At 34.7% G+C, this 72,089-nt stretch overlaps 4 protein-coding genes across 4 annotated transcripts; 3 read left to right on the top strand and 1 right to left on the bottom strand.

Moving 5' to 3' along the window:
* Positions 1-5,080: 5,080 nt before the first annotated feature.
* On the top strand, positions 5,081-5,749 carry LOC108344386 (protein DMP2). The gene has a single exon (XM_017582834.1). It carries the CDS (start codon positions 5,081-5,083, stop codon positions 5,747-5,749), a length of 669 nt encoding a protein of 222 aa, XP_017438323.1.
* Positions 5,750-8,954: 3,205 nt separating this feature from the next.
* Positions 8,955-10,520, top strand: LOC108344385 (uncharacterized). Its single transcript, XM_017582833.1, has 5 exons — positions 8,955-9,500; positions 9,550-9,605; positions 9,763-9,906; positions 10,009-10,254; positions 10,337-10,520. Exons 1-5 carry the CDS (start codon positions 8,955-8,957, stop codon positions 10,518-10,520), a joined length of 1,176 nt encoding a protein of 391 aa, XP_017438322.1.
* Positions 10,521-14,460: 3,940 nt separating this feature from the next.
* Positions 14,461-17,037, bottom strand: LOC108344795 (uncharacterized). The gene is made up of 2 exons (XM_017583293.2): positions 16,873-17,037; positions 14,461-14,978 (listed from the first exon to the last, which is right to left on the bottom strand). Exon 2 carries the CDS (start codon positions 14,961-14,963, stop codon positions 14,643-14,645), a length of 321 nt encoding a protein of 106 aa, XP_017438782.2. The 5' UTR covers positions 14,964-14,978; positions 16,873-17,037; the 3' UTR covers positions 14,461-14,642.
* Positions 17,038-25,472: 8,435 nt separating this feature from the next.
* On the top strand, positions 25,473-28,510 carry LOC108346109 (G-type lectin S-receptor-like serine/threonine-protein kinase At1g34300). Its single transcript, XM_017585091.2, has one exon. The coding sequence runs from the start codon at positions 25,724-25,726 to the stop codon at positions 28,232-28,234; it is 2,511 nt and encodes an 836-aa protein (XP_017440580.1). The 5' UTR covers positions 25,473-25,723; the 3' UTR covers positions 28,235-28,510.
* The last annotated feature ends 43,579 nt before the right edge of the window (positions 28,511-72,089 follow it).

The raw sequence follows: 72,089 nt of genomic DNA on the forward strand, positions 1-72,089 counted from the left end.
TTGTATATAATTTAGTGACAAAAAGCTTTTGCATTAAACCCAAGAAGTTGGCAACCCAGAGAAGCAAGATGAACAACAAAAATGGGAGATCATGAAGTTCATCTAGCGTTGAATGCCACCTTCTTATCGCTGAGCGCCAACATTATAGAGACAAAACCTGGCCATCCTACAACCACCGTCGAGCGATAACGAGACAACGTTAAGCACAATTTTGTTTGCAAAAGTCATGCTGAGCATTAGGTAGCCAACATTGAGTGTCATTTTAATAAAAAAAACAATGAAAATATAAAATCATATAAACTAGAACGATAAAAAACACATGAAAACAACTTCTCTAATTCTCACAGGTTAAACCCTAAACTACACTCATCTTCAAGAACTTGAATAATGAAACCTATACTCTCCAAATTTCATCAATGAAAACCCTAAAACATACTTTTACCCTATTTTCATCACAAAAAGTCCAAAGTAATGGCTAAAACTGCACACAAGTCATTTTATTGCTTTCTCCTTCAATATTCTCAGTCTTCTCCTTTGATCTATAATGTACAAGTTCATGTTAAACCCTAAACAATTTTATAGAATGTTAAATCTTAGTCACTTTGTTGAGACTCCTAGGGAGTCCCTAGCCACTTTTATAGAATGTTAAATCTTACTCACTTTGTTGAGACTCCTAGGGAGTGTGTAAGAACAAGGAAAGAATATGGTTTTATGTTCTAAAGGTGTGACATTCTAATTGAGTATGAAATCAATAAAAGTTAGGCTACGAAGCTATAGTGTGTCTAAGACAAAGAAAGGTTTGATATTGGAACACAATTTCTAATGGGTGTGTTCTAATAGGGTTAACTTCGTAGCTAGATATTATTATAGGAACAATATTCTTATTTTTTTTATGAGATATTAAAGTGTAAGAGTTTTAATTTAATATTAATTTTGAGTAATAATTATACACTTTAATTTTTTTATTGATTTTATGATGTTTAATGAGAAACATGTAAAAAATTGTGGGTTAAAATATCAAAATTTTATAAACTATGGTATATAAGTGTTAATGTTTTTTTAAACTTTTTTTCTCAAGAAAATAAACAACTATACTACTTATTGGTCATATGTAAAAAAACAAAAATTTTCAACTTTTCTACCACTCTAGTTTGTTTCATTAATTTTTTAATATTAATTTTTTTTACTATTACCCATTAAGATTACAAAAAATACTGTTTTTGCATGATTAATGATCAAGTCTAATATTGGTGTAAGACTCTTGTTGCAATGATATGCAACATCGAGTCTGGGGCATGATGTGCAACATCGAGTCTGGGGCTAGTGTGTGTGTATATATATATATATATATATATATATATATATATATATATATATATATATATATATATATATATATATATATATATATATATATATATATATATATATATATATATATAATCCTCTTAGCTTACAACTAAAATCATAATGCATAGACAAAGGTCATAAACAAAGGTCATGTTAGATCATATTAACTAGTATCATCATAATCCACATTTAATAATAGTAATAGGTTAATCTAACATTACAATGTGATATTTATTATAGTATCTAAACCTTCCTAAAATATGAACACATTCCTAAAATAGGAACATCAAGTGTAGATTAAGCTCATTCAGGTAATAGCCTAAGTAATAAGATATACAAAGGGGGTTTATCACTAGGTAGAAGGTCACTTTTAGATACATACAGAAACTCAATACATTAATCATATTACTAATTTGAATGTCAGAATCGTCACCCAAATTAAACTTAAAACCGAACAAAGAACATCTCAAGCAATAACTCAAGAGTTAGAATCTTGTGTGACATCTGAGTCTCATACAAGAATAATTAATATTTGGCCAAAGTTATTGCAAAATACATCCAAATATAACACCTCAATATTATATTCACTCTACTAATTCTAATAAATAAAAATAAATAAAATTTGTGAGAATAACTTATATAATAAAATATACTAGTAAATTCTTTTCTCTAGAGAATAATAACACACATTATCTTAAACAAGAGAGTATAAAATTTAGAGTAAACATTATACATCAATATGATTTGATCTAACAAAAATGAATACATAACAGGCTATAACTTTTTCTTTTTTGAAAAATTTTATATTTGAAAATGTTTTAGAATTTTAATAGAAAAAAACGAAAAAAAAATGATTTTTAAGCACGTTTAATTTTTATGATGTTATAAAGTACTTTATATATTAGAACCTTTTATACACTTGAAATTGCACAAATAAGTCTCCAATATATATGTAAATTAGACTTTTGTTATTGCGGAGTTAAATTAATGTCTTTGGTATGGGTGTAAAGAATTCAATGAAACTACAAGAATTTAATAAGAAAGATTAATGAATTGTGAACATTTTATCGGATGAAGAAAAGAATCAAAACATATGGTGGAAACATGGAGAATATCAAACATATAGAAAGACAACTAGACAAGTAGGAGAACAAAGTAAAGAACAAAATGGAAGAAAGAACTTACGTGACATAAAATAGAGAAGATGTCGCATTATATAGAGAACGTTTTTAAGTAGAGCTGCCAAAATGGGTCACAACTTGCGGATCAACCTGGCTCACCATAGATTCGAGTCGGGTTGGGTTTCAAAAAATTGTATTTTTTTTTATGCAGGTCAGATTTCAACCCGGTTCATTTAAACCCGGCTCATGCGGGTTGAACTCGTGGTGAGTCGGGTTGGCCCACCAACCCACTTACCTAATTTTATTTTATTAAAATTTAATTTTAATTTTATAAAAGAATATTTATTATTATTTTTTTGCTTGAACAAATTATTTAAGTTCCTTATTTTCAAAATTAATTAAACACTTATGTTGGGAGTGAAATTTGTTTAGATTTTTATAAAAAATTGTAATGTTGGGAGTGCAATTTGTTTAGATTTGAATTATAAAAAGTTTGTTTTTATTTAAAAAAATTGTAATTAAGTGAGTTAGTGATCCAACTTGTTTACCCACCAACTCGTGATGGGTCAGGCCGAGTTTGAATTTTTCTGACTCGTTAATAAATGAGCCGGGTTGGATTGGTTCACTAAGTGACCAACTCATGGTGGGCTGGGCCGGGTGACCCGTTTTGACAACTTTAGTTTCAAGTTAAAAGAGAGTCGATAAAGGGAGAAAATTTCTTAACTAAATCCCCTTTATACTCCTTTGCTTTGTGTACCAAAAGTGGATCTCAGCCATATGTTTTAATTTTGTTTGTTTTTCCCATTTAACACATGTTAAATATGTTCTATGCTTGTCTTATGTGCTTCATATGTATTTCTCTTTATATGTGAAAGCTTATAGGTATACAAAGAGCTTGAAGAAGTGGTCCAATGTCTATTTAAATCTAATAAAAAGTTTGCCTCATCCATCCACTTTATCATAAATATATTAATGCTTGAATCTTGGTGTTTATATCATAAACTTGGACTACTTTCAAATATTTTAATTGTAACCTTTATAAAACATTACTTTTTTATACTAAAAATTCATTCTGGACTTGATGTTTTGTCATCTATAAAATTTTTTACTGACAATCATCTTATATAATTGGTTTTCTTGTTGAAAAGAAAACAATGTTGATTTTTAATAATTAGAAAAATATTTATTTATGTTAATCCCATGTAGAAAAATAAAACATAAATATTTAATATAATATTAGTTATATATTAATTATATATAAATTATAATATTTTTTAACCTTTCATATACAATATTCAAATTTTCTATTAATAGGTTGTTATGATAAAATTCTAAGTTAATAAAATATTAAATAAAGTTTGAAAGTTTGGAAACTTGAAAATATACCAGACACGAGATAAATGAAAATTAATTTTAAAAAATAATTACTAGAAAATACCTTTTAAGAAAACTAGATTAAATTTCATACCGTGTGTTTAATAATTGCTTTTTACATCACATAGATGGTAAGACATCAAACCTTAAGATTTACACCATTTTCATGGACCCAAGCACTAAGTGGAAATTTCAAAATTGAAATATATAGACAGATTATTTTTTATAAGTAATTGTACTAAAGAAAAATAAAAATATATTTTAAAATTAATTTAAACAAAAACTACTTATAAAAGATTTATATTAAATTTTTAATGACTAATTTTGTTAACCTAAGCATAAATTAGTTTTAAGTTTGAACAAATTTTTTTATTCTCATAGAAACTTATTTTATGAATAAATTTATTCAAAACCAAAATTATTGTGCTCATCTATTATTTTAATTTGACCGTACCATGATTTTAAGTTAGAAAACAAACTAAAATTCACTATTATCTCTATGCCGGACTCTATGAAGATCAAAAAGAGAAAAATATATATATATATAGAAAGAATAGGTCAACAACAATAGTAGTATATTATTTTTATATTAATGTTAATAAACAATGTCATGAATTAATTTGTGAAAAAAATAAAAGTGTTTTTCACACATGTAGTTTACAGTGGCAGCTAGAATATGTGCAAGTAACATTACCCCTAGGTGCTGCAAGAGAATCATTTCCAGTGTAAATTTTGTGTCAGAACAAAAAAGTTTTGATTAATTTTGCATCAGTTTCTCTATGCAACAATTGTAGAAAGTCTGACATTCTTTGTCCTCTTCATGTGTTAACATTTAGCATCTTTATAAGAAGAATGAAGAGAACATGTATTAAAAAGCAATCCCTAACAGAAGAGAAAGCAAAAATGGTTGGTTATCAACATGTGTAAAGGAAGGTATAACTAAAAAAAGTGAGCTGAAACAAAAGGGTTCTATGAGACAATTGTAATGTTCTATTAATGTTACTTACAAAGCTTGTTGGACAGAGGGTTTCTTCTGGAAAGTGTGGCAAAAAGCATAAAGATTTCCCAACTTGAAAGCAAATTCTGACTCAAAACATTGCTGAAGAAGGAAAACCATATTCCTTGAAGAATTTTCATCACAAAGGAAGGAACAAAAACCAAGAAAATAACATACAAAGGTAGAAAACAGTCCTTATAATTCCACAAAATCATCACCAAATCTTGTTTGGTTGGAGATGAGTAACTCAGAAAGCCAAGATTTGATCATCCACTGTGAAGATGAGCAGCAGGAGCAGCAGAATAGTGAAGATGATTTCTATGATGTTGATGACTATGACATTGATGAGTCCTACTATTTCTATGTCATCAATGCAATTCTAAGTGGAACTGCAAGGCTCAATGTTCTGTTGCCTACAGTGACGATCCTTGCCTTCAGCATTTTTGCACCAATTCTGACAGATGATGGTGAGTGCAACACATTGAACAGATGGTTGATGGGAAGTTTTTTGGCCCTTATGGCAGTGTCATGTGTGTTCTTCACCTTAACTGACAGCTTCAGAAGTAGCAGTGGAAGATTGTACTATGGAGTGGCAACATTGAGAGGGATATGGACCTTCAATGGGGGCAAGAAGAAGCCTCGTGTGCCATCAGATTATAGATTGAGATGGAGTGATCTTTTTTATGCATCATTGTCTTTGGTCTCTTTTCTTGCTTTTGCAGGGTTGCATCAAGATGTGGTGAAGTGTTACTACCCAGCATTGCCTAGAAAGCTCACCAACACTCTCCCTCTTGTGGTTGGTTTCTTTGTGAGTGTCTTGTTTGTTGCTTTTCCATCCAAGAGAAGAGGAATTGGATACCCCTTCTTGCTGCAGAGAGATCCTTTCTACTCTTCTACTAGACCTTGAACCCCCCCACTTTTCACCATTTCTATAGTCATAACATGACTTTGAGTAAGGAGTTTAGCCAACACATCAAAGGGATATTGCTTACTGTAGAGGGTTTAGATCCTCTCCTGTTAACAAAATATGATAATGTTATGTTTGAGAGAAACATGCAAAAGTAAAATCAATTGACCTACCTCAAAATAGGTCATGAGAGTTCTTTATTATGATAACCCTTTTGTGTTTTTTCTTCCTTTATAATATTAAAAAATATCTAAATTTAGTTTAATTTTATAAAATGAGGTTATAAAGTAAGATTTATTTATTTATATACTTTAAATTCGTCTTCTAATTATTCGATAACGGTGATATCATGATTTTAATAAATAACAAAATTTTATCAAATAAATTAATTTTTGTTATTATTTTAAGAAAGAAGAAAATAAAAAATAAATAATAGTATCAAATGAACGTAAAAAAATTTAGATATGTTAAAAAATTATTATTCTAATTTTTTTCATTAATCACCAAATGTTCTGACTAACCTTTTTTTTAAAGAACCAAAATGTCAATATGCATGACAACTGATTTACGTGAATTTGTTTTCAATTTTTGTATTCTTAATTCATACGTGACTATAGTTGTCACTCAGCTCCTCTAAACAAAATATATCACAACATACGCATGACTTCTACTCAATCATAAATTCTACATTACTGTTTGAAAATGAAAGAAAACATTTGAAAAATGAAATAAATTATATTAGGAGGAAAATGTGTATCCAAAATATCCATTATGAGATTATTTACTTTCCATAAAATTTGCTTTCTCTTTATTTATTAAAATGATGTTAAATTCTATTTATATAGGCAATTTTTAAATACATTGAATTTGAAATTCTTTCAAATTATTTCATTTTTAATTTGTTTGCATATGTCAATTTAAATTGATTGACTTTTGATTTTTTGTTTGGATATAGTATTATCAAATAAAAACAAAATTTAAATGTTAAAAAATTACTTGATTAAAAGTTTTCTCAGGCAACATTTAAAGAAAATGAAACAAATTATAAACAATAAGATTCATGTCGATGATAAAAAAAAAGTAATATCTATAGACATTGATTAAAAAAAAATCATAACATACATCATAAGAAGATTTAAATCCTCATTTGGTCCTCATATTTGTGTGTCAATCTCAAGTGGGTCATCATGTTTTTTTCAGTCTCAATCGGGTCCTTAAACTTGTTAAAATGAGCCAATTAAGCCATCTCCTTTAATTTTTCAGTAACGTCGTTTGCCTTTGATTACATGGTGCACAGATAATGAACTCAGTTTAAAATATTTAAATACGTGGATTTGAAAAAAATGAAAAAAAATAAATATATGTGGTAGGGGATGAGGGATTTTGCTGTTGATTGGCTTTTTTTTTTAAGTTAAACAGAAAAACTGAAATGCGATTTAGGGATTTCATGAGTTAGGGATTTTGCTAGGGTGAGTGAGTGTGAGAATTAGGGCTTTGTAAAATATTTGCAAAGACGAAGGCAATCACGTTGTGGTAGAGGAACGGAATTAAAAGTGGATGCCAATTAAGGTTAGTATCCTATGTTTTCTGCTTTTGGCCTTTACGAATATGTAGTTATGTTGCTTTGTTTATGCTTTGTTGTGGTCCCAAATTTGTTTCGCTGTGGTCCCGATAGTGGTATGTTTGTGCATTTAGGTTATAATTGATTTGGTACTGTTATTCTGTGATGGGTCCCGAGATTGGTAGAGGTTATGGGTCCCGAGATTGGTATGTCACTGTTTGTTGAAATGTGTAGAGTGTTGTGGTCCCAAAAGTGTCTTTATGAATTGTTTAGAAGTTGTGGTGACCTTTTCTGTCTGAGTGTTTCCTTAGTGGGGATGTTAGTTTGTTCCCTTGTGTCGTTGATGTCTGACTGTTTGCTGAGTTAGTAAATAGTGAGAAATAATAATATTTCCCCCCAAATGTACAGGTGTTAAAAGCTTGTGGTTGAATTATAATATTGCATGGCTGAACATATTAAAGTTGTGGTCCATCATTGTGGCCATTTTGTTAGTGATGAGAATGGAAATTTTAAATTTGATGGCGAGATAGCAGAATGATCTTATGATCCAGACCTGTGGTGCTATTTTGGAATATTAGCTTCAGTGAAAGACTTAGGTTATATAGACATAAAAGAACTTTGGTACAGTTTAGGAGGTCAGTCAGTGGTGCCAGATAGGTTAGAATTATTGAGTGATGATAGGGGTGATATGCATATGCTGAATATAGCAAGGTTAAATGATGAAGTTCATTTGTATGTGGTTCATAATACCATGGAACCAGAGATAATAGAAATGATTGATTGGGTTGATGGTGATGGGGTTGATGGTGATGTTAATGATGAAGTTGATGTTGCAAGCGAGGTAGAGGGTGAGGCTGAGGGTGAGGTTCATGGTGAGGGTCACTGTGAGGATGAGGTTGAGGGTGAGGGTCAAGCTGATGTTCACCCTAAAGTTGGAACAGAAATGGAGGAGGGTCACTGTAAGGCTGAGGTTGAGGCTCAAGTTGGAACAGAATTGGAGGAGGGTGACTGTGAAGTTGCAAAACAAATTGAACATGTGGAGGATGGTGAAGTACATGATGTAGAGGAGGTTGAGGTACATGATGTAAATGATTTTGAGCTGCAAGATGTAGAAGAGGATGAGATTGAGGATGATCATGTGGCTGATGATGAGGGTGAGGATAAGGCTGGAGATGATGGTGAGGATGAGTCTGTGAGTGAACATGGTGAGGATGAAGATGTAGATGAGTTTGTGAGTGAAGAAAGTCTAGTTGATGTCACCATTGAGTGTGACATTGGTAGTTTGAAACGAAATGTGAGGGAAGAACAACCTGGCAGTCCAGTAGGTGAGTCATCAAGGACAACTGATAATGATTCCATGAATGATGTTCGTGGCTTGTCTGACACTAAGTGGGTGTCAGATGAGTTGGATAGTGGTCCAGACAGTGAGGACGATGATGATTCCATTCGGAGAACTTTGTTTCCCACATTTAGCATGCCTACAAGTTTGACGAATTATAAATGGGAAGTGGGAACCTATTTCACTGAGAAAAAGGAATTTATAGAGGCCATTAGGACTTATGCATTGAGTAATGGAAGAAATTTGAAATTCATGAAGAATGACAAAAAGAGGGTTGCTGTAAAATGTTTGGGGAGCCAGGGTAAATGAAATGGTATGCTTATTGTGCCTACAGGTCAGCTGCCAAGTCATGGCAGCTAAGAAAAGTTATTGATGATCATAGTTGTAGTACAGTTTGTAATGTGAAGTCTAAGTGGTTGAGTCAAAGGATGGCAAAATCTGTTAGAGAAAACCCTAATATGAAGGTGATGGACATTAGGGACAAAGTAAGTAGGAAATGGAATGTAGGAATCTCTAGAAATATGGCTTATAGGGCAAGAGCCATGGCAAAAGATAATGTTGAGGGGTCATTCAAGGAACAATATAGAAGAATCTATGATTATGGTCATGAACTTCTAAGAGCAAATCCAGGTTCAACAGTCAAAATAAAGGTTGAAAATAGTAATGAAGATTGTATATTCAATAGAATTTATGTATGCTTGAAAGCATGCAAAGATAGCTTCGTTAGTTGTAGACCCATCATTGGATTAGATGGATGCTTTTTGAAAGGCAAGTATGGAGGGGAGTTACTAACAGCAGTTGGAAGAGATGGAAATGAACAAATTCTCCCCATTGCATATGTTGTTGTTGAGGTAGAAAACAAAGACTCCTGGACTTGATTCTTGGAGCTTCTCATTGCAGACCTTGGTGGGGAAGCTGTTTGTGGAGCATGTACATTTATTTCAGACCAACAAAAGGTCAGTCACTCATAACAAATGTTAATTACAACCTGCATCACAAATAAGTCAGCTGACATGAGTATTTGAAATTGTAGGGACTTTTGCCAGCAATTCAAGATCTTCTACCTTGGGTAGACCAAAGATTTTGTGTTAAACATTTGTATTCCAACTTCAGAAAGAAATTTCCTGGAAAAGACCTTAAACGTATGATGTGGAGGGCAGCAACAGCCACATATCCACAACTATGGGAGGCTGAAATGAGGAAAATTAAAGAGATAAATGTAGACGCATTTAAATACTTGATTGCAATTCCACCTAGGTATGTAATCACTTTTCTCCAAACCTTATTGTGCTTTTATTGTTATATTTGCTTCGACATTTTATATTTATTGACATTTTAATCTCCCAAGTTTTGGTCAAGATCTAGATTCAGTTCTAGATCACAATCTGACACTCTTGTCAACAACATGTGTGAGGGGTTCAACAGTGTGCTAGTTAGTAGTAGGTGTAAGCCACTTATCAATATGTTAGAAGACATTAGGGTTTACATCATGAAGAGATGGGCTACGAACAGGACAAAAATGGGTTTGTATCAAGGTTCTGTGTGCCCTAATGTTCTCAACAGATTCGAAAAGCAGTCATGGTTAACTAGATATTGGTTACCAAGGTAAGTTCACACCCACATTTAATTTCTGATCATCATTAACAGCATGTTGCTAATTGTGTTGTCATTTTTGTGCTCATGACAGATGGTCATCAAATCAATTATTTGAAGTCTTACACATTTCACAATTTGGGGAGCAATTTGTTGTCAATATTGAAAACAAGGACTGCAATTGTAGAAAGTGGTTAATAACTGGAATTCCTTGCACTCACGTAATAACTGCAACGAAATTCTTGAATTTAAATGCAGAAGACTACATTGGCCATTAGTTTAGGAAGTCTACTTATGAAGAGACCTACAACACCATCATTTATCCTATTAATGGTCAACTTGTCTGGGACATAACTTCATATCCAGATGTGTTACCCCCAAAGAAGAGGACAATGCCAGGAAGACCAAAGAAAAAACGAAGACTAGAGCCTTGGGAGTTGAAGAAGAATGACACTAAATTAAGAAAGGGTGGGAGCAAAAAAACCTGTGCAGTCTGCAAACAACTTGGACACAACAAAAAAACATGTCCACAACGACCTACAACACAATCTTGCCTCCACCAGATGTGTCTACTGACCAACCTACTCAACAAACACAACTCACAATCCCTCCAACAAGAGATGTGCCTATTTCTCAGGAGTCATCAGCTGAATGTCTTTCTCCAAACGTTATTTAATCTGTACTGATGAAGGACCAATGTATTATTAGTTTTTTGGTGTAATGTGTATTTCTCAAGACATATTTAGTGATGAAGATAATGTAGTATAACTTTTGTTTTGGTTTATGTGTACTTCATGAAGACATATTTGGTGTAATTTCTATTGAAGAAGTAATATCAGGTTTATTTTCTTATGTTATTGACTGAGTAAGATTGATGAAGTAATATCAGGTTTATTTTCACATGTTATTGACTGAGTAAGATTGATGAAGTAATGATATCAGGTTTCTTTTGTTATGTTAATATCAGGTTTGTTTTGTTATCTTATGCACTGAGTAAGACAAAGTTCATATAAGGTTTTTTTGTTAAATGATAATGAAATCCACTTTTTATTCATGTCGTTATCATATGTTTATGATGTTTAACAAAGTTGTTTTCTGATGTTACCTTTGCACTTCCTTTAACAACAGCAACCCATATGAAATTACATTAATCAAATAAGACAGTATTAAGAAGTCAAGTTTATATTTAAAACAGGCAGACAACAACATTCCATTCCAAACATCCTTCCAAAGATCAAATTACATTCATATAAACCTACTTTCATCAACCAAGTTTCATCAACATTGATATCACAATTACATTACAAACACATGTAACAAACACCATGCCCATTAAAACCTTCATCCTTTTCTCCAAAATAACTACACTTTTCTCCAAACACCCAATTCTCAGCTTCTCACCATCTCTTTCTTCCATCTTCATCACACTTTGTTCCATCTTCATCAAACTTCTACCCACTTCTTCATTCCTTGCACTTGCACTACTGTCTTCTAAATTCACCACATTTTGAGAATCAATGACTTCTTTAGTGCACCACTCAAAAAAGTTGCATCCAACGAAATCTTCACTCCCAACCTGTGGAACAACAAAACACACTCCCTTGTCACCGAAATCAAAACTCTCACCCTCTAGAAAATCAAAACCATACAATAACTCACAAAACTGTTTCCATTAAACTCACCTTGAAGTTAGGGCAACCCCAAAATCTTTTGCCCTTGTTTTTAGGGGTTTTGGCAACGCGGAAGACTGCAGGCCGCCCACAAAAGCAATTGGGTTTTACACCCAACCTTCTCCCACTACCAGAGCTATTTTGAAAACCCCAACCCGTGCATTTGCAAGACGAAGAACAACCAAACATTTCGTCACTTCAACACTGCTTCCACAACTCTTCCTAACCAAAACGGAGATGTTAAACACTTTCGAAATCAGGGTTCTCTCTAAATATTAACTTTTACGGCTAACACATCACACATGGCAATCTATTCCAATGAAATTTAATAAACAATGTCTCGTCAACTAAAACAGATTACACCTCAGCAAAGGCAAACAGCGTTACTGAAAAATTAACGGAGAGGGCTTAATTGGCTCATTTTAACAAGTTTAAGGACCCGATTGAGACCGAAAAAAACATGATGACCCACTTGACATTGACACACAAATATGAGGACCAAATGAGGATTTAAACCTAAAAGGAATCTAGTTCATATATTTCGAAAGATAGTTTCCTTTAAATTATAGCTGATAAAATCCTAGTTAATATCCAACAGAAAATATATATTAGTGGTACATAACAGCAAAAATGATCCTAACAATTTAATTAAAAAAAATTATCAACATTAAAAGAATTCGTCCCAATAACATTTCGATCTTAACTATCAACTTCCAAACTAAAATTGAGATGAGAAAAAAAAAGCTTGAAAATATATATAATTTTAACTCCTCACCTTTTAGGTGAAATTTAAATCCTCTACTATCAAGAAACTCAATTATTCTCATAAATTTTAAAATTTTAATTTCTTCGAAAAAACAGTTATCCAAATCATGCATTTAATCATAAATTATTCAAAATTATTTATATAAAGGAATTTATCTTCCTCCTCCAAAACACTAACAGTATCTATTTCTGTTAATGGGCTTATCCCAAATTTTCCATTAATTTTGCCCCTACAAATTATATATTAACTGCATTACGTAAATTGGCGATGATTTTTGTTTATGAAATTTTGAAATTCAGTTTTGTTACACATGGCTCTGTGATTTCGGAAGGATTCTGCAAAATCGATAGGGGTAAGCTATGGCTCTGTGATTCCGATACAGGTTTTTTAATAACAGATATATTATTTTTTATTAATTTATTGTTTATTTGTTATTATGTTAATATATTTTAAATGTAATGAAAAATAATACGTGTCAAAATATTATAAAAAAAAATCTACATATATTTCAGAAGGATTTCTGTCAAGGACTTTATTTTTTATTTTAACATTTAAATAATGACATTTATACGAGTATATTTTGAATGCGTTTTTATATGATATAAATATTATTATTATTATTATTATTATTATTATTATGTTTATCCTTTATTTAAAACTTTCTTTATGAAATTATATTGTAGTTGAAAGCTGGCAGGAAAATGGGGCCAGACATATAAAGCAAAAATCTACCATGCCCTCACAAAATCATCATTTTTCTTCACTTGCTAGCAAGAGACAAACTTCAAGAAACCCTCAAAGAATATGCCAACTAGACCACACTCTTCTTTTCTTATGTGAGAATGAGACATAACAACCACCAATTTTCTTCAAGATAATTGCACCAAGTTTATCTTCACTTTATAAGTTGACTTTTTTTTAGACACAGAAGTTGACATTTTTTTACAGAAAAGTTGACTTCATAAGAGTAAAATGGTGAGAATATATAACACTTAGTTAAAAATTTAGAAAATTCATTTTCCAACACTCTTTAATATTGGTTAAAATTGATTCAAATTTACAGAATAGGGAATTTCAATCTTTATTTAATAAGCCCTATTTGAGATTTTGTAAATTTTGAAATATTTCAATGAATAAGAAAAGGTGTTAAAAAAGTGTCTTTGTTGCTAAATATAGAAGAGGTTGACAAATTACAACAAAATGGCTGGCAACAAATAATCTCATCACAAATGATAATTTTATTTTACTATCTTAAGTTGAAAAATAGATTAATCTTTCTCAGACAGAAATCATGGAACTCTTGACAGAACCATTTCTATAAACTTTGTGTGCTTTTGAAACTATTATATTTTTAAGAATTTTTTCAAGAGTAGTTTATGAACACTTACTATATGAAATTAGAGTCATGAAAAAGTGGAAAAATGTGTTGGTGACTTCATTTTAGAATCTCTTTGTAGACTTCTCCATAAACACAAATAGAATAAAAATAAAAATTAACATCTCTTAATTAAAATGAATTTCTCCACAAGTTAAAATAAATGCAATTCATTTTTCTCTTTTACTTTTCATATATTAATGGAAAAACTCTTCCCAATTGATCCTTAGTCAACCTTAATACTTAACATAATTATAACCTTTTGGATTATACCCTTTTAGATCAATGTTTGAAAATTTCACATGGTGGAAGAAGTGTTGGAAAGTTCCACAGTGTCTTAGTTCTTGAAAGCTATGTCTTCTAGACAACTTTGGTTAATGCTTGAAGACCAGACGGAAAATGCCAAATGAAGTAGAATCACGCAGTAGAATATTTTCATGGCTAGAAATGTTTGGACTCTTTTACAAGAAAACTAGAGAAAGAGATAAATTGCACCCATAACAAAATTTAAAGGGGCAAAATAGCAATACCATGCTATAAACTATCCCACCAGAAAATTCCCTAGTCTTATTCTATCTTATAGTTTTGACTAGGACTGCATTACAATTTCATCAAAATTCCAATTTCTTACTCGGTCCCTTGTCACTGCACGGCTTCTGACAAGCCTCGGCGTGCCGCCAGGTATCAAGCTGTTGCTTGAACCAGCAGGTTGTGGTGTGACTTTGGAAGATGATGTTGGTGCAAGAAAAGAGTGTACTGCAGAGGGTGGAAGAGACAGTTTCCTGGTTAAGCAGGTTGCAACAGCATGGCATCTTCCTTCATTTTCTGCACTTGAAACAGAGTAGCTCCTGAAAGAGTGTGATGGTGATGGACTATCCACACTATGGCACACAAGACATGCCAGACTCATTGTGACTCTTGCAACCTTCATTAACAAGTTGTGTCAGAAGTAAGATTTGAATGAAACAAAGGTCACAATCAAACATTTTACTAAGCATCCATTCTCATATTAAACTAATTCCAGGATATAGCATGAGGGATTCAGCTCAACTTTGAACCATCTATCTTGTTATCAGACACCAAAGAAGCACCAAATAATGAAGTTTCCTTACACCGAAATTCCCTATGAGCAAATTGTTAACTAGGTTAGGTGTTGGACACCTAATCCTAAGTGAAAACAGACCAAACAACAAACCTCAGACACTATAATCTTAGAAGCATACTACTGTGATTATTGCAAAATCCATCACATTACTTCACCTGTCATCACTTAATACCTATATGTCTTCCATGTAAAGCAAGTATGAGTTTATGATGTTTAAACCATAAGATACAGCCTTTAGAACATTCTAATAATGCACTATGTGAGTAAGAAATATTTGATCAAATCGATCAAAACTTTAGCACTTCATTCTGAAAAGAATGCAGTCTGTGAGTAAGAAATATTTTATCTTCTCAACATATTTCTCAGACCATTAAGGAAAATGAAGCATAAAATATGATGATTATCAACATCAGAATGCTTTTCCCTTACAGAATCACATATATGATTATGTCACAGGGCACACTTGGGCCCTCATGTCTGGATCTGAGTAAAACATTTAGAAATTTATTAATCTTTTCCAAACCCAACCCTCACTTTCCACTGCCAGAAACTAGAAGACTGTCAATACAGGATGAAAAGTCATGTACTCTGATTATTCTATGCTTTTTTCTCACAAGGTCAGGTTTTCACAGTTTCAACAATATTTTCCTCTTCTGCAGCACATCCACTGGGAGAATTCAGACACTTTCAATGTTAAACAACAGAAAACCTCCGATGCAGAAAAATATAGATCGCATTCAATGAGGTTGGAACAGTTAAAAAGATGTCAGGAGCAAGAGGATGAAGTTGGAAGAAAAGTGACAACCAAAAGGTTCATGATTCTCAAAGGTTTCTGAAAAGGGGTCAAGCTCAAAGGTTGATGAGCCAAAAATTAGCTTAATGATTGATGACCAAGTTTGTAGGCTACTCATACTCATGCAAAAATTTTAAATAAGATAACAAACCCACACTCAAGCAGACTAGGAAATCTGTCATATACTCATATATATAGTAAAAAATAGATCTAAATCACACCTTTACTTTTCTACCACTACATTCATAACAACATCAATTACACCATAATTCTTGCTTTTTTAAATGTAAACAAAGCCCTCAATTTATTTTAGCCTTTATTTTGCCATTCCTATTCCTCTTCCCACACTTTTACTTTTTGGGGTAGGATTGAACACATGGTTATCCTTGAGTAAAAAGCTAAGGATTAATCTTTTGAAATATTGAGATCCATTTAAGAGATGAACATTTCTTAACACTGTTCGTGATCACATGCTCAAGGAACAAAGTTATTGGCAAATCATGTCACACCACCATGATTCCTACAATTTTACTTGCTCCACACCCTAGCTCTGATTCACATTTCTAAGACTTCACATTCCCAAAAGCCCCAACATCCTCAAAACACAAAACATAAACCCCAAAACAAGGTTTCAAAATGACCACTTGAACTGCATCTAGAGGACTTCGAAAGAAAAAAAAAAACAAACGGAAATGCAATTCTGACTACCCAAATCATTAACCGACAATGAAAGCACCGACCCACAAGCATAACATCACACAAGCACCAACCACAGACCCCCACAACGGGATCTGAACGGAAAGTATTGAAATTGAGAAGAATTCACAAAAGGGTGTCAGTTGAATCCACAAGTTACGCAAGTAAACTAAAAATGGAGAAAAGAAAAGATGGAATAGGAAAAAGTTGAATTGAGAAAAAAACCTCGTATCTGTGTCCCTCTGGTGCTTACGATTTGGGGAAAAATAGGTGAAGGATGCAGTGCAGAGAAGACTGAGAGAAAGAGAGAGAAAGAGAGAATGGTGTGAGAAGATTCGATGAGGAGCGCACAGAAGAGAGTGTGAAGAACTACACGTGTAGTAAATTCCCAACAACTACGTAACTACAGATAAATAAGGTCACTGTGTTCTGTTTTGTTTAAGATAAAATAAATTATCACATCAGTTACTTCACATTCATCCATATCTGTTATTATAAAAAGTAGTGAAAACTTATTATGGAATTAATTATAATTCATTCATTCATTAATAAGTAATTAGCTTTTGTAAAACTGATAAAAAATTTAGTTTTGTAAAATTTAGTACCACTGATCCTTCACTAAGATGGTGATTCGTTCCCTTTATTACTCTATGCTGGGAGATTCTTTCCCTTTAGTTAGTGATCTTAAATTAAAATTTTATTAAATGCTTGAAAGAACCTTTTTTAATAATTTATTTCAATCAAACATAACTGTCTTCAATGAAAAAATGGATATAATCTGCATAAAAAATAAATGGAGATTTTCTTAAATGGAGTTCATGCATCATCCAATTTTAAATAGACCTAAATTCTGATTTTAAATAGTATATTATTAATAAGGAACATTTATGATTATATATATATATATATATATATATATATATATATATATATCTGTGTGTGTGTGTGCATGTATATTAAAATTATATATACATATAGGAATAAATTAATAAATTTAACCATATATTTCACAAACATTTACTTATTTTTATATTAAAGCCATGTTTTAATAAAAAGTATAAACCTTTTATATAAAAAAAAATTCTTCCATTTTTATAAAAATGATTCAATTTATGTATTAAAAAAATCATTTTTAATTTTCATAATTTTACTTTATTTAAATTTTAGCCGATATTTTAATTTTAAATAAAATAAGTAATTAAAAAAAGTTTTCAAATTGGATTGGACTGGTCAATTCAATTGGAACCATTCCCTTATTCTGTTTGGTATTGGTGTAAAATTAATTTGGTTACAAACATTTCTGGAACAGTGATTTTTAGTCCAAAGTTATATTTTACAGATGTCTTATATATACCTTAATTTTCTTTCAATCTCATCCATTTCTAAACTCATCGCTTCATTTCATTATGAACTGATTTTCTTCTCTCTGATGGTTGCATTATACAGGACATTAACAATAAAGAGAAGAATGGTTCAATTGATCTCCTTGCTGGCTTATACGTTTGTGATTTTACCAAACATTTCTCCTACGCTCACTATGCCTTTTTTGTTTCCAATTGTGCTGACAATAACACAACCCTTTGGTATTACCGGATGGGCCATCCCTCTCTTACCAGAGATTAGCTGCTTTGAAAAACAAATAGTGATAATCATCCTTCTATTTATGATACTTGCCATCGGGCAAAAAAATTGCCCTTTTCATCTACCATTTCTCATACTGATCATTGTTTTGAATTGCTTCATATGGATACATGGGGACCATGTTCTATTGTTTATATGCGTGGTTACAAATACTTTTTAACCATTGTAGACAATTTCTCCCGTTTTACTTGTCTCATATCTATGCAAAATAAATCTAATGCTCAGGCTAATATTACTGATTTGGTTATATATGCTGAAAACCATTTTCAAACAACCATTGAAAACATTAGCCCTAATAGGTGTTGAGTTTGCTAGAAAGACTTTTTCTCTATCATAGGTATTATACACTAAACCACTTGCATAGAGACACTTGAAAACAATGGCTTCATAGAGCGCAAACACCAGCATCTTTTGAACCTTACCCATGCCCTATTATTTCAGTCTAACCTACTTGGTTTTGGTGTTTTGCTGTTCAACATGCTACATTTTTAATCAACTTCAATTCTACACCCTTATTAAACAACATTAGTCCATACGAGAAACTTTATGGTCATCTTTGTAATTTAACCAATCTTTGCGTGTTTGGATGTTTGTTATTATAATATTTTCACTGCAAATAAAAAAAGGCTTGACAATCGTGCTATACCTAGTGTGTCTTTTGGTTTAAAACCTCGTACCAAAGGCTACATATGTTTCTTAACTTACAAAATCATAAAATAGATGTTTCAAGAAATGTGGTCTTCTATGAAAATCAATTTCCTTATCATTCAAAAGGCTAGGACCACGTAACTATAATCTCTATTGTGATGATATTCTTTGTTGCTGGACATCACATCCCTGAAGACACTAATAATGATATCTTTGATGTTGACAATAATTATCATGAGATGAATATTGTAGATCCCACTACTGATACAACAAAAGACCCAAATCTCCCTCTTCAAACCTAGACGTTCCACTCATGAGAGAAAATCTCTTAGCTACCTTCTGGATTTCCACACTCCAGGTTTGACCAACACTACTATAACATCCAAATATCCAATAACATCTTATTTGTCTTATTGCTTCTTATCTCCTAACTACAAACACATTATTCTCTTTATCTCTGCTACCACTGAGCCATGATCCTATACAGAGGCGTCCAAAAACATCAACTGCAACTCTATTATCTCATGGAAGTCAAACAAACAACAAACCATCTCTAAAAGTTCCTTAGAAGCTTAATACTAATACTGAGCCTTAGCCTCCATCACTTGTGAAGTTCAATAGATTACATACCTTTTGCAAGATATTCACATCAGCTATATCTCGCCTGCTCTCTTATACTGTGATAACTAATCAAATTCAGATCGCCTCAAACCAAGTCTTCCACGAAAGCACGAACCATATTTAAATTGATTGCCACATAGTTCGTGACAAACTCAATGTTGGTTACCCAAGCTTCTCTCTATTTCTTCCTCTTTTCAAGCTACTGACATCTTCACTAATCGCTTGCCCCTGTCATCTTCAAGAACTGCACTCCAAGTTAGAAATGAGAAGCATTTATTCCCAACATGAGGGGGATTGGTAAACATATATTTGGCTGTGTTTGATTTCCTTTCGTTTTTAGGTTGACCGCGTGTACTTAGCATGTGTCTTCTTTAGGCTAAGCTGTTTTTGTCACTGTAAGGTTTCGAAAGAAAGAAAAAAAAAAATAAAATAAAATAAAATAAAAATTTAATTGACAAGCGTCGGTGGAGTCCACGTGGCAAGCGGCGAGCGCGCCACCTCAGAGCGCACATGGACGACAGCGGCGCCCGACATCCACTAACGGACGCCGAATGTCGAACGTGGAGCTGAGTCAGAACCGGTAGTGGAAAGCGTTAGTGAGATACACGTGTCCGCCTGCGAATGGACGTCCGTTCAGCATGAGTCAGATTTTAGAAATGGAATACACGTGTCCGCCAGAGAGAGGACGACCGTCCGGCAGGAGCTGTCAGTGCGCTGGCCAAGTGGGAACGTGCGTCCTGCTGAGTGGGGCGGGAATATTCCCACCCCCTTTACACGCGCCTCTCAGTTTTAATTCTGAGTATTCTCCCTCTTCATCCTCTTTCCTGGATCTCTGAACCTTTTCTCTTCATTTTCCTCTGCACCTTCTCTCTAAGAACCACCGTTATCCTCCTCCGTTTAGCATTCCTGCACCGTTGAAGGGCGCTCGGCGTCAAAGATTCTAGAGGAAACGTTCGTCTAGAGAAACTGAACTGGTAAGTTCGTTCTCCCTCTCGGTCGTTCGTCTTACTGGTATACGAAACCAGTTTTGTGTACGTACGTTACCCTTCGTAGAATTGATTAGATCCGATTTGGTTGGGGCTCGTTCATTGTAGTTTGGTTAACGAGCGTTTACGAGCGTGGGAAAGGGAAACGTAGTGGAGAAGAGTGTGGTGCGTCAGTAGACGTTCGGTCATTTCCAGGTAAGGGGAAGTATATTTAATTTAACTGGTTTGATGTATGTGTGTGAACGCTCGTTATTCAATTGTATGGAAATGATGCATGATGTTACTGTGGTTGATTTACATGGACGTTCGTTGTTATTAAGTGATAATGAAATATGACTGAGCTACATATGTTGTATGAAATATATGAATGGAATGGTTTTGGTATGAGCGAATGGAATTATGAGCTTTGCATGTTGAAAATGAACTAGAATATAAATGGATGGAATAAGAGTTTTCCCGTAATAGCGAACGTTCGTGCTGAACGGTCTTTGACCGTTCGGTCTCCCTATTTAACAGTCAAGAAATGGGATTCGTTCATTTGGATAGATCCCTGGTCGAGGACGAGCGTCCTCATGTTAAAATGCTTCGTTTGAACGTTCGGTCAAGTACTGTGTTTGGTATTCTTTGATAAACTCCCTTCTGTTGTATGCATATATGTAATAGTGTATTTTACCGTTCGTAAACACTTCTTCGAAATCAAAGTCTATTATTTTAAGGCTACTAGCGCTCGGATTCACACTGAGCGTTCGTCCTACTAGTGCTCGGTTCTGAACTGAGCGTTCGTCCTTTAGTGTGCTCGGTTTTATGTTGAACGTTCGTTCAAATTGGTGTTCGGTCTCATACCGAACGTTCGTTCTAAACAGGGGCTTCGTCTCAGATTGAGCGCTCGCTCAAAATGGTGCTCGGTCTTATACTGAGCGTTCGTTTTCTAATTCTTAACGATCGTCCTTTTGGTCCAGTCAGCATGGTTCGTCCTCGTTTTCTTGGTGAGGGCAGGACGTTCGGTTTTTTATGGTCATCCTTATAAATGATGAAAATGATTATGGAATGATGAATAATAAATGATGAACAATATATGAGATGGAAAGGAAGTTGTGATGTTGAACGAGCGTTCCGGGTTGGGACGACTCTTGAATGAGAATTTGAGAATTTGTAAATGTACGACTGTGGGAAGTTAATGCTGGCTGTTCGATCCTGATGTTCCGTGAGTGCTCGTTCTTAAGTAGAGGGCGCACGTTATGCGTGGGAACGGCAGGAGGTCGTCGTCCTTAGAGGTACTTTGGACGGACGTACTAACCTCGGGTGGCAGCTGATGAGGATGCCAGTTACCACACCACCCGGGTGCCCGAACGCCTGTAACTACGCAGAATTCATACAGTCCGGACGGTCGGTCTAGTGTTGAGTCTTATCTTGAACGTACGTTAAATTGTGTTGATGTGTGATGAATTGTTTATTTGAAATTGTATGTTGATGCATGAGTTAAATTAAGTAAGCTTACCCCTTTCGTTTTCCTTGTGTTGTCCATTGTCCTTGTACGTCCGTCTTGTCATTGCAATGATCATCCGTGTGGATGTGAGCAGATGGAGACGAGCGTTTGGAAGAGGTGCTGAACGAAGAGAACCTGATTGAAGTTGAAGTGAAGACCGAGCAGTGAGACGCTCGGCCAGAAGTTTAAGTGTTTATTGAAGTGGTCGTTCGACCACCTCTTTCCTTTAGTTTCTGTATGTTCGACCGTTCGGTAATTTCGTGTGTAAACCGTTCGGTCAATTTCCGTTTACGTTCGGCTTTATTTGGTAATTCTTGTTGAAGACGTGCGGTGTTGCGCGTCCGTTCTTTTATGTAAGATTGTACTCAAGGACGTTCGTCCTTGAGCGCTCGTTCATTTCTTCTTTTTTTTGTTTTTAGTTGGAAAACTGTATTGAATTATTATTAAATGTGATTTTCTGATTTTATGATTTAATACTGTATTTTTGGGATGTCAGAGTCACCACATGCCCCTTTACTAATATGTATTTCCCACCTTCATTTGTCACAAATACTATAGAGATAAAATTTTCAAAATATCATAATAGTTATATTAAAATTTTTAAAGCATACATACGACATAAAAAAATAATAAGAAAATGTTACGTGATAAAACTAAGTTTTATAATAAGAATATAATTAATATTAAATTTATTAAATGATTATAAATTAATAAATATTTATCTATACCTATATAGATATATAGATAAAGAGAACTTTTTTTATCACGTTTTTTTTTCAAATTTACTCTTTTTTAATTAAAATAATTATTGTATCAATTTTATCGTTTCTTTAAATTTAAGTGTTTTTTTAATTTGACCGTTTTTTAAAAATTAACATTTTTTTAAAAAATAAAACTACCCACATAATAAATACAAACTATTTACAATAAGTTTTTTTATAAAAAAAATACTTATATTTAACTTTATAATAATAATTATAATAAGTTTATTATTTTTATTATAATAAAAAAACACAAATAGAAAAAAAATATAAATAAATACATAGAGGTTAAACATTAAACCACTTATATTGATATTTATAAATCAAACTAAATTAATTAACTTATTAGCACGATTATTTCTTTAAGAAAAAAAATGAGAAACTTTGAATTACATATACCTACAAAAATACGAGCATCCATATCTTTCTAAGACTCTAAGGAACTTCTCTTTCATTCAAAAAACCATGAGATTAAAAAATAGTCATCTTCACTAAAATCTCTTAAAGTTTTCTATCCAATTATGCTTATAATTGACCTTCATAATCTCAACATAAATAGAAGTATATACTCCTAAAAAAACTGAAAAACTATCCACATATTCTCTTTAACTTCCTCTAAAAATACTAGCAATTGAAGTAAAATTGAGACAATTTGAGATTGAATTTGTCATGTTATATTCATAAATCTTAATTTGAATATTAAAATAATTTCAACATAAAAAATTAGAAATAATATTACTCATATACTTTTAAATTTAACTTTTTTAATTTAAAAAATAATAAAAGAAAACATAATTGAATTTTCTACTTTGTAGAGGGAAATATTTTATTAAAAGTAGTAAAAAAATTGGGAGGAGAGAATGCACATAAAATTAAAACAAAATTGAAAATGAAGTAATTTTTATAAAATGACATAAATTTTCTTAATTAACAGGATATTTAATATCAATTTTGGTCTCTAATTTTATTAGTTGTGAGTCCTCTCATTTTTGAGTTGTTGAGAGTGATCCCATGTTTTGTAAGAATGATTCAAGTTGATTCTTTTTGCTCATGGAATTAAAAATGCTAATGGTGTAATGTTCACCTTAGCCAACAATGAATGACCTGTCCAATTATTTATTCATTACTTGGCAAGTTCAGGTGAATTTCCCTTTACCTTAATCATAGTTTTAGAAACTCTTGGCTTTCATTTTCCGGACTTCCTTTTTCTTGAACAAACCTAGCACTGTGGGTCCTTGATGTGCAAGGAGACACCCTCCTCCTTCCTCTCCTCTGTTTCTGGGTTGGCATTATAGGGAACCTTTCTTCTTTCCTTCTTCTTGTTGTGGTTCTCTTCATATTACGGCTCCAAATTGGGGTTTTATTTTTGGGATTCTAGTCTCGCGACGTTGGGTTTCCATCCTTGGATTGAGTTTCTATTTTTTTTCTCTATAGGTTGGTGGCACAATGGTTGGGATTCTTCGTGATCTTGTGATTTTGGGGATTTTAGGCTTTTCGTCTAGGATTGAGGGTTCTGATTTTGGGAATTTCTTGTGTCTTGATTCTCCTCTGTAGATTGTTAATGCGATTTGGGGGTTAGGGTTTTTGAATTGGGGTTTTGTTTTCTGATTTCACGTTTTAGGATTATCTGCAATTGTATTTTTATCTTGCACTTTTAGGGTTTTTGAATTGGGGTTTTGTTTTCTGATTTCAGGTTTAGGAATTATTTGCAATTGTATTTTTATCTTGCACTTTTGGGGTTTTTGGAATATGTGATCTTGCATTTTGGGATTTTGATTTTGAAATAAAGTTTTGATGGTGAATTACTTCTAACCTAATTGTAATTTCCTTTAACCTTTTCACGGCAATAACTTTAACACGTCAATCGATTTGAGCTTGTCAAGTAATAAATAATTGGACAAGTCAATCATTATTAGCTAAATGAACATTACATAGTCAGTGTTTTTAATTGCAAAAAGGACCAACTCGAACCAGTTTTACAAAATATGAGACCAGTTTGAACAACTCAAAAATAAGAAAACCACTTTAAACACAACTAACAAAATTAGAGATCAAAAATTAATATTAAACCTTAACAAAAACTAATGTATAAAAGTAATAATTAATTAAGGGTATTTACGTCTTTTCAGGACAAATTAACTTTCTTTGTCTTGCTTTCTTTTCAAAATAGAAGGGAAGTATTTTTTAAAGAGAACTCACTATCTTATTCCCTCGTTCATGATACACCGTTTGATTTTAGTTTCACATGGACTGAATTCAAATATGATGACATGACATCAACTTGTGACATGTTATACAACTACAACTAAGATACTAAATTAAAATTATTAAAATTTGAATGATTAAATCATTTAGTATATTAAGATACAATTGAAACAACCCAACGCTATACACCCTCAATTGTATAATTGTTATATCTTACAAATTAAGTGTAATTAAGTTGTTTTGAAAGCAATAAGTTAGATAATACCATAATACAATATATTTCCTCTTTCTTTTTCTTGTTTGCATTGCAATCAAACAAAAAGGTGAGATTACTCAGCTGCAATATAAAGTGTTCATTGTTCAACATGAAAAAAGAAAATCCAAATTTTCTCCATTTTGCCACAATCTAAACCCCAAAAATGGATTAGAAGAATAAACAAAAGAACTAGAAGGTCAAGCTTTAAAACTTTTCCTCTTCCAAAACTTGAAGGAGCAGCAGCAGCCATTTCTTCCATAAAATATTCAACCCGATTGAAGATTCTAACCAACAGAAAGGGCCAAGTCAAAGTCTTCTCCTTTCACTCCCCACTACAAACCCCATTTCTTCCCCACACAAACCAAACCCCCAAAATACGTCATTAAACATCCAACACCAAGATCTTTATATTTCATTCACACACACATACCCACATGAACAGACACACACAATTGAAACATCGGAAAACAACATGTTCCTCAAAATCCAATTTTTGTTCCTCATCCTTTTTCTGGCAGCCACCGTTGCTACCGCCATAGACCCAGGTTCCACTCTTTCAGCCTCTTCCTCCTCCAACCAAACGTGGTCTTCTCCCGGGGGCACCTTCTCCCTGGGATTCATCTCCGTTCAGCCACCCACCACCCCTCCTTCCTTCATCGCCGCCATCTCCTACACCGGTGGCGACCCTGTTGTCTGGTCCGCTGGACACGGCGCAGCTGTGGACTCCGGTGGGTCCTTACAGTTCCTCTCCTCTGGCAACCTCCGCCTCGTCAACGGCTCCCGCTCCACCGTGTGGGAATCTGCCACGGCGGGCGCCACTTCAGCAGCCCTTGAGGACAATGGAAATTTGGTAATTTCGAACGGCACAAGCACCCTCTGGACAAGCTTTGACAACCCCACAGATACCCTGGTGCAGTCTCAGAATTTCAGTGTTGGTAAGGTTCTCACTTCCGAAAGCTACTTTTTTAGCCTTAGTGGAATTGGGAATTTGACTCTGAAGTGGAACAACAGCATAGAGTACTGGACTCAGGGTTTGAATTCTTCTGTGAATGTTAGTTTGGAGTCCCCTGTGTTGTCTTTGACATCGATTGGGCTTTTAGAACTTTCTGATGTGAACTTGGGTAGTCCTGTTCTTGTTGCCTATAGTAGTGACTATGATTTGAATGCTAATGTGTTTAGGGTGTTGAAGTTGGACAATGATGGGAATTTGAGGATTTATAGTACTAGTCTGGGTGGTGGAACTTCTACTGTTAGATGGGCTGCTGTTGCAAATCAATGTGAGGTTTATGCTTACTGTGGGAACTATGGTGTGTGCGGTTACAATGATTCCAGCACGGTATGTGGTTGCCCTTCAGAGAATTTTGAGATGGTTGATCCGAATAATGGTAGGAAAGGGTGCAGGAGGAAGTTGAGTCTGGATAGTTGCCAAGGGACAGCGACCATGTTGACCTTTGATCATGCTGTGGTGTTGAGTTATCCCCCTACAGCGACATCGGAGACTTTTTTCATTGGTTTATCAGCCTGTAGAACGAATTGTCTTTCGAGTTCAAGTGCCTGTTTTGCTTCTACTTCCTTGTCAGATGGCACAGGGCAGTGTGTAATAAGATCAATAGATTTTGTTAGTGGATATCAAGATCCTTCGTTGCCTAGCACTTCTTATTTCAAGGTTTGTCCACCGTTGGCACCAAATCCACCACCCTCTTCGGCAGGGACTCTGAGGGAAAGGAGTTCCAAGGTGCCTGCATGGGTTGTGGTTGTGGTTGTTTTGGGTACTCTTTTTGTTTTGCTAGCCTTGGAAGGGGGTTTGTGGATGTGGTGTTGTAGGAATAACAAGAGGTTTGGTGCGTTGTCAGCTCAGTATGCTCTTCTTGAGTATGCTTCTGGTGCTCCAGTGCAGTTCTCGTACAAGGAGCTCCAGCAAGCGACAAAGGGGTTCAAGGAGAAGCTCGGAGCTGGTGGATTTGGTGCTGTTTATAGAGGCACTCTTGTTAACAAAACTGTTGTTGCAGTGAAGCAACTTGAGGGCATTGAGCAAGGTGAGAAGCAGTTTAGGATGGAAGTTGCCACTATAAGTAGCACTCATCATCTGAATTTGGTGAGGCTTATTGGCTTTTGCTCAGAAGGGCGCCACCGGCTTCTGGTTTATGAGTTCATGAAAAATGGATCTCTTGATAATTTTCTATTCCAGACAGAACATCATTCAGGAAAATTGTTGAATTGGGAGTACCGATACAACATCGCTCTTGGCACAGCAAGAGGCATCACATACCTACACGAGGAGTGCCGTGACTGCATAGTCCATTGTGACATCAAACCTGAAAACATTCTCTTGGATGAGAATTATGTTTCCAAAGTCTCTGATTTTGGTCTTGCAAAGCTTATCAATCCCAAGGACCATAGGCATCGGACCTTAACAAGTGTGAGAGGAACCAGAGGATACTTAGCTCCTGAGTGGCTTGCAAACCTTCCTATAACATCCAAATCTGATGTTTACAGCTATGGTATGGTTTTGTTGGAGATTGTGAGTGGAAGAAGGAACTTTGATGTTTCAGAGGAAACAAACAGGAAGAAGTTCTCCATCTGGGCCTATGAAGAGTTTGAGAGAGGTAACATCAGTGCAATTTTGGACAAAAGACTAGCTGGGCAAGAAGTTGACATGGAGCAAGTAAGAAGGGCAATTCAAGCAAGCTTTTGGTGCATCCAAGAGCAGCCATCTCAGAGACCAACAATGAGCAGAGTGCTGCAAATGCTAGAAGGAGTAACTGAGGTTGAAAAGCCACCTGCCCCAAAATCAGTGATGGAAGGAACTGTCAGTGGAACCAGCACATACCTCAGTAGCAATGCCAGTGCATTTTCCACTGTTGGAGTTTCACCCCCTGGACCATCCTCTACATCATCATTTCAGATTAGTGGTGTTTCAACCTTCAACTCAGGAAGGACCCCTGAGAAGGCAACCTCATCTCTTTTACAATCAGACACATGACAGAAAACTGCTTCCATTTCCTTTTTCAAAATTTACCAGAAAAATTGGTTCAAAGTCTCATTCACTTGTGCTGAGGGGACTTTGTGCAGGAGCAGCACAAGTACAAGCTTTGCTGGTCAAACCCTGTATAATATGATATTGATTGTATACTATATTTCATTTCTTTTTTCTTTTATTTATCCTGATCATTGTATTGTATGTTCCTTCAAAACAGGATATTGCAAAGTTGCAGCAATTATTTGTATTTGTTAGATATATTATATCTTTTATCTTTTAGTTAGTTTGTTATTATTTCTCATTTGTATTTTGGGCTTAGCCCATATTTCTTCTATTATAAATAGAGAACCCTATGTGTGTATTTAACACAAGGGAGATTAATCTAAATATAGTTTTTCACTATATTCAATATGGTATCAGAGCAAGTTTTCTGATCCTCTTTTGGTGGTCTCTGCTGTCTGCCGGCGGCCGGCCGCATGGCCGCCGGCAGCCCCTAAAATTTCAGTGGGCAGTTCATCTTTCTTTTTCTCTTAAATCTGTGCCACAGTCAGCACCGTGCAGTCAGATCTCTCCACCGTCGCCGCCGCTTCTTTCCGGCCAGTCCGTCGCCGCCTCCGGCCACCGCTACCGCCGTCGCCGTCGCCGTCGTCGCCGCCGTCGCCGTCGTCGCCGCCGCCGCCGCCGCCGCCGGAGTTCCAGAATCGACCGGCGACCACACCATCGGAATCGTCTCGGCCGGGCGACCACCGTCGCACAAAGATCGCGGCGATCGGAGCACCCACGCGCCGCCGCAAGATTCGCCGCTGCCGCCGCGCGTGCCGGCGCGTCGCCGGAGCTTTCCGCCGCCGATCAGCACTGCCGTGATCGCCTCTTCGCCCTCTTTCTGGATCTGTGGTCGTTGCATCAATCGGAGTACTTTGAATTTTTAGGGTTTCTCCCTTGCCATGGCTGCCCAACTTGATGATCGGAGTCGGTCTCGCCAACCAGACCATCGCCGCTGGCCATGCCGTTTGCCGCTGTCCCGCGCCGTTTGCTGCTGTCCACGCGCCGTTTCCCGCTGTCCAGGCGCCGTTTCCCGCTGTCCGCGCCGTTTGACCACTGTCCAGCCACTATTGATCGCTGTCCAGGTGCCGTTTCCGCTGTCCGGCGCCGTTTAGTTTGCCGCTGTTCGGCACTGTTTGCCACTTTTCGGTGCTAGAGTTAGCCCGATGTTTGGCCCTGTTTGCCGCTCTTCAGTGCTAGAGTTAGCACTGTTTGCTGCTGTTTGGTGCTAGAGTTAGCACTGTTTGCCGTTGTTCGATGCTAGAGTTTAGCCCGATCTTCTTGTGATACACGGCTGAGTATCACCACTTGGGAGTTGTCCAGCAAAGAATCTTGGACCTCCAACATATCTTGATGTCTTTGTTTTAGCATTGTAGCTTAATATTTTGTTTTGTTTTAGTGGTTCAGCAACTGTGATCTTTCACATTTCCACCTTCACACTAAGGGGGAGTACGTTTCCAAGACACTGCAAGTCACATAAATATGAGTGTAGTCCCTGCAGTTTTGTAGATTTCAGCTACTACTGTTGATCCCGTCACCCATCCATCATTGATGAGGATTTAGTGTAGTCCCTGCAGTTTTGTAGCTCTTAGCTTTCAGCTACTACTGTTGATCCCGTCACTCATCCATTCATCCACTTTTGAAGTTGAAGTTTCACAAGCTGCTGTTAGTCCATCTATGTTTGCCTCACACCCTTGAAGACAAATCATCTAGTTCAACACTGAGTTCATCTATTTCAAGCTTAGTTCATACAATTTGTATGCTCCAGCTTGAGGGGGAGTGTTAGATATATTATATCTTTTATCTTTTAGTTAGTTTGTTATTATTTCTCATTTGTATTTTGGGCTTAGCCCATATTTCTTCTATTATAAATAGAGAACCCTATGTGTGTATTTAACACAAGGGAGATTAATCTAAATATAGTTTTTCACTATATTCAATAGTATTCAATTCCTGAAAATGTGCTTGTGTCAGCATAAGCACGTTGGTCTGCATATTTCTGGGTCAATAGTGCAACCCAATATCTTTGGTGTGCCAATAAAAGTAGTGAAGTTTTATGTTCTCATTGAGAACCCATCTGATAAACTATTGAGTTTTTCTTTTACCAAACCTAAAAGTTTGAGTCTGAAACGTGAAAACGTGAGACTCTTTGTTTCATCATGCACATAATAATCAACTGTGAGGACTTTCTGGTTGTCACAATGGTCAATTATATCATATATATGATATCTCACATGCATGAAACCCGTGTCATTCACGTTTTATTGTTGGTGGAATGTAGTATTTCCAATTTCTTGGAAAGAGGTTAAAAGAATATAATTTCGAAATATATTTTTTACCACAAGATTCAGAGATAATTTGGAACTTACAAAATTCTCACAGTTTAGAAACCAAGAACAAATTAATTTATATAGATTACAATATCTCTTAACTTAATGATATGTTTTTGAAGAGCAAAACCATGATACAAATATTAAGCAAAGTTATACTTTCAATAATGACAGAAGAATACTTCATTGCTTGACGTCAATGAATATTCAAAATAACGTCCATGTGACCACGTCAATGTCTTCATTTCAAACAAGTTCAAATTCAATGCACGTGTAGGACGTGGCTCCTGGTTACAGCTGTTGAAGACCAATAGAGATTAGAGGGCACTTAACTTGTAATCAAGTAGTAGATCATTTCACTATCTTGATCAATGAATTAGTTTGTGAATTAGTTTGTGAAAATAAGATTTAGTTAAACTTTTTAATTTTTCAAAGCCCCTCATATCACGCCACCAATATAAAAGTCTATGTTCAGGATCTTAGTGAGAATATTTGGTGTTTATCGTGGAGACGATAAAGATGTTATAAGACAAACTATTTGTCCCTTAAACCCTCTAGTGGGGTCACTCTTCATACCATGTCCAATAATTTCACATCATTTAGGAGTTGATACCTAGAACAGTTTAAATACTCATTTCTCTTTCTATCGTTTGAGTCACCTTTTAAAGTTAAAATCATGATAGAGTTTCAAACTTTAAAGTGGACAATACCTCTGAATATGGTGATTGATCATTGATCCTAATGATGTCACTCATTCAGCGGACTTGGGATCGGAACAATTGTGATTTAATCTTGAAATTTAAAGTGAAGTAAGTTTTATATTTCATTTTTTTAAAAAAACATTTTGATTATTTAAATTAAAAAAATACAGTTTTAGTTTCTAAAGTTTATAATCTAAAAACTAAAAATGGTTTTATACAAAATTTTATTTCCCAAATTTGGTATTTAGTACTAAAAACACTTTCTATTTAATTTAAGAAACTAAAATATTTTTTGAAATTTAATGTAACGAAAATCAAATTCACCTTAAATTTCAAACACTAATTATTTTTTAATCTATTTGTATTCTACGTTATATCTAAAATAGAGTAAGTGAAGATTGTGGATATCTAGAATGGAGCAAGTCAAGATGGTGGATACTTCGACACAAATATTTTGACATAGCCACGTGTCAAAGTGTCATTGGTTTCAAATTTTTTTTGAAGTGGACAATTGGAACAACACGTTTTCACTAGCGTATCCAACTTTCGTTTCGAAATTTTGATTTCAAAGTTTTTAAGAAACCTAGGTCAGGATCTTCTTTTTCCTTCTCAACAGGTGCTTCTGTTGTTTGTCTCTTTACCTAACATTGCTCCTTTGAGACCCAACATTCCACCATTTTTTCTTTCGTTGCTATGTTTTCTCCTTGGTCTCTGTTTTGTGCTTTTTCACTAAGAGACGAGTTGTTAAGTAAAGTATTGAATTCAAGGACACGCAGCCTCCAGAAAAACAAAAGATAAGAGAGTGGATAAAGATTTTCCTCCTTTTTCATTCAAATGTAGGTAATATATAACCTAATACCTGGTCTCACAAAAGGATAATAATAAAATCCTAACCAACTTTCATTCTAGATTATGCTGACTCATACAATCCCTTAATAATAAATAAAATCAGGTATCCCTTTTGTTTTTTAAGTCATTCTTTTAGGCCTGGCATCATCCTTGGTTGTGTCAGCTGCATAATTTGGGCTTTCATATCTAACATTACCATCTTCTTCAGCAATGACCTTGTCCTCAAGGTCATAAATTTGTTGTAACGTAATCCAATCCTCCCATGAAGTATCATCAAATGAGAGACCTTTCCACTACACCAAAGCTAAACGCTTAAGAACACCATTAACATTATTTGTTTTAAATCTAAGGATGGCAAGAGGAGTGATCAACGAATTATTCTCATACGAAAGAGGAGTTAAGGGATCAATAGAGGGTGGAAGTGGCCCTTCATATGCTTTCAAAACAACAATGGAAGACATTGTGGATCCTTGAAGTGTCAGGTAAATCAAGTTTGTAAGCTACAAGACCCATCTTTGCTGTAACTTGAAAGGGCCCATTAAACCGTTTAGCCAATTTATGGAATTTAGACCCCGAAACAGATATTTGACGGTAAGGTTGCAACTTGACATATACCCATGAATCAACATCAAAGCTGACCTCTCTACGCTTCAGATCAATGTTCTTCTTCATACGCTTCTAGGCCTTAAGCAAGTTACTTTTCAGCAAGGACAGTACCTCCTCACGTGACTTAAGTAAAGAACCACAACCCTCAATAGAAGAAGAATCCATCAAATACTCAAGAATAGAGGGAGGAGGCTTACCATACATCACTTGAAATGGTGACATCTCAGATCCAGAGTGGACTGAAGTATTATAATGGAACTCGGCCCAAGGAAGGTAACGAAACTAGTGTTGTGACTTGTCTTGAACGAAGGCCCGCAAGTACTGCTCAATTGTGCGATTCATAGCCTCCGTTTGTCCATCAATTTGTGGATGGTATGAAGAGCTCATCCAAAGCAAAGTGCCACTGAATTTGAACAAAGCCAACCAGAAACGACTCATGAAGATCGGGTCACGGTCGGAAACAATACTTTTGGGTAGTCCATGGTGTTTGCAAATTATCGAAATAAACAACTCAGCAACTCTATAAGTTGTGTAGTCAGTAGGTAGTGCTCCCAAATGAACTGCCTTTGAGAAACAGTCCACCATGACTAAGAGGACAGTATAGCTATGAGAAGGAGGAAGACCCGTAATAAAATCCATAGAGATATCCTCCCAAACGTTGGAAGGGTTGGGAAGTGGAATGAGAAGGTCGTTAGAGCGCTTGGTGCTATATACTTGGTTTGTTGGCACACCCGACATTGGGAAATAAAGTGGCGGACATCCTTTGCAATCGATGCCCAATAAAAATTGGCACTGAGACGCTTCAAGGTTTTGTTCACACCTGCATGCGCCCCTTCCACAGTCTCATGAAACTCCTTCAAAAGTAGGGTGATAAATCTAGAAGTAGAGTCCAACCAGATTTTTCCTTTGAGCAACATTAACCCATCCCTAACTTTAAAGTGGGGCATTGAATCAGGATCAGGAATGCATTTCTGCCACAAAAGGAGATGATCCTGATCTCCAAGAAGGCTTTCTTTAATTCATCTAGAAAGTCACACTAGGGGACATATAACATCCTTAATTCACCATCTATTGGGCCTATGGACCGCGATAAAGAGTTTGTACAAAATTCAACTTTCCAGGTTTATACTGGATTTCATAATCATACCCCAACAACTTAGTGACATAGTATTGTTGTTCCGGAGTTTGAATCACTTGAGTTAGCAATTCCTTGAGGCTCTTCTGATCTGTCTGGATAATGAAGAAATTTCCCAACAGGTATTAACGTCAACGTTTTACAGCATTGGTAATTGCATGCAACTCCCGTATATAAGCCGAAGCCTTCACTAAACGAGGGCAAAAAACCTTGCTAAAATATGAGACTAAGTGAGAGTCTTGGACAAGTAAGCACCCATGCAGCACTAGAAGCATTAGTTTGAAGGATGAATGATAAGTATGAAAAAGAGTTGTTTTAATCCATATAAATGAGCTCAATCCTGTAATTATTCATGTTGTTCCTTAGTGAAAAGTTGTAATTGAGAGTAGATTGTTAAGTAAAATATTGTACAGAAAAGGGTGTGTTATTTGGACTCTATCAGCCAATTTTCGCAAAACGAAAGCCAAAATTCGCACTGCCAGAAGAAGGAAATTCGCATAGCGCACCAGTACCTGTGCGTTGAGTGAATAACATCAGTTAAGAAAATTCGCATAGCGCACCAGTACATGTGTGCTGAGTGAATTAATGAAGTAAAGTGGCTTAAAAAGACAGATAGAAAGAAAAGGGAAAATAGTTCCGAACAAAGGAAATAAACGCAAACATCTTAGGAACTTCTGGAGACTACTTCAAGGCATCAAGACACCATATTTGCAAGGGATTGCTTCAAATATATACGTTCTAGATGACTAGGAGTAGTTAAATTTTTCTTTCGTTGGAATTGGATGTAATGAACTCACTCTAATGTAATTTTCCTATTCAATATATCGTTGGTCATTCATATGCTCTTTCTTAAATTTAACAACATTGTATGAAAATATAATGTTAATTGAATGTCTTTGATTACTGGAAAGTAACTTTGAACATGAACATAGATAAAGCACCTAAGTGATTTGGGATCTAGGGATAGATTCAATAACTTGGTCATTCTTAGCATCAGACTTAATGCAAATTGTATGTTAAATTGACTAAGGGATTAACATTTTATATATTAATTTTGAACTAGTTGCTAAGGGATTAGGACTGGTATGCCTTGATGTGAATGTTTGAATGAAATAATGATATATTGTACAGAGTTTTATCTTCATATGATTCATGAAACCCAATTCCAACAAAGTTTCTTTTAAATATAATTCCTTGCACACCAACTGTTTGATAAAATACCAAAAAGAGTTTCTTGTGTTGTTTTTTGCATTTTGATGTCTAATTGAGTTATAAAAGGAAGGATTGTCATGTGTTGCACAAGTTCTTTGGGAGAACGATACTCTGAACTTACTCTATATTACTTGGAACAATTTCGTATACTTGCTAAAAAATTATCAAGTTTTTGGCGCCGCTGCTGGGGACTTGTGTTCAAACAAAGGCAATTTGGGCATTTATGACTCTTTTAGACTTTGTTGTGAATTTTCCTTTTTAATGTTGTTGTGTATGTAGTTGACTTTATTTTTTTTAAGACTTTCCATTGATTTAGTTTGAACTTAATGCCTGTCTCGGGATACACCTTAGAGCTTGATGCAGTTACTGAAAGTTCTTAGGGATGAGATTTTAGTAGCGGAACTAACAAAATCAAATCAGATGTGCAAATCACAGGGATGGGATTGTGTGTTTGGATTCATTGTTTTAGAACTTAAGGCAAGTTCGATGGACTTCTTACACCAAAGGATTGGGTGAGGGTTTATCATACTTAGGTAGGCACAACAAGAGGGATCTGAGTGTTCTAACTTTAGAAAACAAGGAAAGTGGAATTCTTTGCCAATTGTATGTCTGTTTTGTTTGAATTTCTTTTATGCAGTTTTCCTACAAATGTTTCTAGTTGTTGGAAGATCTTAGGGATGAGATTTCAGCAGTCAAAGCGGGAGTACTAAGTGATCTTGCAACAAGAGGGATCTGAGTGAGGTTATTTAGGAAATCCATTTCAATCATTCTGCATATTGGAACTATTGTTTGGTTGGTGTGCTCACGTTTTGCAATTTTTGTTTCTTCTTTTCCTTATTTCTTTGTTTATGTTTTTTTAAATTTATTTCTCTATCTCACTTTTCTATATGTTACGTTTAATTTTATCTTTATGTTTAGTTTTTCTGAGAAATTGTTGAAGTTTTTGTGTTGGTAAGTTATGTGTTTTGTTGTTAAGTGTAATGTTCTGTAATGTATGTTCAATATTGCAATATTTGTTAAGCATATATATATATATATATATGGTGCGTTAAGCGAATATATTTGTGAGTATCTGCAATGAGGTAAGTGAATTAATGAGGAAGAGAATTTATCCCCTTAGCGAATTTGTGAGTTGAGTGAATCTAAAAAAAAAGTCTATAATTTTATTCGCTCAGCGCACAGCTCTGGCGCGCTCAGCGAATAAACACCAAAAAAAAATTTAATTTTATTCGCTCAGCGCACAGCTCTGGTACGCTAAGCGAATAAACACAAATTAAAAAAAAATTGTAATTTTATTCGCTTAGTGCACAACTCTGGTGCGCTCAGCGAAAGCGAATAAACAAAAAAAAAATTAATTTTATTCGCTTAGTGCACAGATCTGGTGCGCTCAGCGAATAAACACAAATCTGGAAAAAAAAATATTCGCTCAACGAGGAGTTCGCTCTGCGAATTTCTCATTGCATCTTTGGTTATGTTTGTCACTTTATTCGCTAAGCGAACTGTTCGCTACAATTTTCTGATTTTGTGCAATTCTCACCATATGTTCAATGTTCTTTTGTGCTTAGCTAATATTATGAAGATAACTTCTCATAAGACCACCACATGGTCTTCTTCAAGAGTACAACATGCTGAGGCACAAGAAGAAAACCTTGTTTTAAACTATGATCAACATAGGTTCTCCTTTGAGTTCGCGCATCTCCCATGGCCTAAGGGCAGGCCAGATTCCAGGTGGAGGAGTGCAAGTGCCTCATATGCAGAGGATGATTATGCTGGTGCAGATGAAGTTATCTTGTTTTGATTTAATGATTATGCAGTATCTGATTAAGTTATGTGATTCTTGAGGATGATGACATGTATGTTTGTGGTTGCAATGTGCTTCATATTTTTATTTGTGTGTAAGTATGAACTATGACCAGATCTGTGAGTGTTGAGAACATATATTGATTGAGAGATATTGAGTTGTTTAGATATGGAATTGGCTTTTGCATGATTTTGCTTCTACGTACATACACATATTTTTTTGGTTAAGGATGAAAAATTCCCTGTTTGTTATGGATTATACAGCTATTTGGCCAGATAGCCAACCTTGAGACACTATGGTACATTTGCAAACCCTCTTTGAGCCTTGATTTCTTTCTTTCCCCTTGAGCCTATTGTGTTATCCTACCTTACACCTTAGAAGAGAACATGTACTATGCTTTAAATGAGGTCAAGGTTGAATTTAAGTTTGAGGGAATAAAAGATCATATATAAAAAAAGCAAATAATGATAAAAAATGATGCTCAAATTGAAAAAGAAGGTTGAGCTGTGAAAGAAAATGGTATGTGATGAATGATATATTATGGGATTTGAGTACTAGATTGGGAATTGAAGTTATTCTCTTCTTAATAGGTGTCTTTGAATCCAAGAAAAACCATGATTCTTTTTCTAGTCAAGCCAAGCCTTAACCTGAAAAGACCTTTGGACTTAACCAATAGTGTGTGAAGTGTGTGAATCAAATGAAATGCAAAAGCTGATGAAGTTCTATGACAATTCTACTAACAAACACTTGAGTGGTGAGTAATGATAAATACTGATCTGGTTGTTCATATTCTATGCACATGTGATTTTGTGAGTAATGCACCATGTCATAATTGTTTGAAATCTTTAGGAGTGCATGTGATTTTTTTGATGTGCAAAGTCATTTTATCAAAATGTCAAATGTCTGTTGTATTGTTCATTTTCTTCTGTAATTTCATGAGTGCATGAAATAGTTCAAGTTTGGGTGAGTTGATAAGTATGAAAAAGAGTTGTTTTAACACTTATAAATGAACTCAATCTTGTAATTATTCATGTTGTTCCTTAGTGAAAAGTTGTAATAGAGAGTAGATGGTTAAGTAAAATATTGAACAGGAAAGGGTGTGTTATTTGGACTTTGTCAGCCAATTTTCGCAAAGCAAAAGCCAAAATTCGAACTACCAGAAGAAGAAAATTCGCATAGCGCATCAGTACCTGTGCGTTGAGCGAATAACATAAGTTAAAGTGTAGTAGTTTAAAAAATTCGCATAGTGCACCAGTACATGTGCGCTGAGCGAATTAATGAAGTAAAGTGGCTTAAAAAGACAGATAGAAAGAAAAGGGAAAATAGTTCCGAACAAAGGAAAGAAACGAAAACATCTTAGGAACTTCTGGAGACTACTTCAAGGTATCAAGACACCATTGTTGCAAGGGTTTGCTTCAAATATGTACGTTCTAGATGACTAGGAGTAGTTAAATTTTTCTTTCGTTGGAATTGGATATAATGAACTCACTCTAATGTAATTTTCCTGTTCAATATATCGTTGGTCGTTCATATGCTCTTTCTTGAATTTAATAACATTGTATGAAAATATAATGTTAATTGAATGTCTTTGATTACTGGAAAGCAACTTTGAACATGAACATAGATAGAGAACCTAAGTGATTTGGGATCTAGGGATAGACTCAATAACTTGGTCATTCTTAGCATCGGACTTAATGCAAATTGTATGTTAAATTGACCAAGGGATTAGCATTTTGATATATTAATTTAGAACTAGTTGCTAAGGGATTAGGACTAGTATGCCTTGATGTGAATGTTTGAATGAAATAATGATATATTGTACAAAGTTTTATCTTCATATGATTCATGAAACCCAATTCCAACAAAGTTTCTTTTAAATATAATTCCTTGCACACCAACTGTTTGATAAAATACCAAAGAGTTTCTTGTGTTGTTTTGTTTAATTGAGTTATAAAAGGAAAAATTATCATGTGTTGCACAAGTTCTTTGGGAGAACGATATTCTGAACTTACTCTATATTACTTGGAACGATTTGGTATACTTGCGAAAAAGTTATCAATGAATGGCTGGGAGAAATTGGGCAAAGCCAAAATAGAAGCACCAACCATAGTTGTTTTTAGGGCCTCAAAAGCTCGTTGTGCCTGGGATGACCAATGAAAAGCTCCCTTTTTAAGCAATTCTATGAGAGGAAGGGCTATTGCAATATATCCGTTAACAAATTTTCGATAGAACCTTGTTAACCTAAGGAATCCGCAATGGGCTTTAAGAGAAGACAGTACTTGCCATGCAACCATGGCTTGAACCTTGGTGGGGTCTGGTGCAACACACCCATTTGCGACCACATGACCCAAATAATCTATCTGTGATTGAGCAAATGGGCATTTCGATGATTTCAGGTACAATTGATTAGCGAGCAAAATATCAAACACCTGGCGGAGGTGAAGGAGATGCTCCTCAATGGTTGTAGTGAATACTAAAATATGTTCGAAGAAAACAATCACTGACTTTGCAACAAAGGTCGTAAGATGTCATTCATCGTGGCTTGGAATGTGGCTAGGGCATTGCACAACCCGAAGGGCATGACGCGATACTCATAATGCCCATCATGACTCTGAAATGCAGTCTTGTGTACATCAGAAGGATGAAGACAAATTTGATGGAAGCTGGAAGTGAGATCTAAGTTGGAGAAACATCGAGCAAACCTTAGTTAATTCAACAGTTCATCAATCGTAGGCAATGGGAACCTGTCTTTGATGGTAACCGCATTCAAGGCCCGATAATCTACACACATGTGCCAAGACCCATCCTTCTTCCGCAACAAAAGCACTAGAGAGGAGAAAGGGCTTGTGCTCAGAGTTATCCAACCAAAATCCAATAACTTAGAAATTTGCTTTTCGATTTCGATTTTATGGGCGTGAGGGTATCTATAAGGACAAACATTTACTGGGTTGGCAGCGAAAATAAGAGGGATTTGGTGATCTGTAGGGCATGAGGGAGGGAGGTGTGTTGGTTCAGTAAATAATATGGTGTATTGAAGAAGAAGTTGATGGACAAATGGATTAGGATGACAAGTATGAGAAGAGGTCAAAGAAGTGGGGTTGGTGACAAAACTTGAAGGGAATATAATTGGGCCTCATGGTCTGAACGTATAACCCTTTTTAATTGATGGATGGATATAGAAGAGGAAATTTGTCCAGAATCTCCCTTGAGCTCAATTGATTGGTTACGATGGAAGAATTTCATGGTTAGGTCTTGATAATCCATAAGAATTGGGCCTAGATGTTTCAACCACTGTGCTCCCAAAACTACATCAGAACCCATATCAAGAACAAAGAGATCCACCAAGAATTTATGGCCTTGTATCATTAACTCTACACCATGACAACATTGGTTACAAGCCAATTCCTCCCCGCTAACCACTAATACCTTCAATGGGGCAGTAGGACTTTGGGCCAGGCCCAAAAGATGTGCAACCTTTTGTTGGATAAAATTGTGAGTACTCCCTCCATCTACAAGTACACGTACTTGGTATTGGGCTATAAGACCCAAAATACGTAATGTTTCTGGAGCTCCAATACTAGAAATGGCATTATGGCTTAATTAGGCTGACAAACAAGACGTGTCTAATACTTCCTCAACACCCTGAGACGTCAAATCTTCATGCTTCTCAACGTCTCCATCAATAATGGGGCCATCTTCCTCATCAGCAATTAAAAGAAGATAACGAGCTGGACATCGATGGTTGCGGGAGAACTTCTGATCGTAGTTGAAACATAAGCCCTTCTCACACTTTTCTGCCAATGTTAAGTAAAGCACTGAATTCAAGGACAAACAGCCTCCAGAAAAATATAAGATAAGAGAGTGGATACAGATTTTCCTCATTTTTCATTCAAATGTAGGTAATATATAACCTAATACCTGGTCTCACAAAAGGACAATAACAAAATCCTAACCAACTTTCATTCTAGAATATGCTGACTCATACAATCCCTTAATAATAAATAACATTAGGTATCCCTTTTGTTTTGTGAGTCATTCTTTTAGGCCTCCTTGGTTGTGTCAGCTGCATAATTTAGGCTTTCATATCTAACACGAGTTGTTCTCTGTTTTCTTCTTCCCAGGCGCGAGTTATGGGAGGAAAATATAGTTCCGATTTGGCGATTTTAGGATGGAAAGCCCACCTCTTTGTGTTGTTCGGTTTTGTTTCGTTCTTTAGTTTTTATTTTGGAATTTTTCAAGTGAAGTCAAAGAAAGCAATAAAAGCAAGTTTCATGGAATAACCAAGGTTATATGCTCCTAACTTACCAAAAACATAAATAAAGTAATCACATTGACTCGTGGTTGTGAAAAAAAAGGAAAATCAACAATTCTCGTGGTTGTGTAAAAAAACTTGTGTCAAATATCATTTCTCAAATTTAATATTTAGTACTAAATCATGATGTGAGATTCCAAATGAACAATATCTCAGTAATGTAATGATTAACATGTAATTCACTCAATAAATTTAAAATCGAAATAATTGTGTTTTCAATCTTAAAATATAGAATGAAGTCAGTCTTATATTTCAATTTTTAAAAAAGCATTTTTGATTATTTAAATTTGAAAAAAACAACACGCTTTTAGTCTCTAAAGTTTATAATTTAGGAACTACAAAATGGTTTTAAACAAAATTTCATTTCCCAAATTTGGTATTTAATAAAAAAAAACTTTCTTTTCAATTTAAGAAACTAAAATATTTTTTGAATTTTAACTGAACCATAATCAAATTTACGATAAATTTCAAACACTAATTATTTTTTAATCTATTTGCATTCTACTTTGTATCTAAAATAGAGCAAGTCAAGATTGTAAATATGTACTGATAGTATGATGGTGAGTTTCTTGCAATGGATAAGAGCTATTAGGAGCTTATATAAATGAAAACAGAAATGCAGAGAAACGAAAAGAACCCTAAAAAAAGGGAAGAAACAACATAGAGAAAGAAATTGTATCAGTCTCCTTTTTCTCTCTCGTGCTACCTTATTTCTAGAGTAGTCCTTCAAAGTGTTTTGTTTGTTACATTTCTTCCCTCATTCCAAAGAACCTTATCCTCAAGGTTAAAGTTAGGATAGTTTTGTTGCATCACTCCAAAAAAGCCTCGTGTTCTTCTAAACCTTACTATTGAACTACTACCTAAGGAACATGAACATCACCTTTCAGAATAACTCTAAATTTCAATATAGAAATTAGTTGCAGAACCGTGCCTCTTCAGTAGTTAGAAAAGATTAAGGAACATAATACATGAAAAATTGAATCGATTTTGGCTGAATCAAGTAATTGTAAAGTAATTGTAGTTTTTAAGCCACAAATTTTATCTCTGTAACATCTTGAATGAGCCAACACATTCATAATTGTGACTACAAGCAACCATGTAGTTTCACAATATGTAACATAAGGGTGAAGCAATACTAATCTATTCTCAAATTGCATTAATAATTGGTGATAGCCGAACCACAAATCCAATTTAGAAAAATAATTAGCGTCATATAGTTCATCTAAGAATTCATCAACGATGGGTATGGGGGAAATTATTTTTAATTGTAATGGCATCTAAAGCCTTTTAGTGTCTCTCTAAGTACTATTTTTTTTCCTCCAAAAATAATAGATGAAGAGAAGGGCTTGTACTAGTCCTTAATCTAATATTTAACCTTCATTGAATTGATGACATGATTCTACTAGCAATTAGGAGAAAGTCCTATTGGTTTAATGAACATTATGTTGTAGGAATGAAATAATAAAGCTAATTCTGGTGGGACTTTTGTGGTTAGTTTGAATTCATTGGGAAAAGAATTCAGAATTTGTAGCTGCATCATAAAGACTTAAGCTATCAATCTAGTGATAATCAATCATGAAAATGCAGTAACCCTTGTAATATCTAATAACATTTGATATTAGACTAGATCATTATAATAGACAATTATATATTATTATTTATCACAATTAGATCAAATCTTAAATATCAAGCTAAATACAAGTATGTTGTAAGATGATATATTTGTTCAATCATTCAATGTCTCTAGCAAAAGTAAAGTTAATTTCTCAACAAAAATATACAAAATACAACTGTTATAATTGTTACTAAAAACGAAATTTTAAGTTTAATTTATTTTTACCAATTTTTTTTTTCAAAATATTTATATAACAAGTGTTAAACTAGATATTAATAAATAATTAGATAATAGCTTGACCAAGATAGACCCACAAACAACAAATTAGAATAGTCTTTGTTTAATATTAGCAAAATTGTCTAATATAAAGTTAAATTTAACATTATCTTACAAAACTAATTTATAAAGTAAGATCAGTAAAATTGTTTAATATATAATAAATGATAAATGTATCATCTTGAACAATATCAAAATTACTAAAATAATGAAAAGGTTTGGATAAAAGATATAAAAACTAATACAAATTATAATAACTAATTCAGTATGGTTTATTCTCTTACGTAACTTTCACTGCATAAAAAGGTCATTTGAATCTGTGCACTAAAATCTGGTTGGTTGAGTTACTCATTTTACTGCATAAAAAAGGTTGAACTGGTCAAAATTTGTTATCATAAGTTTCTGTATCAAATTTCAGTATCAACAAGTCTGTTTTGACTAATTAAACTTGGATATGCAAAATTTATATTTGTCTGTTGTGGTGAGAAAATTAATGGAGTGGGAAACGGTTGAAAGGGTGTGGTTTATCCATGTGTGTGAGAGTGTGTGTCGTGATTTTTTTATTTGGAGAAAACTTAAACTCTCTGGTTCCTAAGGAAGGAAGTGGTAACTGTGTTATGTTAAAGTTTCATGATAATTGCTACACCAAAGAATCTTGTTTCCTGTAACAACATTTGCAACTAAAACTTTTGATTCTGTCCTTTTCTATACTCTCTAAACTTTTAATTTCGTTTATCACTACTTTATAAAATCTCAATTCTTTCAAGTTTTTATAATAATATTTACATTTAAAGTAAAAAATTATAATATCAAAATCTACATAAACATTGCCATTTGTATATTACAAATAAAAACAAAAGGCTTGCGTTTTCTAGAAGTTACCACTACTGCTATTCACTTTTCACTAGTAAAAAAACACTTTTTTAACTCACCATATATGCCCCGGTTTTGTAAAAACCGAAACATTTAAAGACGCGGTGGCAATTTTGAAATTAAGACGAAGTTATATGTTTCGGGTGTATAAAAAACCGAGGCATTAAAAATAAAATTTAATACTGCATTGGTTGATACAGAACCGAGACATAAAGACTTCTAACTTTTCCAGTCCACGAGGCATCTTTCCCAGTGCACGAGGCACCTTTTCCAGTGCATGAGGCTAGGGACTCGGTTAATAGCAGAACCGAGGCATATGGACTTGCCTAGGGACTCGGTTAATAGCAGAACCGAGGCATATGGACTTGCCTCTACAGCTTCCACCAAACCCTTCCATTATTACTACCACTCTACTTGTATTAACCGAGGCATATGGAGTTGCCTTTACAACTACCACCAAAACTCTTTCTCTTCTTCCTCCCTTCATTCTTTTTAAACAACCCTTCACCATCCCGCACACCTTTTCCAGTGTTGCCGCTCCCCGTCTACTACTACCACCAAACCAAAACTCTTTCTCTTCTTCCTCCCTTCATTCTTTAAACAACCTTTCACCATCCCGCACACCTTTTGCCGTGCTGTCGCTCCCCGTCCTGGACCCTAGCAACGCGGCGCCAGCGCCAGCCGTGGTGCCTCCGCCGGTCATGGATTCTCTCGCCCCGTGGGTCCCTTTCCCGACCACCGTCGCCTTCCGTGATCAAGCCCAAATGGCCAACTTTTCCAGAAATCGTGCTTCGCAGCTTCGAACGACGACACCTGAAGTGGTTCGAATCGGTTGCGGGCAGTCTTGGATCCAAGGCGGTGGGGGCGGTAGCCGAGGTCGGAGTCAGGTTCGGAGGGGTGGTCGGAGGGGTGTTTTGATTTTAGGGTTCCTTTTGTTTTTTGGTTTTCCTTGATTGGGATTAGGGTTCTGTTTGAGAAAGTTAAGGTTTTTAATTGGGAAAATTCTTTTGGGGAAATTGTTGTTTGTGTTCTGCTGGTGTATATGATATTTGCTGTGAAGAGGAATTGAGGTTGAGTGAGAATGAGCAATGAACGTGCTGGTGCAGTGCAATGGACATTTGGAAGCGAAATGGGGATGATGATAGCTAGGGACGATGATGCTAAAAAAAAAAAACATGTTATTGCCTCGGTTGTCTACGAACCGAGGCATAATCCTATTTCGTTTTACCCCAGTTCTGAACCGAGGTATAAAGTCTACGCCTTTTTACCTCGTCTGTATATGCCTCGGTTACAAAACCGGTGTCAATAACTAAAACTAACCGGTGCAATATCTGTTTACTGTACTAGTGTTTGTTGTTTTCTCACTATTTTTGTATTCATCTAATATGGTTAAAACATTTCTCTTTGAAATAAACTTTAATATAGATTAAATTTATTATATCAATAATAAATACTTATAGTGTCTTGTACTTCCTTCCTCCTCAATTATAAATTCTAAAGTGAATGATATTTTAACTTTAAAGAAATATTTATAGTTGCATATATTTTTACATATATTAATTATTTCGAGTTTTACAAGGTATTTAGATTGCAACTAAATGTTATTCTTTTTAGTAAAAACTAGTATAAAAAATGTTTATATGAATATAAATAAATTAGTTGGAATGTGTAACATCCCAAAATACAGTAATAACCATAAATTAGAATTAATTACATTTAACAGTTAAACAATGCAGTCTTACACTTTAATTAAACTTCCAAAGCCGAACGGCTTAAATACAGGGTTAAATACAGTCATCGCAGTATTGAAAAGTTCAGAGACGAACGGTTTTACAAAATCAAGCAACCGAACGTTAAATATTAAAAACTAAACGGTTAACAACTACAAGTGTAACGAGCGCTCTAGGGCTCGGCTTTAACTTCCACTTCAACCAGATTAGCATCTTCCAAATTTTCTTCTTCCAACATTTCTTCTAGTATCGCACCTCCATCTGCTCACATCCACAAGCTTATGCAATTTAATTCATACATCAAGATATAAAATAAGCATTCATAATACACATCAACACCTAGTTCAATATATATAACAACATACGAAATCTATTACTAGACAGACCGTCCGGACTGTATGAATCTGTGTAGCTACAGGCGTCCTTGCACCCGAGTGATGTAGTAACTGGGATACCCTCAATAGCTGCCACTCGAGGTTAGCCCTATCCAAAGTACCCGTAAGGAATAGGACCTCCTGCCGTTCCCACACATGACCTACCCCCTCTATGTGAGGATGAGTACTCACGGAACATCAGGATGGACTGCCAGCATTAGCATAGCCACAGTCATACTTTACCAAATTCAATATTCAACATATATATGAGTCGTTCCTCCTTGGAACGCTCGTAAAAAATCCATAACCGTATAATCATTCCATATCATGTTCTCCCTTTAATATCTTTTACGTTATTATCATTTTCATCTTTACTTTCATAGACATAAAATAACGAACGTCCAGCCCTCTGAAGGACGAGGACGAACGGTAAGAAAAACGAACTGAATGAACTAAGAAATCTGTAGCGGACGTTACTTTCTACTTGGGTCAGTTAAATGAACTGACTCGTTTGAGTTTACACTGATACTTAAAGGAATTTCATTATAGAGACCTTAGAACGGATCCAATGTAAAGAGAAGAGTCAAGAATATTTAGAACTATCTTTGAAGTAATTCACATAAGAAAATCCGTTGCCAGTGAATGACCGAACGTGAAGAAAGGAAATATTATTATAATTGAACGAACGCTATTTTATCAAGGTTGGTTATACAACAATACGAGCGCTTGGTATAAGACCGAGCAATACGTAGGACGAACGCTAGGTATGGGACCGAGCGCTACTTACAACGAACGCAAGGTATAAGACCGAGAGCTCATTAGGACGAACGCTAGGTATACGACCGAGCGCGGCTTATGACGAACGCTAGGTATACGACCGAGCGCTACTAATTTTAAAGTATAGGGGTATAAATATTATTATTTTATTTCAGAGACTCGGATACCGCTAGGCTGAACCGAACGCTCAGACATAGCATTTCACAGGAGGACGCTCGTTCTCGACCAGAGTTCTTTCCGAATGAAAGAATTCCATTTTAAACCGTTTACTAGGAAACCGAACGGTATAAGACCGTTCGATGACGAGCGTACATTATCATGGTAAGAAATGTCATATTTAGATTTTTCATCTATTCTAACTCAACATTTATCACACAGTTCATATCTTATAATTTCATATCAATTATCAATTCATATACTTTATAGGGTTCTTATTAAAATTCATACTCCACAATAATTACCCATATTCACATTCATACATATCAACCATCATCATACATACTCAATCAGCATATACTTCATACATTCAGTCAATAACGGACGTTCATACAACATACAGTTCAATTAAATCAAATAAGCTTCCCTTACCTGGATTAGTGGTGAACGTCTAAGAATTTTGACTCGCCCAACTACAGCTTTCTACCCTCAACGATTTTCTTAATTCCTCCAACTAAGTCTAACCATAAAAATACAGAAGGATTTAGATTATACTACTGCATGCAACCAAAATTTGGTTTTGCATGTAACCCAGAAACGAGCGGCTAAGGCAGAGAACTTACCAGTTCAGAACCTGGATCTGTTCGGTCCAAAATGGAGCTTACGGCGTTGGGAGTTCACCTACGGTTTCTGAAATGGGATCGGAGGAAGGAGGGATGAGTTACAGTAGAGAGAAGAAGGAAGCTTTCTAGAGAGAAGGAGGAGGAAAATGGAGAGTTCAGATTTTTGAAAGATGAAGGGTGCATGCAGAGAGAGTGGGAAGAAGGTTTCAGAAAATCGTTTTTTCTTCCCAAGGTCAAACGGACGCACTCTCACACACAGACACCTGTCTTCCATTACTAAATTCAGAATGCTCCATTTTGACACTTGGCAGACGTGCGTTAGAGTTCGTGAGTGCGTTTTAATGGCACTGAACAGTGACGTGGGGTGCATTAATTAAGATTTGACAGACGGTTTGCAGTGTTAAATTTCCAAGGTCTTACAAAATGCATAGAAAAATATAAACTAGTATTAAAAAGCTAACTAAATACTTATCTAACTGTTCACTACAAAATTGTTCTAACTTAATTATTTTATTTGTAGATATTTAATGATTCATCTCCAATGGAAGCTTTAGACATTGAAGACATTAGAACTAAGTGGACTTCTTTTATTTTAAGTGTTAGTAAATTGTAGAAACTTGACTACAATGTAGTGTAGGTTAATGTTATATTTGGATTTAATATATGGTTTGATGTACAAATTATGTATTAAATATTATTATACAATTTAATGTTTGAAATGAATTTCATCATTTTAGTTTAATTGAGTATGTTCATTTCATGTTATATTGATTATAAATTGATTGATGAGATTATAATACAGGAAATTAATTGTAAATTGAATGGATATGTCAAATGTAATAATGAATGTTTTTTTTACAAAACAAGTTTTTATGATAGGTGAACAATGTATGTAATAAAAGCTTATTTATGAAAAGTATATATTATGATAGGTGAACAATTACTTGTCATAATATATTCTACATATTATGAAAGGTAAAAAAATCTACATCATAAAACGCTACATATTATGATAGGTAAATCCAGTTGCATCATAATAAATTCGCTATATTACGACTGATAAGTGAAAATCTGTCATAATACACTGGACTTATTATGATAGGTGACAGAAAGTACGTCATAATACGCTGGACCTATTATGATGAAGTTTTCTGTAGTCACAAAATGCGCAGACCTATTATGATGCCTAGAACTGTGATGTCAGGTTACCTATCATAATAGGTCATTTTTACCTATCATAAAAAGCGATTTTTCCACTAGTGTTTTTTTCATGAAATTTTATAATTTGTGTTTGATTGTGATTCACACTTTATTAAAAATTGTATATATTTATAGGTAATTATAATAATAACTTCATAACTAAATATGATTGAAAACTTGATTTGTTTTTTAAATTTACCACGATTATTTTCTGAACGAATAAAATGAAGTGAAAAACTAGACAGAAAAATATCTATGTTTGTAAATAGGAAAACGTTTCTTTGACAACCCAGAGTTGCCAACTTTTTGACAACAACAAGTGGTCTTTTTTTATTGGTTGGTTTGTAATATTTTATTAAAAAGGTACAATTTGTCGTGGAGGGTATTTTTAGAAAGGAATTTAAGATTCTTTTCTTTATTTTGCGGTTTCATTTGAGACTTCCCCTCTCTTTACTATTTTCATTTCTGTCTTCTTCGTTTCTCTCCTCCATTTTTAATTTATGTGAAGTAATGCTTTCATTCTCGCGGGTCTTCTTGTCCATCGAAAGAAATTTCGCCTTCGTGTGTTGCTGTTTTCGGGTTGGCGGCATTTTCCTCTTCTTCGTCTCTCTCCACCATTTTCACTTTGTCTGGAGCATTGCTTTCACTGTCACGGGTCTTCCTCTCCATTGAAAGAAATTTTTCACTCAAGTTGGAACTTGTACATGTTTTTTGTATACAAAAGATTATGATTATAAATGTCGGGTAATATGTACTGATAATATATTATATGAACAAAATTTCAATTTTGATCTAGTACCATACAATTTCTACTAGTGTTGTTTGACCATATATATTGAAACCTTTATTTGGTTATGGGTGCTTGGTACAAAAATTGATTCTATAAGTGACCTTGATAGGCCTTGGTGCCTAAAAAAAAGATCATCCATTCAAGATATATGAAAAAATTACGTAAAATGTCTTTGGCTACCTGTGTGCCCACAACGGGCTCCTGCAGCACAAGTTTTTGTACAAAACCAGAATTTTATTCGTGTAATCGTTTACAGGGTCCTTGTAATCGATTACAATGGCCAAAATGGCCAACATTTGATTACCAAGGCATAACTTGGGCAAAAATGGTCATAGACTTCACCTACCTTGGTTCAAAAACCTTTGCTGACTATGTTAATCATAAATTTTCTGACAGACCTCCAAATGATGTGATTCTTGTTTTATTAGAAACTAGACTCAAAAACCATTCCAATGACTACTAATTTGTAATTTTTGAAGTTCTGAGTAGGTATAGTTAATTCCTTAAAGTTAACATTTTATATAATTCTACCACCTTTGACCTTTGCTGGTTGTTTTTCTATTAACATTCTCCACCGAACTCCAAATGAGTTGATTCCTTTTTTATTAGAAAATAGACTCAAAAATCTTTCCATTGACTACTAATTTGTAATTTTCCCATCTAAAATAAGAAACATGAAACAATAACTTGAAAGTAAACTCATTCAGGATGCTTAGAGAAACATTATTTTTGGGAAATTAACTGCATCAATTACAGTGGTCTAAAAATTATGGGTTGGTAGTCATTTGCAAGCTCTTTGAGTCTAGATTCCAACAAAACAAGAATCAACTCATTTGGAGTTCGGTGGAGAAAGTTAAGAGCAAAACAACCAGCAAAGGTCAGAGTTAGCACCAATATATAAAGCGGTAACTTTAAGTACCTACTCAGATATCCAAAAATTACAAATTAGTAATCATTGGAAAGGTTTTTTAGTCTAGTTTCTAATAAAAAAAAGAATCGCATCATTTGGAGGTCGGTAGAAAAAGTTATCATTAAAATAGCCAGCAAAGGTCAAAGTGGATAGCATGTTATCTCACTAAAATTGTCTTTGGGTACTTATGTGCTCACAACTACTTCCTGCAGCACAAGTTTTTGTACAAAACCATATTTTTTTTGTGTAATCGTTTACAGGGTGCTTGTAAACCATTACATTGGCCAAAATGGCCTGCACTTGTTTTAGGACTTAGCTAACATGATCATCACACCAACATTGGTTCTTTCCTCCACCATGGGTTGCCCAAACGTCAGTTTTCAGGCTCTAGTCACACTTAAACACTAAAAAGAAGTCTCATCCATTCAAGAAATATGAAAAAATTACGTAAAATGTCTTTGGCTACTTATGTGCCCACAACTAGCTCTTACAGCACAAGTTTTTGTACAAAACGAGATTTTTTGTCGTGTAATCGTTTACTGTGTCCTTGTAATCGATTACAAGAGACTACATGATAACATATAAATTTCAAATGCAATAAAAATTGGTCATATCATTATTGATGGATGATACAATAACGAAGAGAATAAAACTTCAATTAACATTAACAATAATAAAGGGAAGTAAAGTGCATCTTTTATAACATTCAAAAAATTGGGTACAATACACTTATTTTTTCATCTATGTAAAATGTTGTATTCCTTTCTATAACAAATGAATACAAAAATCACTCATGTTTCGCCCTATTTCTAGTATACAAAGTTCTAAGTGCTTTGCTCTTGTAACGATTTCTTGATCCCACTTTAAAAAACCTCTGTATAGGGGGTTCGTTGGTGTAAATGCCTCCCGGGCTAACAAAGGCAGTGTTCGTGTTGGATTGTTGAAAAGGTGTACTGTATCCACCATGATCTATATTCCTTTGTTTATTTTTCTCTTCAGCCAACTTTGCCTCCAAAGAAACCACCTTTGTTTCTAGTTCTTCAATTAGAGCTTCTTGTTCCTCTATAGCATGCATAAAATTTTCTCTGCGTTTTCCTTTTCCTGTGCTTTTAGGTCTTGCTTGGTCCTCCTTCTTATGCTCTCCAATAGGACAAATCCCAAAAACTAAAACAACAAAAATTTAAACAAATAGGGAAAACCAAAATCCAAAACGAAAACGCAATCAACAAAATGGATAAATCCAATTACCTTGCTCGAAGGATCATTGTCACCAGACATTGCCATTGCGCACAGTAAGGAATATGACAGTGGACGAAAGGGAGGACCAAAATGAGGAGACAAGACTTTGGGTTTGTCCCACGCAAATGACGAGTTTCACCAAAGGTTGGAGCTTTGGGTTCATCCACGCAAACGAGGAGTTTCACCAAAGGTTGGAGAGAGGACCATAATGGAGGGAGCACGAAAATCAGGAGAGAGAACGAAAGTGAAGAGAGAAAACGAAAAATGAAAAATATGAGAGAATGGACGGAGATCAAGTAAGGGGAGGAGTAATTTTGGAATGAAAAACATCTTACCCCTACGACCTTTTCCACGTCACACTTTTACATTTTTATTTTATTTCAAACGGACAAATCAACAACTGACACGTGGCGTTGTCAAAATATTATTAAAAAATAGTTGTCAAAATATTGGAATCCTTGTAAATATTGTAAAACCAACATTTACAAATACTTCAGTAAGTTTATACATGTTAAGCATGGTATTTATAGTTGTATATTAAGTGTCAATAAATGTGGTGATTTTGATTCAGTAATTATAAATATCCGAAATTAGTTATATTATTTATCTGTTTAATTCCAAAATAAGGGTGCTTTTCTTTGGTCTGGGGTCTTCACAATGTTGGAGCCCATTAAAAGAATTTTGGAGTTTCTTCAATATTGGGCTTAGTCCAAACGGGCTGTAGAAACTTCTGAAGAATCTTACACCGTTTTTTCTTCCTTCACCTCAGAGGTTTTAACCGCAGCCCCATAAATTTTAAAATGACTATTTTATTCTTAATAAAAGTGTCTTCTAGATTCTGTTACATGGAAAGTTTTCGGAACAAGCTTTTTAGAATTTTTGGAATGGAATTTTCAAAATAGGATTTCTGAAACATGATTTCCAGCAGAACAAACTTTATTTCAGAATGAGCTTTTTTAAACAAAATTTATTGAAATTTTTTTCTGAAACATATATAATATCTTCTGGAATGTGCTTTACGGTACAAGTTTTCTAGAACAAACTTTAACATAAAATATCATTCATAAGTGAACTTATGCTCAATTTTTGTTGTTGTTCACGAATTAATTCATATAAAATGTAAAATAAATGCTACATCATTTCTTATTTTAGGCTACATTTATATGTTAACAATTCAATAGTGATTGCCTAAAATATAAATAAGCAACAAATTTTACTTGTTATCAAATATAATAAACTCTATTTTCCTATCTAATATAATAAACTCTAATTTCCTCCGAACTAAAAGATATACTTTATTTTCCACCAAATTATAGAAAGATATGGTAAAAGTGCTGCTTATATTACCTAAAGCAATAATTATTAACACGTCTTTTAAAATATAGGAATTTTAAACGACGTTTTTTTTAAATATAGATGTTTTAAAATCTATTTTTTTAAAATGTATTTCAATTACATTTATTTTTCACTATCTTAAATTAAATATAATAACCTAGAAATTTAAGTATTAAAGTTAATAAGTATTTTAAAACAATGAAAGTGAGTATTTTAATTTTAAAATAATTTAATAATATAAATAAAATTTTTTAAACTTGTCTCACTAGTACAAAAGAGGCTTTAGACGTCTGTTATTTTAGACTTTTTACGTCTGATCCCGACCTGATGTCTTTATGGGTGACGTTGATGGGACGTCGGTTTGCACTGTCAGACGTTTATATAGACATCTGACACTACAGACCAGACGTCTAAAGCGTCGTCGTATTTGATTGGATCTTTCTCCGCTTGAGGCGTCTCGGGTTGCTCCTGGCTCATGTTGATTTGAGTTTACAACTTTATATTTTAGTTGAAGAGAATGGATTGTACGTTTTTTTGTATTGGATGGTTTTAAAAACGTAGTGGAGGGAATTGGAAGAGTGCAAAATGCAAGAAATCGCCGCCCAAGAATGCCGCCCAAGGACACGAGCAAAGCTACACCAAAGCCCAACGAAAACGCATTTTAATCGGTTCAAATGATAGATAATTCATCAAAGAGTAATGTAATCGGAGTAAAACTAATTTTAAACGGCGCAAAAGTGAGAAAACGAACCTGAAAAAACGTAGCCCGTGGAGAGAAAATGCAAGGAAGATGATGAACATTAAGTGCACGTAACTGTTGCCTTGCGTTCGCGATGTTTTAATGCAGCCATATCGAAGTCTGTTTCCCCCACATCAGACGTCTATATGCTTTAGAAGTCGGATTGGCGGGATCTGACGTCTAAATGAAGTCAAAAAGTGACTTTTTAGATTTCAAAACTGAGTATATAGAAGTCAGTTCCCCTCAGATCAGACGTCCATATGGCTTTAGAAGTCAGATTGGAGGGATCTGACATCTAGATAGAGTCAAAAAGTGACTTTCTAGATTTTTAAAATGAGTATATAGAAGTTTGTTTCCCCCCACATCAGACATCTATATGGCTTTAAAAGTCGGATTGACGAGATCTAATGTCTAAATGGAGTCAAAAAGTGACTTTTTAGATTTCAAAAATGAGTATATAGAAGTCTGTTCCCCCACATCAAACGTCTATATGGCTTTAGAAGTCAGATTGGCGGGATCTGACGTCTAAATGGAGTTAAAAAGTGACTTTTTAGATTTAAAAAATGAGTATATAAAAGTCTGGTCCCCCCACATCTGCCGTCTATATGGCTTTAGAAGTGGGATTGGCGGGATCTGACGTCTAAATGAAGTCAAAAAGTGACGTTTTAGATTTAAAAAATGAGTATGTAGAAGTTTGTTCCCCCACATCAGACATCCATATGGCTTTAGAAGTCGGATTGGCGGGATCTGACGTCTAAATGGAGTCAAAAAGTGACTTTTTAGATTTAAAAAATGAGTATATAGAAGTTTGTTCCCCTCACATCAGACGTCTGTATGGCTTTAGAAGTCGTATTGGCGGGATCTGACGTCTAAATGGAGTCAAAAAGTAACTTTTTAGATTTAAAAAATGAGTATATAGAAGTTTGTTCCCCCCACATCAGACGTCTATATGGCTTTAAACGTCTGTTCCCTCTAGAACAGATGTCTATATGGTTGTTTTATTTACGGAAAATGTCACCGGTCATTTTTTACGTTGGATATTCGAGGGTCGGACATCTAAAGGGTGACGTTAAAGGCCTTTTCTGCACTAGTGTCTCGTTATCTAAAACACTTATCTCTTCTCTAAAACTCTATCTACAAGTTCTCTCTCACTTCTCTCTACCATTTTTAACTCTTGAATGATCTCTTTGAGTATCAAGAGGTGCTTAAACGACCACCACAGTGAGGTCTATGTTTCTAACCAATCAACTTCTTTTATAGAGCAAGTTTCTATCTCTTTCTCCTTTTGTTGTTCCATCCCTAAATATTTGGTTTAGGGATGACACATGTGTCATCCATCTCTCTTTTCTTGTTCTTTGTTAATCAGTTGTTGGGGCTGAACAAAGTTGTTGGGGTTGTCCTAGGGTCATTTAAAACTTGTTTGAACTTTGAAATAGGATAAATTTGAAGTGGCATTGAGTTGCTGAAATTTAGAGTATGTAAATACATAGTATTAGTTCAATTAAAGGGCTTTTAGCTACTGAAGTTGCAATCTGTTAGGTTTGGGTTTAAGTAGAGGTTTTGGGGTTTTTAGTTAGATAATTTCTGACTTGTTTAGACCCATAGGATGTTAAGTTATAGATTAGAAAGAATAAAATTGAGATTACGTAGTTTGGAGTTGTTAAATTTGTTTGGGGTAGCTAGTTTGAGTTAGAAACATGTTTTTGGATCATTCACAGTGAATAGGAGGTTGTAGAAGTCAGCTGAATAGGTGTAGAGGGTAACCAAGGTCATATTAGAGGTGTTTTAGAACTGTTGCGGTGTTGAGCCCCCTTTTAAGGGCTCTTGAGCACAATTTTTCAGTGAGCTCCATGGCTCACTCTCGCTAAGTGCCCTTCTTGGGCACTGAGTGTAATGCCCCAATTTATAGGGTGTCACAGGTTATTCAAAAATGAGTAAAAATTTCAAACTTTAACATAATGCAGAAATGTATTTTCGAAACCTCAATATTTAAATGTGCATAAAACATAATAGTTCCAAAACACTTGTCCAATGAAAATAACGAAGGAATTAAAATAACTTCAATTAAATTGTCTCAAAGTTCAAAAGCAATAACTGCAAATAAAATCCCAAGTTTGTCCCCCGTCATCTCTCGAATCTATCATGCTTCAACACCATCTGCACACGTATAACATCACACATTATACGATCATCGCATTTACATGCACACACACAAACATCTATGGGTAAGCCACCGGTAAAACAATCATAATAACATGATATAAACATACTGATTAAATCAATAATAATCAGAAAACCCATACATAATCATAATAACAATAAGAGTCCTAGTCCTCTAACATAACAATTCAATCAAACAAATTACTTGATCCTCGATCCTCAATCCTTGATCCTTGATCGTCATCATAGGTACACCACCAACATGATTATCCCAATCATAAATCACACCGTGAGCATAACCAAACCATGAACTTTAACATGACAAGACTTAGTCACACTCATGTACCTTACCTCATCGACTGTAGCCGCTCCTACAATCCCATATGTAGCTTCCCCATACAGATACGCTCGAGTCATCCTTCTCATGCCTCATGCTCATTAATCACACACTCCAATACATATCAACACTCATACTAATCTCCCATTCACTCTAATTCTCATCATGTTCTACAACTTCTCCAAAATAGAGCTGTTGATGCCAGATTGTTTTCTCCCAAACTAGATTTTCGATTGACGATCCGAACGGTTAGAATGAATAATCATATGTCTAGAACCTACTATCCAAAAATAAGCTCAATTCAACGGTGAACGACTTCGCAACAATAAAAACATCAGTGCAGGTTTTGTGCTATGCGGAAATACTTTCCTCTTTTCGTTTAGTTTGTTTCTCCAATGTAGACCTCTAGTGACGATCCGAACGACCAAAATGAAGAACCATATGTCTGGAACCCACTGTCCCAAAATCATCTCGATCCAATGGTTAACAACTTCGCAACCACAAAAACACTAATGCAGGTTTTGTGATATGCGGGAATGACTTCTTTTCTTTCCTTTAACCCAATACTTACAACATATATTTGCATGGAAACCCCTATAAATCATAACTTTATTCTTCCTTAACATCAAACCCTTTGTTGAGATAACCCAACAACCATACATACATTCATAGGAAAACCTAACACAAATATTACATAAACCCTATGCCCATGCATACGTAAACCCTTACCCAACAAGAGCAACATACAACGATAATCATAATCATATAAACATATATCAACAAGGATTATTTATTAAATAACCAAGAACACATATATCATACAACAATTAACAAACAAAGGTAAGCTTCCCATACCTTGGCCAATCCTAGGGCTTTATCTAACTTCAAAAATACAACAAGTCTTCCCTTGCACTAAGGTTTTCTGTAGCTCTTCCTCTTCTCTCCTAGAAATGTCTCTTCTCTTCCTTAACTCTCAAATTTTCGTTTTTGGATTTTAGGGTAACAAAATGCAGTCCCATTTTACTCTTCTCCTTTTTATCTTTTTCTTTTCTATCTCTATCTTTTCAATTAAAAAAATATCTCTCATTTAATCTATAAAACCACCAAGATTTCCTTTCTTATTTTATTTTATCTAACATATAAAATATCAACAACCACCAAATATCTCAAAGATTCACATAATCGTTCTATTCCGTTTTAGATTTTATTTTTATTCTTTTTCTTTCTACATCCCTCTAACTTAATGTCCACACCACTTAATGAGGGTATAAGACTCTTTTACCCTTGGACCCCAAAATACAAATTAAACCCAAAAATTTACTTTTAACTCTCTTTCCTTCTAAAATTTGGCCCAAACCTATTAAATCTCAAATCACCCTTCTACCATCAATCCAACACATGATATTGGTAACAACACACCATAAAAATCATCATGATAAACAACATACCAACCATGTGTTCTACTTAATCAATAATAACATTAATTAATAACATAGTAATTATAATTATAGAAAAACATCAAATAATCCAACAACAATTACCAATAATAATGTCCAAGTCTCATAACCACATTATTCCTTAATTACTACATTTTCCTAGGGTCTTACACTGAGCGTCCCATTCCAGTGGGCTCTAGCACCTGGACACCCTATTCTAGACACTGGCATCCTTTTGCAGGTCTTTCGTTTAGGGCGTATAAGTTGTTTTTGTGATTTTTGTTGTATTGTTTCTGGTACTTTGATGGATGTTTAGTGGTTTCATATGATTGCCTACTATAACGCCCCAAATTTCAGGGTGTCACTGGTTATTTAAAAAAATAATTTTAAAACTTTCTTATAACGTGAAAATGTAATTTTCAAATCCTTAACATTTAAACTTGCATAATTTATTCAAAGGATGGGTTCCAAATGACTTGTCCAATTACATTATTCAAGATAATGGAAATAACGAATGTAATGAAACAACTCCAACTACATTGTCTTAAATTTAACAAAAATAACTTTCATTAAAATCTCAAGTATGATCTCCATCATATGTCGAATCTATCATGCCTCAACACCGTTTACAACATCACCTGTTCACGTATAACACATTATACGATCATTGCCGATAATTTCATTCATAACACACAAACACAAACACGTATAGGGTAAGCTACTGATAAAACAATCATAATAATAATAATAAGATACAAACACACTGAATATATTAACCATAAACCATCCCATACCCAGTGTAAAAACAATAATATTCCTACTCCTCTAGCATGACAACCTAATCAAAATGAATTACTCAATTCTCGATCCTTGACCCTTGATGTCATTACTAAAATCTCACACATAGACCCTTGGTTTATCCACTCATTAACACGTATGCTAACTACTTACTATAACTATTATAATGACACCACTATCAACATAACATCACATGGAGCATCTCCAATACCATGATCATCACCATATACACACCACCATCATGACTATCTCAGTCATGAACAACACCATGAGCATTATCGTACCACGAACACCATGGTAGAAAGAGTTAGTGTCCCTCTTGTACCTTACCTCACCCGCTTATAGTCACTCCTATAGACTAATCTGTAGCTTCACCTATAGCTATATTGAGTAGTTGATAAAAGCAACTCCAATCTTCAAGACTGAGTAGCTCCTCGAACCAGAAAGTGGCAGCGGAATAGGAAAAGTTGATGGCAGATCTAGTGCATGCAAGGTGTTTGTGAAAATGTGTTACGATGTTTGGAAGTTTGTAAGTGAAGTCTCTAACTCAGGAAGCCTTCCAAGAGGGAAAGAAGCTAGAGGATGAGTGTGCTAAAGTGGCACAATGCAGTGAACTTGAAAAACAAGTGGCTGGAAACAATTCAACAACATTTCATTATATCAATTCAAGTTATTTTTACAAGAATAAGGAGCTCTCTTTTATAGAGTAAGAGAAGCATGGCTATCAAGCTGAAATGTGCATGAAGCTACTGGATGTGTGCAGGAAATGCTTCCAGGTCGTGTGTTCCATGTGCAACTTATTGAAAACGTGCTGAAACAGAAGAAGCTACATGGTTGGCTTGTGTTTCACGTGATACATATGTAAAATGTGCTTCAAAGACAAGAAGATGCACGACTTGGCTGAAACATGCACTCCTACTTGCTTCCTTTTCTCTCCTTTGCTTGGCAAACCTTCTAAGATGTATATGCATGGGTTCCCACCTTTATTGGTGACCTACAAAACAATACAAATGTTATTTAGAAAAGTATATCTATCTAAGACTTAGATAAGGAAAGTACTTTTGTTGAAAGTCTTTATTTCACTTCCCTTTCTTAGTCTTAATATAAGTTGATACTTCTTTGGATGGGAAATCCTTAAAGGAATTGCCATCAGTAGTTCTGCAATCCAGCTAAGAAAGATGTAATCTTGTCACACAAGGACAAACAAACACCATCACCCGTACACAAGGAAGGTTCAATACCCGAACAACCTTTCCTATGCACACAAGGCAAAAGGAAGCATCTATCCACAAAACCAGGATTTCCTAGGTACAACTTCTAGACTTATCCTCCACTCTCATTCGCATCAACCACATACTCAAGTACACCTCAACAATCACTCATGCTCTGTTAAAATAGAATGGATCAATTTCTCAGACCAAGAAGGGGGGTGAATTGGTGAAGTATAAAATTTAAAACTTTCAAAATCTTTTACACCAAAAGATATGCCTTTATACTTTTCTTGAAACGCAAGTTAAAATATTTTCAATGTAGCGGAAATTTAATCGAATGCGTGTAAAGTATAATCGATTGAATGTAACAGAGTAGGGATAAGAAAGATCAAACACTGAGTTTTTATATTGGTTCGGCCAAGCCTACATCTAGTGTCCTTCTAATCCACAAGAAGCCATGCACTATAATGATCAAGGTTTTCAAAACAAGGTTTTTATAGAGACCTCACGTCAAAAATATAAAACACCTCTCTAACCCTCTAATCAATATATAGGCAATATACAAATAAACTAGCAACAAGAATCCCCTCTCCTGCAGTCCAACCCCTTTGAGGCACCCTCAAAGTCAAGAACGCAGCACGTCCTTCTTCCTGTAATCACAACAGGGAACTCAACCCAAATGTGCAAATAGATCAGACTTTGAAAACTGAATAACTCTTGCTCTTCAAGAAATCACAATTAGTTGATCACCATGATCAAACTAGTTTCTTGAAGCTTTCTTTCTTTTTATAAACTTTTCACTTTTCTGCAAAAGAATATGAAAATGTTAGAATCACAAAAGTCTTTTCAAAAATCAAATTCGCGTCAATATATAGATGAACTCGTATCAGACGCAACATAATCGACTTTGCTACTAATCCAATCGAATACACCAATTCAGTTATAACAAATAGTAGCATTCAAAGCGCTTAATTGAATTCACAATTAATGTAGTCGAATAGCATTTAATGCTTGGTCAAAACATTTAAAAATATAGTCGTTGTAACAGTTATATCAAGCATTAATAAATTTTAAAACAGTAACAAACTTAATCGAATACATATCGCATGTAATCGATTATGCAACAGTGTTATGAAAAATTTTGAAAACTTTCTCTTTGTAAAACTCTCAAAGCACACTTGAAAAAGTTTGTGCAAATACACGAGTTTTAATCGATTCACCCCATAATGTAATCGATTTCAAACTGTTGTTTTGCCACACATTTAAAGTTCAACATTAATGCTTGTGGTTTTTTCATCCAAAGACATGTGTCATGCATTCATGTATAAAATCACATATATAACACAGTGAAATGCAATGAACAACACAACAATCAACACAATCATGTTCTCATATACTGATATAACATGTAAGCATAGAACATGTAACAGATAAAACACATGTGTTATTAATTATGTGTTGTCTTCATTAAAAACTCAGATATTACTGAGATTGTGGGTTCAACTAAACCAGTGCTCGCCCTATCAACAATGTCAACAATATCCCCTTTTTTTGATGATGCACAACCATGATTAATAATCAACCATGTTGCACAACTCAATACAAATTATCAATCAATTATCAACCAATAATTCTCCCCCTTTGGGCATTAGCAAAAAAGGTAAGCACAATGGTATTGGTATCCAAATAATCAAGCATATAGAGATGCATCAGATAATCAAAAAACAAGTAATGATGCTCCCCCTGTCAAAGATATTCACATGAAATTAAGATATTTCCCCCCTTAAATGAAGACATGTGAAATATATCAATGATATGCAATGCTCCCCCTGTTATTATGCATATTTCAATCTCAAAATACATATACACAATGCAGTAATCATAATATGTCAGAGCATTTATCAGCATGTAATAACATTGTATCAGATTAGATATATCACAATAATAACATAGAGATACTGATTCAATCAAACAACACAGTTTAATGTCTTATTATCTCAGATATTTTATGTAGCAGATAAGCATAGAGATATAAGAATAAACAATCAACAACAAATAAAACAAGATCTAAAGATATAAGATATTCCAATTTTGGAATCTTTAAACCCCTGTTGATGTTTAATCGATTTGATCCCAATCATAGTCGATTTCTTGCTGTAGCATATTTTAGATTATCCAGTTCCATCCAGTCAGCAAGTGATAATTCTGCAAAACCTTTCCAAGTATTTCCAGATCAAACATTTTAGTATCAATGTTATACATGAATTAATGTGTGAGTATGCAAATGTATGAAAGTAATAGTAATCAATAATGCATTCGCATACAAGCATAATGTAATCGATTTAAGGTTATCAGATTTATTCAATCACATATTTATTTATTAGATATTAAATCAAAAGTACAATCAGATCACCCAAAAAACATAGGACAATGGCATTATATGCCAACTATAGAAATGCAAACAGAAAGACATAAAGCTCTACACTATAACTGCATATTCATTAAATTTAGATCTTTTTCTTATTTTTCTTCAGATATGTCTCGAGAAGCATGTCACTGTTACTTTCTTCAGCGACATCTTCGTCCATACTTTCCTCTTCCTGCAACTCTTCTGTATCGTTTTCTTCAGGTGTATTGCCTTCCCACCTGATTCTCCTTCAGTTGCACCCTCTTCATCTTGATTTTTCAACTTCAAATGTTCTTTTATTTCAGCAATGTAATTTCTCGTTTGCTGACACATGATCTTAAGAGATTTCATTTCTCTCAGTAGATTCCTTTCAAACTCTGACCTAGCTTGTATGGAATTGAAGGGGATCCTTCTATTTCTTCGTCTTCTTCAGCAACCTCATTCTTGAACACTCAGCCCTCTAGAGTATGCTGCATGCCCATTTTATGTAGAGCAGACTTGTTAATCAAGCTGTTTCTATTGTATGTTTCACTTGATTCATCAACACAGTCAACTCCAAAATGAATGAGAATCTTGGAAATGAAAACACAATAAGGCAGCGTTGCTGATTCTAGTCTAGTTACTTTTAACATGTTCGAAATAGCTGTAGGCCAGTTTACCTGAATATTTTCTTTGAAAGCTTTCAGCAAGTACAAGTCTCTAGATGTGGCCTATGCATGGTTACTTCCTCTAGGCATTAATATCTAAGAGATAACAAAAACAGCTAGTCGATCATCCTTCTTCATTCCTCTAGTCTTGTAATGAGAGTAATCACGAACATCTTCAGGGTTTCTCAAACTATCCTGATATACAGAGAATTCATGAAAGCCATCCATACCAAGATGACACCTTTCTCCTTCTATTTTGAAACCTGCTATATCACTCCATATTTCATTTGTAAGTTTGATGTCTACTCCTTTAACTCTTGAGCATATCGTCCCTTCACTTATCTTTAGATTGCAATAGAACACCTTTACTAGTAAGGAATATGACAGTGGACGAAAGGGAGGACCAAAATGAGGAGACAAGACTTTGGGTTTGTCCCACGCAAATGACGAGTTTCACCAAAGGTTGGAGCTTTGGGTTCATCCACGCAAACGAGGAGTTTCACCAAAGGTTGGAGAGAGGACCATAATGGAGGGAGCACGAAAATCAGGAGAGAGAACGAAAGTGAAGAGAGAAAACGAAAAATGAAAAATATGAGAGAATGGACGGAGATCAAGTAAGGGGAGGAGTAATTTTGGAATGAAAAACATCTTACCCCTACGACCTTTTCCACGTCACACTTTTACATTTTTATTTTATTTCAAACGGACAAATCAACAACTGACACGTGGCGTTGTCAAAATATTATTAAAAAATAGTTGTCAAAATATTGGAATCCTTGTAAATATTGTAAAACCAACATTTACAAATACTTCAGTAAGTTTATACATGTTAAGCATGGTATTTATAGTTGTATATTAAGTGTCAATAAATGTGGTGATTTTGATTCAGTAATTATAAATATCCGAAATTAGTTATATTATTTATCTGTTTAATTCCAAAATAAGGGTGCTTTTCTTTGGTCTGGGGTCTTCACAATGTTGGAGCCCATTAAAAGAATTTTGGAGTTTCTTCAATATTGGGCTTAGTCCAAACGGGCTGTAGAAACTTCTGAAGAATCTTACACCGTTTTTTCTTCCTTCACCTCAGAGGTTTTAACCGCAGCCCCATAAATTTTAAAATGACTATTTTATTCTTAATAAAAGTGTCTTCTAGATTCTGTTACATGGAAAGTTTTCGGAACAAGCTTTTTAGAATTTTTGGAATGGAATTTTCAAAATAGGATTTCTGAAACATGATTTCCAGCAGAACAAACTTTATTTCAGAATGAGCTTTTTTAAACAAAATTTATTGAAATTTTTTTCTGAAACATATATAATATCTTCTGGAATGTGCTTTACGGTACAAGTTTTCTAGAACAAACTTTAACATAAAATATCATTCATAAGTGAACTTATGCTCAATTTTTGTTGTTGTTCACGAATTAATTCATATAAAATGTAAAATAAATGCTACATCATTTCTTATTTTAGGCTACATTTATATGTTAACAATTCAATAGTGATTGCCTAAAATATAAATAAGCAACAAATTTTACTTGTTATCAAATATAATAAACTCTATTTTCCTATCTAATATAATAAACTCTAATTTCCTCCGAACTAAAAGATATACTTTATTTTCCACCAAATTATAGAAAGATATGGTAAAAGTGCTGCTTATATTACCTAAAGCAATAATTATTAACACGTCTTTTAAAATATAGGAATTTTAAACGACGTTTTTTTTAAATATAGATGTTTTAAAATCTATTTTTTTAAAATGTATTTCAATTACATTTATTTTTCACTATCTTAAATTAAATATAATAACCTAGAAATTTAAGTATTAAAGTTAATAAGTATTTTAAAACAATGAAAGTGAGTATTTTAATTTTAAAATAATTTAATAATATAAATAAAATTTTTTAAACTTGTCTCACTAGTACAAAAGAGGCTTTAGACGTCTGTTATTTTAGACTTTTTACATCTGATCCCGACCTGATGTCTTTATGGGTGACGTTGATGGGACGTCGGTTTGCACTGTCAGACGTTTATATAGACATCTGACACTACAGACCAGACGTCTAAAGCGTCGTCGTATTTGATTGGATCTTTCTCCGCTTGAGGCGTCTCGGGTTGCTCCTGGCTCATGTTGATTTGAGTTTACAACTTTATATTTTAGTTGAAGAGAATGGATTGTACGTTTTTTTGTATTGGATGGTTTTAAAAACGTAGTGGAGGGAATTGGAAGAGTGCAAAATGCAAGAAATCGCCGCCCAAGAATGCCGCCCAAGGACACGAGCAAAGCTACACCAAAGCCCAACGAAAACGCATTTTAATCGGTTCAAATGATAGATAATTCATCAAAGAGTAATGTAATCGGAGTAAAACTAATTTTAAACGGCGCAAAAGTGAGAAAACGAACCTGAAAAAACGTAGCCCGTGGAGAGAAAATGCAAGGAAGATGATGAACATTAAGTGCACGTAACTGTTGCCTTGCGTTCGCGATGTTTTAATGCAGCCATATCGACGTCTGTTTCCCCCACATCAGACGTCTATATGCTTTAGAAGTCGGATTGGCGGGATCTGACGTCTAAATGAAGTCAAAAAGTGACTTTTTAGATTTCAAAACTGAGTATATAGAAGTCAGTTCCCCTCAGATCAGACGTCCATATGGCTTTAGAAGTCAGATTGGAGGGATCTGACATCTAGATAGAGTCAAAAAGTGACTTTCTAGATTTTTAAAATGAGTATATAGAAGTTTGTTTCCCCCCACATCAGACATCTATATGGCTTTAAAAGTCGGATTGACGAGATCTAATGTCTAAATGGAGTCAAAAAGTGACTTTTTAGATTTCAAAAATGAGTATATAGAAGTCTGTTCCCCCACATCAAACGTCTATATGGCTTTAGAAGTCAGATTGGCGGGATCTGACGTCTAAATGGAGTTAAAAAGTGACTTTTTAGATTTAAAAAATGAGTATATAAAAGTCTGGTCCCCCCACATCTGCCGTCTATATGGCTTTAGAAGTGGGATTGGCGGGATCTGACGTCTAAATGAAGTCAAAAAGTGACGTTTTAGATTTAAAAAATGAGTATGTAGAAGTTTGTTCCCCCACATCAGACATCCATATGGCTTTAGAAGTCGGATTGGCGGGATCTGACGTCTAAATGGAGTCAAAAAGTGACTTTTTAGATTTAAAAAATGAGTATATAGAAGTTTGTTCCCCTCACATCAGACGTCTGTATGGCTTTAGAAGTCGTATTGGCGGGATCTGACGTCTAAATGGAGTCAAAAAGTAACTTTTTAGATTTAAAAAATGAGTATATAGAAGTTTGTTCCCCCCACATCAGACGTCTATATGGCTTTAAACGTCTGTTCCCTCTAGAACAGATGTCTATATGGTTGTTTTATTTACGGAAAATGTCACCGGTCATTTTTTACGTTGGATATTCGAGGGTCGGACATCTAAAGGGTGACGTTAAAGGCCTTTTCTGCACTAGTGTCTCGTTATCTAAAACACTTATCTCTTCTCTAAAACTCTATCTACAAGTTCTCTCTCACTTCTCTCTACCATTTTTAACTCTTGAATGATCTCTTTGAGTATCAAGAGGTGCTTAAACGACCACCACAGTGAGGTCTATGTTTCTAACCAATCAACTTCTTTTATAGAGCAAGTTTCTATCTCTTTCTCCTTTTGTTGTTCCATCCCTAAATATTTGGTTTAGGGATGACACATGTGTCATCCATCTCTCTTTTCTTGTTCTTTGTTAATCAGTTGTTGGGGCTGAACAAAGTTGTTGGGGTTGTCCTAGGGTCATTTAAAACTTGTTTGAACTTTGAAATAGGATAAATTTGAAGTGGCATTGAGTTGCTGAAATTTAGAGTATGTAAATACATAGTATTAGTTCAATTAAAGGGCTTTTAGCTACTGAAGTTGCAATCTGTTAGGTTTGGGTTTAAGTAGAGGTTTTGGGGTTTTTAGTTAGATAATTTCTGACTTGTTTAGACCCATAGGATGTTAAGTTATAGATTAGAAAGAATAAAATTGAGATTACGTAGTTTGGAGTTGTTAAATTTGTTTGGGGTAGCTAGTTTGAGTTAGAAACATGTTTTTGGATCATTCACAGTGAATAGGAGGTTGTAGAAGTCAGCTGAATAGGTGTAGAGGGTAACCAAGGTCATATTAGAGGTGTTTTAGAACTGTTGCGGTGTTGAGCCCCCTTTTAAGGGCTCTTGAGCACAATTTTTCAGTGAGCTCCATGGCTCACTCTCGCTAAGTGCCCTTCTTGGGCACTGAGTGTAATGCCCCAATTTATAGGGTGTCACAGGTTATTCAAAAATGAGTAAAAATTTCAAACTTTAACATAATGCAGAAATGTATTTTCGAAACCTCAATATTTAAATGTGCATAAAACATAATAGTTCCAAAACACTTGTCCAATGAAAATAACGAAGGAATTAAAATAACTTCAATTAAATTGTCTCAAAGTTCAAAAGCAATAACTGCAAATAAAATCCCAAGTTTGTCCCCCGTCATCTCTCGAATCTATCATGCTTCAACACCATCTGCACACGTATAACATCACACATTATACGATCATCGCATTTACATGCACACACACAAACATCTATGGGTAAGCCACCGGTAAAACAATCATAATAACATGATATAAACATACTGATTAAATCAATAATAATCAGAAAACCCATACATAATCATAATAACAATAAGAGTCCTAGTCCTCTAACATAACAATTCAATCAAACAAATTACTTGATCCTCGATCCTCAATCCTTGATCCTTGATCGTCATCATAGGTACACCACCAACATGATTATCCCAATCATAAATCACACCGTGAGCATAACCAAACCATGAACTTTAACATGACAAGACTTAGTCACACTCATGTACCTTACCTCATCGACTGTAGCCGCTCCTACAATCCCATATGTAGCTTCCCCATACAGATACGCTCGAGTCATCCTTCTCATGCCTCATGCTCATTAATCACACACTCCAATACATATCAACACTCATACTAATCTCCCATTCACTCTAATTCTCATCATGTTCTACAACTTCTCCAAAATAGAGCTGTTGATGCCAGATTGTTTTCTCCCAAACTAGATTTTCGATTGACGATCCGAACGGTTAGAATGAATAATCATATGTCTAGAACCTACTATCCAAAAATAAGCTCAATTCAACGGTGAACGACTTCGCAACAATAAAAACATCAGTGCAGGTTTTGTGCTATGCGGAAATACTTTCCTCTTTTCGTTTAGTTTGTTTCTCCAATGTAGACCTCTAGTGACGATCCGAACGACCAAAATGAAGAACCATATGTCTGGAACCCACTGTCCCAAAATCATCTCGATCCAATGGTTAACAACTTCGCAACCACAAAAACACTAATGCAGGTTTTGTGATATGCGGGAATGACTTCTTTTCTTTCCTTTAACCCAATACTTACAACATATATTTGCATGGAAACCCCTATAAATCATAACTTTATTCTTCCTTAACATCAAACCCTTTGTTGAGATAACCCAACAACCATACATACATTCATAGGAAAACCTAACACAAATATTACATAAACCCTATGCCCATGCATACGTAAACCCTTACCCAACAAGAGCAACATACAACGATAATCATAATCATATAAACATATATCAACAAGGATTATTTATTAAATAACCAAGAACACATATATCATACAACAATTAACAAACAAAGGTAAGCTTCCCATACCTTGGCCAATCCTAGGGCTTTATCTAACTTCAAAAATACAACAAGTCTTCCCTTGCACTAAGGTTTTCTGTAGCTCTTCCTCTTCTCTCCTAGAAATGTCTCTTCTCTTCCTTAACTCTCAAATTTTCGTTTTTGGATTTTAGGGTAACAAAATGCAGTCCCATTTTACTCTTCTCCTTTTTATCTTTTTCTTTTCTATCTCTATCTTTTCAATTAAAAAAATATCTCTCATTTAATCTATAAAACCACCAAGATTTCCTTTCTTATTTTATTTTATCTAACATATAAAATATCAACAACCACCAAATATCTCAAAGATTCACATAATCGTTCTATTCCGTTTTAGATTTTATTTTTATTCTTTTTCTTTCTACATCCCTCTAACTTAATGTCCACACCACTTAATGAGGGTATAAGACTCTTTTACCCTTGGACCCCAAAATACAAATTAAACCCAAAAATTTACTTTTAACTCTCTTTCCTTCTAAAATTTGGCCCAAACCTATTAAATCTCAAATCACCCTTCTACCATCAATCCAACACATGATATTGGTAACAACACACCATAAAAATCATCATGATAAACAACATACCAACCATGTGTTCTACTTAATCAATAATAACATTAATTAATAACATAGTAATTATAATTATAGAAAAACATCAAATAATCCAACAACAATTACCAATAATAATGTCCAAGTCTCATAACCACATTATTCCTTAATTACTACATTTTCCTAGGGTCTTACACTGAGCGTCCCATTCCAGTGGGCTCTAGCACCTGGACACCCTATTCTAGACACTGGCATCCTTTTGCAGGTCTTTCGTTTAGGGCGTATAAGTTGTTTTTGTGATTTTTGTTGTATTGTTTCTGGTACTTTGATGGATGTTTAGTGGTTTCATATGATTGCCTACTATAACGCCCCAAATTTCAGGGTGTCACTGGTTATTTAAAAAAATAATTTTAAAACTTTCTTATAACGTGAAAATGTAATTTTCAAATCCTTAACATTTAAACTTGCATAATTTATTCAAAGGATGGGTTCCAAATGACTTGTCCAATTACATTATTCAAGATAATGGAAATAACGAATGTAATGAAACAACTCCAACTACATGGTCTTAAATTTAACAAAAATAACTTTCATTAAAATCTCAAGTATGATCTCCATCATATGTCGAATCTATCATGCCTCAACACCGTTTACAACATCACCTGTTCACGTATAACACATTATACGATCATTGCCGATAATTTCATTCATAACACACAAACACAAACACGTATAGGGTAAGCTACTGATAAAACAATCATAATAATAATAATAAGATACAAACACACTGAATATATTAACCATAAACCATCCCATACCCAGTGTAAAAACAATAATATTCCTACTCCTCTAGCATGACAACCTAATCAAAATGAATTACTCAATTCTCGATCCTTGACCCTTGATGTCATTACTAAAATCTCACACATAGACCCTTGGTTTATCCACTCATTAACACGTATGCTAACTACTTACTATAACTATTATAATGACACCACTATCAACATAACATCACATGGAGCATCTCCAATACCATGATCATCACCATATACACACCACCATCATGACTATCTCAGTCATGAACAACACCATGAGCATTATCGTACCACGAACACCATGGTAGAAAGAGTTAGTGTCCCTCTTGTACCTTACCTCACCCGCTTATAGTCACTCCTATAGACTAATCTGTAGCTTCACCTATAGCTATATTGAGTAGTTGATAAAAGCAACTCCAATCTTCAAGACTGAGTAGCTCCTCGAACCAGAAAGTGGCAGCGGAATAGGAAAAGTTGATGGCAGATCTAGTGCATGCAAGGTGTTTGTGAAAATGTGTTACGATGTTTGGAAGTTTGTAAGTGAAGTCTCTAACTCAGGAAGCCTTCCAAGAGGGAAAGAAGCTAGAGGATGAGTGTGCTAAAGTGGCACAATGCAGTGAACTTGAAAAACAAGTGGCTGGAAACAATTCAACAACATTTCATTATATCAATTCAAGTTATTTTTACAAGAATAAGGAGCTCTCTTTTTATAGAGTAAGAGAAGCATGGCTATCAAGCTGAAATGTGCATGAAGCTACTGGATGTGTGCAGGAAATGCTTCCAGGTCGTGTGTTCCATGTGCAACTTATTGAAAACGTGCTGAAACAGAAGAAGCTACATGGTTGGCTTGTGTTTCACGTGATACATATGTAAAATGTGCTTCAAAGACAAGAAGATGCACGACTTGGCTGAAACATGCACTCCTACTTGCTTCCTTTTCTCTCCTTTGCTTGGCAAACCTTCTAAGATGTATATGCATGGGTTCCCACCTTTATTGGTGACCTACAAAACAATACAAATGTTATTTAGAAAAGTATATCTATCTAAGACTTAGATAAGGAAAGTACTTTTGTTGAAAGTCTTTATTTCACTTCCCTTTCTTAGTCTTAATATAAGTTGATACTTCTTTGGATGGGAAATCCTTAAAGGAATTGCCATCAGTAGTTCTGCAATCCAGCTAAGAAAGATGTAATCTTGTCACACAAGGACAAACAAACACCATCACCCGTACACAAGGAAGGTTCAATACCCGAACAACCTTTCCTATGCACACAAGGCAAAAGGAAGCATCTATCCACAAAACCAGGATTTCCTAGGTACAACTTCTAGACTTATCCTCCACTCTCATTCGCATCAACCACATACTCAAGTACACCTCAACAATCACTCATGCTCTGTTAAAATAGAATGGATCAATTTCTCAGACCAAGAAGGGGGGTGAATTGGTGAAGTATAAAATTTAAAACTTTCAAAATCTTTTACACCAAAAGATATGCCTTTATACTTTTCTTGAAACGCAAGTTAAAATATTTTCAATGTAGCGGAAATTTAATCGAATGCGTGTAAAGTATAATCGATTGAATGTAACAGAGTAGGGATAAGAAAGATCAAACACTGAGTTTTTATATTGGTTCGGCCAAGCCTACATCTAGTGTCCTTCTAATCCACAAGAAGCCATGCACTATAATGATCAAGGTTTTCAAAACAAGGTTTTTATAGAGACCTCACGTCAAAAATATAAAACACCTCTCTAACCCTCTAATCAATATATAGGCAATATACAAATAAACTAGCAACAAGAATCCCCTCTCCTGCAGTCCAACCCCTTTGAGGCACCCTCAAAGTCAAGAACGCAGCACGTCCTTCTTCCTGTAATCACAACAGGGAACTCAACCCAAATGTGCAAATAGATCAGACTTTGAAAACTGAATAACTCTTGCTCTTCAAGAAATCACAATTAGTTGATCACCATGATCAAACTAGTTTCTTGAAGCTTTCTTTCTTTTTATAAACTTTTCACTTTTCTGCAAAAGAATATGAAAATGTTAGAATCACAAAAGTCTTTTCAAAAATCAAATTCGCGTCAATATATAGATGAACTCGTATCAGACGCAACATAAT

The sequence above is a fragment of the Vigna angularis genome, chromosome 8 (assembly GCF_016808095.1).
Source record: "Vigna angularis cultivar LongXiaoDou No.4 chromosome 8, ASM1680809v1, whole genome shotgun sequence".
Taxonomy (NCBI): Eukaryota; Viridiplantae; Streptophyta; class Magnoliopsida; order Fabales; family Fabaceae; genus Vigna; species Vigna angularis.

Coding starts and splice junctions, on each gene's coding strand:
- LOC108344386 (XM_017582834.1), top strand. CDS start 5,081: ATGAGTAACTCAGAAAGCCAAGATTTGATCATCCACTGTGAAGATGAG.
- LOC108346109 (XM_017585091.2), top strand. CDS start 25,724: ATGTTCCTCAAAATCCAATTTTTGTTCCTCATCCTTTTTCTGGCAGCC.
- LOC108344385 (XM_017582833.1), top strand. CDS start 8,955: ATGAAATGGTATGCTTATTGTGCCTACAGGTCAGCTGCCAAGTCATGG. Junction 9,501..9,549: donor TTGCATATGTTGTTGTTGAG/GTAGAAAACAAA, acceptor TTCTCATTGCAG/ACCTTGGTGGGGAAGCTGTT. Junction 9,907..10,008: donor TTGATTGCAATTCCACCTAG/GTATGTAATCAC, acceptor GTTTTGGTCAAG/ATCTAGATTCAGTTCTAGAT.
- LOC108344795 (XM_017583293.2), bottom strand. CDS start 14,963: ATGAGTCTGGCATGTCTTGTGTGCCATAGTGTGGATAGTCCATCACCA.